We start from the raw sequence: 72,089 nt of genomic DNA on the forward strand, positions 1-72,089 counted from the left end.
AACATCCCATGGCACATTAGGGATTGTGAAATGACACACAATAACACAGGCACACAGACACACTCAGACTAACACACACAATCTACACACACATTATTTTTTAGTTGTATTGTTTATATAAGCCATTGTATTTGAAACCTAATGCTGATTCTAACCCTAAGCCCCCTAGAAATAGCCTTATTCCTTGTCTGGACCTGCAAAATGTCCCCAGTTTGTCAAATTTAGTTATGTTAGTTTGCTATTCTTGTGGGGACAAGTATAGTTAAACATGTCCACTCTATCACAAACACAATCTACACACACACTATTCTTTAAGTGTACTGTTTTGTATGTTGTTGTATTTAATATTTGCGTGAATGTTTTTGGCAATTAGTGTGTCTCTGCTTGGTTACTTATTATGTTTTATGTTCATTGTTGTTGTATTATACCTTCACTTTAAAGGAACTAATATTATTTAAATATTTCTGTGCCGCTTATGTTCTGATTGTTTTTATGATTTCAGCTCAACAAACAAATGCTCAGATATGATTCTGACGACTCAATCAGCAGCATAGAAATAACAGATATGTGCCAGGAGCAGAAAGGGAGAGCAGTTTAGAGGACTTTAATGCATTGAAGGACAAATGCCCCACTAAAGCCAGATCTGCAACAGACGACAGTTTTGCAGGTAAGAAATATGAGTTGACAGTTTAAATATATCCTGTATATGCAAACATCATAGGATACAAGAGCTGATACTGGAGGCCATGGCAGGAAAATCAGTTAAGGATCCTGCCCAGGTAAATCGTATTGATGCGTTTGTTCCTATCTGCACTTGCCACCTCTTTGGTCTCTGCTATTCTGAATTCTCTAAAACTCTAAAGGATCTGAAAAAAAATGTAATGAAATTCACTGAGAAGATTTGTCCATTTAACAATTTAATTTAATCAAATGTAAATGGCACTATTATTGTCTCTGCTCCTTTTGGAATACTCCCTAGCGCAAAAGCATCATAAAGTACACAATGAAACAAAACAATGGGTAGGGAATGTAATAATATCCATTCCCCATGGAGATAGAGCAGACACAAAGCAGTTGGAGGCTGGGGTGCAGGTGGGGGCAACAGAACAAAAAGGGCAGGAAGTAGCCTAGCGATTAAAGTGTTGGGCCAGTAACCAAAAGGTTGCTAGTTCGAATCTGGGCTGACAAGGTGAAAAAATATTAACCCTAAGTGCTCCTGTAAGTCGCTCCAGATAACAGCGTCTGCTAAATTACTAAAATGTAAAAATAATTATTATTTTTGTATCCAGTTTGTAAACAAAATGCAGCAGTATAACATATGTATAGAATTGAAACGCAGCATGGTATGGTGAGGCAGTAGCAGCAGAAAGAAAGTGCATGGTCAAGCAGCAGCTATTAAAAGCCTCAGGAATCATTGTTCATTGTGTCCCAAAGTTCTAAAAAGAGGAAGTGGAGTGAGGAGGAGAAAGGGGCAGTAGGGGAAAAATGAATACAATTCATCCACTCCGGAGATACTCCAGGGAAAGTGGACTGTCTTGCATGCATCAAGGCAGCGCCACAAGCTCTCAGAGAGCGGGACTGGCGGGCAGTGAAGTATTATGTCAAGAATAGAATTAGAGTTCAAAAACAGATTGATTTTTATTAATACTGTTGCATTTAACTGCCAAAAATGCTGTTATGGAAACTACTTCCTTAGTAGGCGATGTCAGAGGTTACCATGTGGTAGAAGTGGGAGCTCAAGATGATAGATGAGTTTCCTACTAGTAATTACCAGTTGGATGGCCATTCAAGTGGATTCTTCCCAGTGTTATGTAATAAATTCCCACTTCCCACTTGGTAACAAACGCACCATGATACTGCCTCCTTCCGTGCCTGATCCGTACTTGTGAATCTCAAAAAGGGGTCTTGTCTGTAGCACGGTACATCTCACACTCTGGGGTAATGTGAAAGCCTTGCTCCCCACTAAGCCATGCCTCCTAAATAATTTCACAGTGTGTCTTGACTTTTCTAGTGAATTGTAATGTTACCACCCATGACTGTATCTGTTAGAGACAGAGACACGTTGTTGAATTCGTTCATTTTCAGTCCTGTGGCCTTAACCAGGTGTATATTATCATCATAGAGTCTTTGACATTACGTATCTCTGAAGGTACTTTGTGTTTTAAAAAAATATTTTTTTGTACTCCAGGGAACTGTACTGTACTCTTATTTCTAATTGTGTATACCTGCTTCCTGTACGTCCCCCTGCCGGCCCGTATAGTCTGTCCCCCTGCTGGGCCGTCTGTCTCTGTACCTCCTCCTCCCTGTTTGATTTTGTAAATAAAAAAATCTACCCCAAAAATCTGTCCTGCTTCTTCCTCAACTTTTCCTGAATGTTTGTATTTTACACGTCAGAATTTTGAAATCACAAAAGTATTTAGAGTCTTTGTACCATTTTTTTTTCTCTCTCACTCCGATTCCCTACTTAACCCTCCAAGACAATGTGCTTTATGAAGTTGGTACCCAGCCAGCTGCTAATGCATCTCTCTCACCTCACTGAATGAATGGGCGATAATTGTGCACCTTCACAATTTTACTTAAATTAGGCCTAACTGTCACGATGGGACTAGGTGGGTGAAGGAATCAGGCACAGAGAGTTCCACTGGGGAAAAGTGCTCTTTAATATGGCACACAAAAATGACAAGCCCAACGACACAGGGGGTGGACAACAAAGTGACAAAGTCCAGAAAATATAACCACCTCTACCTAAAACGCACACACGTAACATAAAGACAATCCCGCACAAAACAAGGGCGGGTACACGTACTTAAAATAGGGAAGATCATCAAGCCATACAATAGAACACAGTTGAAACTAATAAGACAAAACAAACAGACAAATGAAAAAGGGCTCGGTGGGGGCTAGTAGGACTGTGACAACGACCGCAGAGCACCGCCAGAACAGGCAGGGGAGCCAACTTCAGCAAGTCGTGACACTAACTGAGTGATAAGGAGGGTGAAGAGGTTGATTTAATTTAGAAAGTGTAAGGATGAGTTTATTATGCCTATTGATCAGCAGCAAATAATTTGACCGCATAACTTGTGGGTTGAAACCATAACTTTTACATTTTACTTAGTAAAAATCAGCTGTTATCGGACTGTTTTTTTTTTACTATAACTCTTTCATAATTATCACATTTATTGTAAGGGAAATAAAAACATGCTAAATGTTGCACTTGGCCTTCTGAATAATGTATATTGAGCGGGAAACAAACAATGCCAGACAACGTGGTCAGCCGGCGCATCGAAACTACACCTAAAACTATACCATAACTAATTTCACACACAATAAGAGTTTACCAATGTAATCTTGTCTATAGGCAATCTGATGAGTGACTATATTAGGCCTATTTGTCAAATTGTATATGAAGAGATGGGCGCATCGTGTAATTTGCCGATGCAGGGAAAAGAGCATTGCTTTATCAAATCCTCCACACGCAGGTCAAACATTGATTTCTATATAATATCTGAAAAAGCATATTCTGCACTTTTTATGACACTTACCTTTGACAATGAACTCAATTCAAGAGGTACAGCAAATTTTTCAAATTGTACTTTTTCCAATAATATTTGTGCTGTCCCAGCATTCAGTACATGACCCCTCGCGCGGCAGCATTGCTCTGGCTACTAAGCAAAAACTAGTAACATAATAAAGGTAACATTAAAATGTGTTATTCTGTCATAAATGGATGAATGGACGTCAGCAGCCAGAAAAAAACAAATAATGGTGTATGTGATTTCAGTTAACCTTTCTAGGGTACATGGGACGGTAGCGTCCCACCTGGACAACATCTGGTGAAATTGCAGAGCGCGAAATTCACTAATACTCAATTCAAATATTTAACATTCTTGAAAATATACAGTGCCTTGCGAAAGTATTCGGCCCCCTTGAACTTTGCGACCTTTTGCCACATTTCAGGCTTCAAACATAAAGATATAAAACTGTATTTTTTTGTGAAGAATCAACAACAAGTGGGACACAATCATGAAGTGGAACGACATTTATTGGATATTTCAAACTTTTTGAACAAATCAAAAACTGAAAAATTGGGCGTGCAAAATTATTCAGCCCCTTTACTTTCAGTGCAGCAAACTCTCTCCAGAAGTTCAGTGAGGATCTCTGAATGATCCAATGTTGACCTAAATGACTAATGATGATAAATACAATCCACCTGTGTGTAATCAAGTCTCCGTATAAATGCACCTGCACTGTGATAGTCTCAGAGGTCCGTTAAAAGCGCAGAGAGCATCATGAAGAACAAGGAACACACCAGGCAGGTCCGAGATACTGTTGTGAAGAAGTTTAAAGCCAGATTTGGATACAAAAATATTTCCCAAGCTTTAAACATCCCAAGGAGCACTGTGCAAGCGATAATATTGAAATGGAAGGAGTATCAGACTACTGCAAATCTACCAAGACCTGGCCATCCCTCTAAACTTTCAGCTCATACAAGGAGAAGACTGATCAGAGATGCAGCCAAGAGGCCCATGATCACTCTGGATGAACTGCAGAGATCTACAGCTGAGGTGGGAGACTCTGTCCATAGGACAACAATCAGTCGTATATTGCACAAATCTGGCCTTTATGGAAGAGTGGCAAGAAGAAAGCCATTTCTTAAAGATATCCATAAAAAGTGTTGTTTAAAGTTTGCCACAAGCTACCTGGGAGACACACCAAACATGTGGAAGAAGGTGCTCTGGTCAGATGAAACCAAAATTGAACTTTTTGGCAACAATGCAAAATGTTATGTTTGGCGTAAAAGCAACACAGCTGAACACACCATCCCCACTGTCAAACATGGTGGTGGCAGCATCATGGTTTGGGCCTGCTTTTCTTCAGCAGGGACAGGGAAGATGGTTAAAATTGATGGGAAGATGGATGGAGCCAAATACAGGACCATTCTGGAAGAAAACCTGATGGAGTCTGCAAAAGACCTGAGACTGGGACGGAGATTTGTCTTCCAACAAGACAATGATCCAAAACATAAAGCAAAATCTACAATAGAATGGTTCAAAAATAAACATATCCAGGTGTTAGAATGGCCAAGTCAAAGTCCAGACCTGAATCCAATCGAGAATCTGTGGAAAGAACTGAAAACTGCTGTTCACAAATGCTCTCCATCCAACCTCACTGAGCTCGAGCTGTTTTGCAAGGAGGAATGGGAAAAAATGTCAGTCTCTCGATGTGCAAAACTGATAGACATACCCCAAGCGACTTACAGCTGTAATCGCAGCAAAAGGTGGCGCTACAAAGTATTAACTTAAGGGGGCTGAATAATTTTGCACGCCCAATTTTTCAGTTTTTGATTTGTTAGAAAAGTTTGAAATATCCAATAAATGTCGTTCCACTTCATGATTGTGTCCCACTTGTTGTTGATTCTTCACAAAAAAATGCAGTTTTATATCTTTATGTTTGAAGCCTGAAATGTGGAAAAAGGTCGCAAACTTCAAGGGGGCCGAATACTTTCGCAAGGCACTGTATGTGTTATACATCAAAATAATGCTTATCCTCTTGTTAATCCAGCCGATGTGTCAGATTTCAAAAAGGTTTAATGGTGAAAGCAAAGTATGAGATTATCTGAGGACAGCGCCCAAACACAAAAGCTTGAAAATCATATTTCAACCAGGCAGGTGCAACACAAAAGTCATGATTAGCGATATAAAAAATGCCTTACCTTTGATGATCTTCTTCTGTTGGCACTCCAAAAGGTCCCAGTTACATCACAAATTGTCCTTTTTTTGATAACGTTTTTCTTTATATTAATAAAAACTGTCTGGCGCTCTTCAATCAATAATCCACTCAGTTTCCCTCCATCAAAATGCATACCAAATGAATCCCAAACGTTACCAATAAACTTTTCCAAACAAGTCAAACAACGATTATAATCAAACCTTAGGTATCCTAATAAGCAAATAAACGATAACATTTAAGACGGAGAATAGTAGGTTCATTACCGGAGATAAATATGAAAGAACGCGCATCTAGTGGAAGCCCTAGAAACTGCAATCTGGGAGGACTTGGCCTTATTATTAAAATACTAGCCATCAAAAATAGTGGTAAGCTGAATTTTGTTGGGGGGGGGGGGGGGGATGGTTTATCCTCGGGGTTTCGCCTGCCATATCAGTTCTGTTATACTCACAGACATTATTTTAACAGTTTTAGAAACCTTAGAGTGTCTTCTATCCAAATCTACCCATTATATGCATATACTATCTTCTGGGCCTGAGTAACAGGTCGTTTGGGCACACTTTTCATCCGGACGTCAAAATACTGCCCCCTACCCCAGAGAGGTTTAAGTTTTTGTTTCCGCCAATGTCGAAACCAAGTACTTGCTCAATGGCTTTCCATATCTGGTGAAAGATGAAACCAGGCCAACGGGTGAGAGACGGGTGTTGAAACTCGTGGGTCCTTACATGGATAAAGGTAGAAATATGACCATGGAAGACAACTTCCCTGGCTGACATGTTGATTGCAAAGAAGAAAAGCCTTCTGGGAATAGTGAACAAACAAAGGCGGGAGCTGCCCCCCCTCTGCACAAAACTACATACCAGCAGAGCTATACTCCACATTGGTTATGGCGAGTGGTAAAGCAACACTTGCGGTGTACAGATGTAAAATGAATAAATGCATCCCACTGGATCTGGCATGTGAGTTTCATGAGAAGCACATGAATGCCAAGAAAGAACCTACAGCCGCCAAGCAGGCAGCAGGTCCTGCTCTCCCTCTTCCCCATGCACCACAGCTCCTACTTGGGAAAAATAAGACATAATCTCAAGTTGGCAGGTGCACAGGAAACAAGGCCCATGAAAACTGTTTGCAGTGCAACTGATTTGTTTGTGGGGCTTGCTCACACAAATCCCCAAAGCTGACTGTGGACCCGAAACGTAAAGAGAAGGCGTGATTGATTCATGTGTAAAGGCACGGGTATTAGGGCACAATACAGTGTCTGATTCAATCAACAAATGACTGTTTTTATATCATGTCATGAATATATTTTCACATATTTCTTTATGTAATTAATCCTTTACAATTGTTCATGCGCTGTTGCTTTTGTTCAGGAAAACAGCAAATAAATTCACCTGGCTGGTTATAGTGTTATCATCTTTTTAGTTTCTGTTAGAAGCTGAAACTGGACTTTATTAATTACTAGAACTCTATCACTAATCAAACTTATAATTAAAGTTGATCAAATGGATTCCACTGTAGTGTTTTATTGTAAGGGAAACAAAAATAGGCTATAGGCCTACGTGTTTCTAGGACTGTAGAATTATTCCAAACTTATCCTTGACTCTAAACAAATTCCTATTGTTTTTTTATTCATATATTCCTATTATTTCTTCATGCTATGAATAATTTACAATAGTTTATGCACTATTTATTAAGCATGTATTTACCAAACATGTTTGCACACCTTGCAGGTTGATATGCATCTGATGCATATGCTAAAGAGAATGCCTGGCAACATTCTCTAGTGGGTACTGATATGATGAAAGGCTAGCAATTCAAAATGATCTAGATCAGAATCCATCTTCCCCTTGTGCCCTAAACAATAGTCTACACTATTGTCCCCAGATGGTACCAGTCGGTCGGAACTTGGTCCCCAGATGGGACTTCCTGTTGATGCCAAATAAGGAGTTTCCTCTTGTGTCCCCACATTGATCACCTTCCCTGTCCCCACAATGTCATCTACCCTTAATTCAATGAATCAATTTGATTTGAAGGGTGTATTTATTATAGATTTCTTTGGAGTTTTTTTATGTGTTCGTCTTGTCTCTAGGTTGTCAGGTAAGTGGTGTCCCCAGAATGTGGTGTGAGAACATGTGTCCCCAGTAGGTGATATAAATACGTACGCGTATGTGTGCATGTGTATATACAAGTGTGTGTGTGTGTGTATATATAGATATATATATACATACGTGTGTGTGTGTGTGTGTGTGTATATACACAAGTCTGTGTGTATATACAAGTGTGTGTGTGTGTGTATTTACACGTGTGTGTGTACAAGTGTGTGTGTGTGTATACAAGTGTGTTTGTGTACACAAGTTTGTGTGTGTGTATATACAAATGTGTCTGTATACACAAGTGTGTGTGTGTATATACAAGTGTGTGTATATACAAGTGTGTGTATATACAAGTGTGTATATACACTGTGTGCGTGTGTGTGTGTGTGTGTGTGTGTGTGAATATACACAAGTGAGTGTGTGTGTGTATACAAGTGTGTGTGAGTGTGTGTATTAATATACAAGTGTGTGTATATATACTAATATATACGTGTGTGTATATATACAAGTGTGTGTGTGTGTGTATATATACGTGTGTGTGTGTATATACAGGTGTGTGTGTGTGTATACAAGTGTTTTTTTTGTGTGTGTGTTTTTGTATACAAGTGTTTGTGTGTATACATATATGTGTGTGTGTGTGTGTTTACAAGTGTTTTTGTTTGTGTGTGTGTGTGTATATACAAGTGTTTGTGTGTATACACGTGTGTGTGTATACAAGTGAGTGTGAGTGTGTACTGTATATATACTAATATATAAGTGTGTGTATATATACAAGTGTGTGTGTGTGTGTGTATATATATACATGTGTGTGTGTATATATACAAGTGTGTGTGTGTGTGTGTGTGTATATACAAGTGTGTGTATATACAAGTGTGTATATACACTGTGTGCGTGTGTGTGTGTGTGTGTGTGTGTGTGTGTGTGTGTGTGTGTGTGTGTGTGTGTGTGTGTGTGTGTGTGTGTGTGTGTGTGAATATACACAAGTGAGTGTGTGTGTGTATACAAGTGTGTGTGAGTGTGTGTATTAATATACAAGTGTGTGTATATATACTAATATATACGTGTGTGTATATATACAAGTGTGCGTGTGTGTGTATATATACGTGTGTGTGTGTAGATATACAAGTGTGTGTGTGTGTGTATACAAGTGTTTTTTTTGTGTGTGTGTGTGTGTATACAAGTGTTTGTGTATATACATATATGTGTGTGTGTGTTTACAAGTGTTTTTGTTTGTGTGTGTGTGTATATACAAGTGTTTGTGTGTATACACGTGTGTGTGTATACAAGTGAGTGTGAGTGTGTACTGTATATATACTAATATATAAGTGTGTGTATATATACAAGTGTGTGTGTGTGTGTGTGTGTGTATATATATACATGTGTGTGTGTATATATACAAGTGTGTGTGTGTGTAGATATACAAGTGTGTGTGTGTATACAAGTGTTTTTTGTGTGTGTGTGTATACATATATATGTGTGTGTGTGTGTATGTGTGGGGGGGGGGGGTATACAAGTTTGTGTGTGTATGCAAGTATGTGTGTGTATATACTGTATACAAGTGTGTGTGTGTGTGTGTTTATATGCACGTGTGTGTGTTTATATGCACGTGTGTGTGTGTATATACAAGTGTGTGTGTGTGTGTGTTTACAAGTGTTTTTGTTTGTGTGTGTGTGTATATACAAGTGTTTGTGTGTATACACATGTGTGTGTGTGTGTGTGTATACAAGTGAGTGTGTATGTGTGTGTGTGGGTATACATGTTTGTGTGTGTATGCAAGTGTGTGCGTGTGTATATATATATATATATATATATATACACACAAGTGTGTGTGTATATAAACAAGTGTGTACAAGTGTGTGTGTTTATATACGTGTGTGTGTTTGTATACAAGTGTGTGTGTACACATCTATGTATATACGTGTGTGTGTATATACAAGTGTTTGTGTGTGTATATACAAATGTGTGTGTGTATACCTGTGTGTGTGTGTGTGTGTGTGTGTATACAAGTGTGTGTCTGTATGTAAAAGTGTGTGTGTGTGTGTGTTTGTATATACAAGTGTGTGTGTGTATATACAAGTCTCTATATACACACACTTGTGTGTGTGTGTATACAAGTGTGTATGTGTGTGTATACATGCAAGTGTGTGTTTATACAAGTGTGTGTGTATACATGTGTGTTTGTGTATACAAGTTTGTGTGTGTGTGTATATACAAATGTGTGTGTATACTGTTGTGGAAGAATCATAATTTGTTGGTAATATATGTAAGATGTTTTATATTCATCAAATGTGTGTAAATTACTTTTCATCAAGAATGTTATTTTTGTATAATACTGTGGCAGGGTTTGCAATATCTGTTCTATGTCAAGACTAAGTTGCATGGGCCGCAGAGAGGGGAGAGGTCAAGGGGTCATCATGTGTAAACATATCTTTTGACCTATAGCCCCACTCTCCTCTCCGTGAGTTTGTCCAGGATTGGTTGTATTTAGAATTGGTTCTATCTAAATGACAATTTGATATATATCATAGAGTGGGGGTAATGTCTTGGTACCATTTTGTACCAAGGACGAGATAAGAGCTTTGTTTAGGAGACCAAACTGAACGATAATTTATAGCCAACTCTGTCTTCTTTGGGGATGCTCCTCTGAAGTAAAGTATTTTCTTTGTGTAAGTTCCTAAGACCTGTGTTTTGTCATGTCGTCTTGAGAGGGGGTGGATCTTTGCTATAAAGGAACCCATTTGCCATTATGTTGGGGACTCTCAACTTTTCATTAGAGATACTGAACTGTTGAAAGTCAAAATGCTATTGCAATGTGGAGGGGGCTCTCAGATAATTCATTGAGACACTGAATTGTCTGAGAGTCACAGGATTGTGATAGAGCTCATATAATTAAAAGATGGACTTTGATAACTAACTCTGACTTGTGTTGTGGTTTGCTCCCATGATTTGGTAAATAGAGGACATTTCCACGACAATTCACAAGTGTGTGTGTGTGTGTGTATACAAGTGTGTGTGTGTGTATATACAAGTGTGTGTGTGTGTATATACAAGTGTGTGTGTATATACAAGTGTGTGTATATACAAGTGTGTATACACACGTGTGTGTGTGTGTGTGTGTGTATACAAGTGTGTGTATTAATATACAAGTGTTTGTATTAATATACAAGTGTGTGTATTAATATACAAGTGTGTGTGTGTATATAGAGTGGGGCAAAAAGTATTTAGTCATCCACCAATTGTGCATGTTCTCCCACTTGAAAAGATGAGAGAGGCCTGTAATTTTCATCATAGGTACATTTCAACTATGACAGACAAAAAAAATCCTGAAAATCACATTGTAGGATTTTTTATGAATTTATTTGCAAATTATGGTGGAAAATAAGTATTTGGTCAATAACAAAGATTTATCTCAATACTTTGTTATATACCCATTGTTGGCAATGACAGGGGTCAAACATTTTCTGTAAGTCTTCACAAGGTTTTCACACACAGTTGCTGGTATTTTGGCCCATTCCTCCATGCAGATCTCCTCTAGAGCAGTGATGTTTTGGGGCTGTTCCTGGGCAACACAGACTTTCAACTCCCTCCAAATATTTTCTATGGGGTTGAGTTCTGGAGACTGGCTAGGCCACTCCAGGACATTGAAATGCTTCTTACGAAGCTACTCCTTCGTTGCCCGGGCGGTGTGTTTGGGATCATTGTCATGCTGAAAGACCCAGCCACGTTTCATCTTCAATGCCCTTGCTGATGGTAGGCTTTGTTACTTTGGTCCCAGCTCTCTGCAGGTCATTCACTAGGTCCCCCGTGTGGTTCTGGGATTTTTTGCCCACCGTTCTTGTGATCATTTTGACCCCACGGGGTGAGATCTTGCGTGGAGCCCCAGATCGAGGGAGATTATCCGTGGTCTTGTATGTCTTCCATTTCCTAATAACTGCTCCCACAGTTGATTTATTCAATCCAAGCTGCTTACCTATTGCAGATTCAGTCTTCCCAGCCTGGTGCAGGTCTACAATTTTGTTTCTGGTGTCCTTTGACAGCTCTTTGGTCTTGGCCATAGTGGAGTTTGGAGTGTGACTGTTTGAGGTTGTGGACAGGTGTCTTTTATACTGATAACAAGTTCAAACAGGTGCTATTAATACAGGTAACGAGTGGAGGACAGAGGAGCCTCTTAAAGAAGAAGTTACAGGTCTGTGAGAGCCAGAAATCTTGCTTGTTTGTAGCTGACCAAATACTTATTTTCCACCATAATTTGCAAATAAACTCATAAAAAATCCTACAATGTGATTTTCTATAATTTTTTTTCTAATTTTGTCTGTCATAGTTGAAGTGTACCTATGATGAAAAAATGACAAGCCTCTCTCAGCTTTTTAAGTGGGAGAACCTGCACAATTGGTGGCTGACTAAATACTTTTTTGCCCCACTGTATACGTGTGTGTGTGTGTATACATGTGTGTGTGTTTGTGCATACAAGTGTTGTTTTTTTTGTGTGTGTGTTTACAAGTGTTTGTGTGTATATACATTTGCGTGTGTGTGTGTGTGTATACAAGTTTGTGTGTGTATGCAAGTGTGTGTGTGTGTATTTATACAAGTGTGTGTGTGTGTGTTTATATGCACGTGTGTGTGTGTGTGTATATACAAGTGTGTGTGTGTGAGTATAAAGAAGTGTGAGTGTATATATACACATGTGTGTGTGTATAAACAACTGTGTGTACAAGTGTGTGTATACAAGTGTGTGTGTGTGTGTATACAAGTGTGTATGTATATACAAGTGTGTATGTATATACAAGTGTGTATATACACGTGTGTGTGTGTGTGAGTATACACAAGTGTGTGTAAGTGTGTGTATTAATATACAAGTGTGTGTATATATACTAATATACAAGTGTTTGTATGTATATATACATTTGTGTGTGTGTGTGTGTATACACGTGTTTTTGTTTGTGTGTGTGTATACAAGTGTGTGTGTGTGTGTGTGTGTGTGGGGGGGTATACAAGTTTGTGTGTGTATGCAAGTGTGTGCATATGTGTATATATATATATATATATATATACACACAAGTGTGTGTGTGTTTATATGCACGTGTGTGTGTATATACGTGTGTGTGTGTATATACAAGTGTGTGTGTGTGTGTTTGTAAAAACAAGTGTGTGTGTATATATACACGTGTGTGTGTGTGTATAAACAAGTGCGTGTACAAGTGTGTGTGTGCGGGTGTAAACAAATGTGTGTGTTTATTTACATGTGTGTTTGTATACAAGTGTGTGTGTGTGTGTGTGTGTACAAGCGTGTATATACAAGTGTGTGTATACATCTGTGTATATACATGTGTGTGTGTGTGTGTGTATACAAGTGTGTGTGTGTGTGTGTGTATACCAGTGTGTGTGTATATAAAAGTGTGTGTGTGTTTGTATATACAAGTGTGTGTGTGTATACAAGTGTGTATGTGTGTGTATACATGGAAGTGTGTGTACACAAGTGTGTGTGTGTGTGTATATACAAGTGTGTGTGTGTGTGTGTGTGTGTGTGTGTGTGTGTGTATATATATATATATACATATATATATATATATATATGTATATATATATATATACATATATATATATATATATATATACATATATATATATATATATACATACATACATACAAGTGTGAGTATACATACATGTGTGTGTGTATACATATGTGTTTGTGTATACATATGTGTTTGTGTATACATACGTGTGTGTGTGTGTGTTAATATACATACAAGTGTTTGTCTGTTTATACATACAAGTGTTTGTGTGTATATATACGTGTGTGTGTGTGTGTGTGTGTGTGTGTGTGTGCGTGTGTGTGTGTGTATATATATACAAGTGTTTGTGTGTGAGTGTTTGTGTGTGTATACACATATATGTGTGATTACAAGTGTGTGTGTGTGTGGGTATACAAGTATGTGTGCATATGTAAGTGTGTGTGTATATATACAAGTGTGTGTGTGTGTGTTTGTGTATGTATATATATGTGTGTGTGTTTGTGTATGCAAATACAAGTTTTTTTGTGTATATATACAATTGTGTGTGTATATATATACACGTCTGTGTGTACAGTATATATACATTTGTGTGTGTGTGTATATACAAGTGTTTGTGTGTGTATATGCATGCGTGTGTGCTTGTGTGTGTGTATACAAGTGTGTGTGTGTATACAAGTGTTTCTGTGTATATACACGTATGTGTGTGTATACAATTGTGTGTGTGTGGGTATACAAGTATGTATGTGTGTAAATATACACACACATACACACTTGTATATATACAAGTTTGTGTGTGTATGCAAGTGTGTGTGTGTGTATATATACATATACACATATGCACAAGTGTGTGTGTGCGTGTTTGTGTATATACAACTGTGTGTGTGTATGTATATTCATGTGTGTGTATATATATATACGAGAGAGAATAAAGTAGACGGCACACGTCAAAAGTTTTATTTATGACCCTATGTCAGGATGACGTGTCCATATTTGGGCATTCGGTCAGGACATCCTGGCGGGAAGTGATCACGTGCTCTAGGGAGTGCCCATATTTGGGCATCCTGACAGGACATCCTGGTGGGAACTTCGCATGCTTATGCCCATATATGGGCATCCTGTTCCTGTACTCACGCTGTAGAGGGTGTGCTAATTTATGCATATATTGCATCTATTCCTTTGAAGTTGTTATGATGATTGATGTCTAGAGACCTCTTTGAACTGGGGGGGATGTGTTTGAACATTTCATTGTTTTATTGACCTTAGGGCTGTTGTCTATGAAACAGGAATGTCCTGGGGTATTGGGTGTGGCAAACACATTATAAATAAAGCCCAGAACAAGACATGCGGCCCCAGAACACTAAACAAGATTTTAAAAATGAAACCCAGAATATTAAACAGAAAATGATGTCTCCTAGGCCAATTCTCAGGGTGTCATGTGTCTCTTGTCATGAACCCAATGACAAAAGCCTAAGAATGTTTTAACTTTTTATGGCTGCAGGGGCAGTATTGAGTAGCTTGGATGAAGAGGTGCCCATTGTAAACAGCCAGCTCCTTAGTCTCAGTTACTAATATATGCATATTATTATTAGTAGAAATCACTCTGAAGTTTCTAAAACTGTTTGAATTATGTCTGTGAGTATAACAGAACTCATATTGCAGGCAAAAACCTGAGAAATTCCACTTCCTGTTTGGATTTTTCTGGGGGTGGCAGATTTTCAACCAAGCTCTCATTGAAATTACAGCAAGATATGGATGAGTTTTCACTTCCTACGCCTTCCACTATATGTCAACAGGCAATGGATATTTGTGTGATGACTCTAATGTGAAGGGGGGTCGAATGAGACAGGAAATAGTCACCACTGCCACGAGTTGACCATGCTTTCACCATGCGCGTTCACAGGGGAAGGACATGGGTTCCACTGGTCATCTGAAGTCATTCTAATTCTCCGGTTGGAATGTTATTCAAGATATATGTAAACAACATTCTAAAGATTGATTCAGTACATCGTTTGACATGTTTCTACTGACTGTTACAGAACTTTTGGACATTTCGTCACGTTATAGTGGACGCGCTATAGAGGACATTTTCAAACAAATCAAGCATTTATTGTGGACCTGGGATTCCTAGGACTACATTCTGATGAAGTTCATCAAAGGTAAGGAAACATCATGTATTTTCTGGATTCTGTTGACTCCAACATGGAGGCTAATTTGGCTACTGTTCTGAGCTCCATCTCAGATTATTGCATGGGTTTCTTTTTCCGTAAACTTTTTTTGAAATCTGACACAGCGGTTGCATTAAGGACAGGTATATCTATAATTACATGTGTATAACTTGTATTATCATCTACATTTATGATGAGTATTTCTGTTGAAACGATGTGGCTATGCAAAATCACTTGATGTTTTTGGAACTAGTGAATCTAAAACGCCAATGTAAACTCTTTTTTTATATAAATATGAACTTTATCAAACAAAACATACATGTATTGTGTAACATGAAGTCCTATGAGTTTCATCTGATGAAGATAATTCAAGGTTAGTGATTCGTTTTATCTCTATTTCTGCTTTTTGTGAATGCTATATTTTGCTGGAAAATGGCTGTGCTCATTGTGGTTTGGTGGAGACCTAACATAATCGTTTGTAGTGCTTTTGCTGAAAAGCATATTTGAAATTGGACACGTTGGTGGGATTAACAACAATATTACCTTTAAATTGATATAAGACACATGTATGTTTTAGGAATTGTAATTATGAGATTTCTGTGGTTTGAATTTGGCACCCTCTATTTTCACTGGTAGTTGTCATATTGATCCCGTTAGCGGGATTGCAGCCATAACAAGTTTTTAAAGGAGTTTTGGGTACAAGTGAGGGACATATGTCTTACATATTCCAACCTAAGGAATCTACGGTTAAGATATTCACAGACAGCGGCCCCAAACCCCTTTATCAGGCAAAACCCGGGAGTTTATCTCCTGCGCTGCGGATGAGAGAATGGCTTAAAATAAGGCTCGCGAATAGGCCCTGAGCGGTTATGTACTGGAAGAACTGATCTGCGGCCGCAGTGATCTGAAGGCCCTAGGAATCACTTCAATGGCGTATAGCCTTGACTCCAAAGTGACAATTTTAGCATGTGAACAATTTGATAGTGCAAATTCGACAAAATCTGTCAGTTCATATGTATTTTCCAAAGCATGCAAGGATGTAAAAAAAATATTATGCTGGTGTTTAGCTTTAAATGGATTGATTATCCCACATTCATAACCCGTATGAATAAGCTGGACAGTCTTTTCCAAAATCGTGAACAATTACGGCGCTGGCCGCATCTATCCTTAATACATTCCCAGGACCCACATGCCCAACGGCGAATCTTTCCCTGGAGTGAAAACTTACGGAGCTTTGATGGAGCGTGCAAGAGAGCCTGTCTTGGGGTTGGTGAATTGGAAACGGATGCAGGTCAGGGCTAACCAGGCCCTATATCTCTCAGAAAGGAATAGTAAAAGGGTTTCATTATAACATGTTTTAAACTGTATGTACTAATATCTCACCCTGGTATCTCACCCTTTAACGAAAGGGGTTCTCTCGTTTTCTCTCTCGCCCCGGTCTGTCGCGGAGAAATGCAATGTCTTAAAAAAAAAACGGTGTTATTTTATAGTCTTTCCTACAACGGTATGGTATAAACATTAAAGGTTATTAAAGTTTAGTACTGTGTGTGGTAATGATGTACAACTGTAGGCCAACAATGTTTATACCTAAAACATTTGTGCATGTTTAAATATTGCGCAGTAAAATTGGTTAATGTCTCAAAAAAGGTTTGTACTAAATATTTTGGAATTAAATAAAGGAATTTAAAACAGTATCTCACCTTTTAACTATAGGAATATGTCCTTTCCATCTATCACCAAGCATGTCCCGGAGAAAAAGGCTTTCGGAAAAGCCGTGTGCGTGCGTGTGTGTGCGTGTGCCGGGCCAGGAGGAGTGTGTGTTTCAAAACAAAATGGGTGGGGCTCTGCAGGGGTCGTTTGAAACCAAGGTTTGCACTACAAGGCAAACTGTATGTCCAGATATCTGCCTACTCACCATCAAAAAGTGTGTCGGCGTCTCTTAAAATGGGCACTTTCGATTCATTAACACACGTCTTTCAAATCCGAATTTATCTCACCCCAGAGGAAGTGGGGGCTAAAAAGGCAAACACCCCAGAAAGAATAAAATATGTCTAGAATGACCCTTGGGTTTAAAATATTGTCATTTCTAATCAGCGCATATACTAATGGTCCCCCCACCCCGGTCTATAAATTTACATCGGACATCCCCCAAGCTGCTACCCCTGAGGATGTGGGAAATCAAAAGGCAATACCTGCAGACATAATGTCTCAACATCCTCTCATGTTGCTTTAATTCACTGCCTTTGTTCTTTAAAACATTCTGGGGGTATGTTAGGAATTTTATGAATAAATGACTAAACAATATCCCCATTTCAAATAGAACTGTAACTAAGTAAACTTATACTCTGTTTTATTATATCTGATTAACAATATGAATTCATAAGTGAGGGATTGTGGAGCCTGAAACAGGGGGTAATTAAATAAAATAAATACCATTCCAGCCAGGTTGGAGAAGATTGGAAGTGTTTTTTTTTAAGTAAGCAGAAAGGGTAATTAACCTATGGTTGAACCGACTCAACTTAGCACTGTAACGTTCAGATAAGATATTGTGTGTTTTCTTAGGTTTTCCATTAGCTGGAACTGTCTGCTGAAGGGTGATGGATGAAAAACCTTCTGAAGTTATCTCAAATTAACTTTTGAACTGTTGGGAGAAAGAATATTTTATAACCTGTGACGTCATATTTTGTACAGAATAAATAGTATTATCTATTTTTGATAAGACTGGTCTCTGTTTTTTTTATGCAAATAAGAATCTTACAAATTCTCATAAAATAGACTAAGTGAATTAAATTAATGAAAACATATTGGAATAATGAAATTACAGTAACAGGGTACTCCAGGCCCATTTTATGGCATATAGGATATCGCCCGAAAAAATGCCACCATGGCTCTGTAAACTCATTCCGTACTATCTCTCGTTAGGGACACGACCGCGGAACGAGTCTCAGGAAAACAGATACTTTCCACTCTGTTCGCACGGCTTTAGCGCAACTACAAACAGCCCAGAAGAGTTATCAGAGCGAACAGTTAAAAGATCATCCGTGAATCCCTCCTAATGGCGCTTTCTGAAGGTGAGTTAGTGAAAATAATATATTTTCAGATTTAGAGGCGGGGAATTGTTAGAATATTATTGGTATTATTGTAATATTAAACAGGAATTATACGTGTTTTAAACGGGGGGCAATGCACATATTCTTATAAGTTAAAAATATATATAGGATAAATAACTGTTAATATTATCTAACGTTTGTAGGTTCTCCATCATTTACGCAGCTGCTCAGAGGTTTAAATGATCTGGAACAGACAGCGTTAGATGGGGATTCTCAGACGCAAAACGCATGCAGCCAATCCCCATCACACTAAGTCCAATAATCACATAAACAACAATATTTATACATAAAAAAAAGTGTGCACCATATATTAAAAGCTATTTTTGTGTTTACAGCCAACATACAGCCAAGAAGGATAACGGGCTCCTTATGGACCCTGAACGACTTCGTCGGAGCAGATGACACATCCGATGACACAGATGCAATTCTCCCGTTCTGTACGAAAGTTTTTTCAAACACACTGAGAACAGAGGATTTAAACGTCCCGCCATTCTCCCCCGGGAACCTCCACCCGCTCCCCACATATTCCAGACCCAAACAAGCAACGCACAACACGGGCTCTAGTGCATTGCTCAGAATCCTCCCCTCCTGAAAACTACTACTGGGCAGGGAACTTGCGGCTTCACGAGCCGGCCCTCCATGGACACCGTATGAAGCCATTATATATATATATATTATTAGTTAAACATAGTTTATTATTTATACATTTTGTAGGCTTGAATATGTTAAAACAAGGTCAAATAATGTTTTTTTCAGGCTCTGCAGGGCTCTGGCCCTTCAGAATCGGGAACGCTTGATGAAAAAAGTTACGCCCCCCCCCCCCCCCCCCCGGTTTCCGCTATTCGTCAGAACAGCCCTCGCCAAACAAGTCGAGGTAATTTAATTATGTATTGTTAATATATAGTAATATACCTGAAATGTATTTGACATTTTATGTATTTCACATATTTTTACATTTAATAACCTATTTTGTATGTTTTATTTTCTATCAGACTCATCCCCGGCGTACAACGGCACAGAAGACCACACACATCTAGAGCACGCGGAGGATTCCGGCTCACCGAACATTCCCAATGAAACAACCAAACCGGAGGATTTCACCGTTTTAAATGACATGTCAGAGGCAGAAGACCGGCTATTATGGGATGCGGCCAACCTTCTTGATTCCGCCAATTCTTTGGTGGCAACATCTGGATCTGAAATAGAACAAGCTAGGTTTTTCACAGCCCTTTCCAGGGTTTTGCTACACACACAAATGGGTTTCATCATTCTGGCATAGAACAATTCCATGTATGTTAACCTGTCTACGATATTGGTTCCCAATTGGGGATCAACCCTCCCACGTTCAGCTGAAACGGTGGCGCATGGAACGCAAAAATATTCTTAAAAATATTTAACCTCCACACATTAACAAGTCCAATAGCTCAAATGAAAGATAAACATCTTGTTCATCTAGCCAGCAAGTCAGATTTCTAAAATGTTTTACGGCGAAAACATAGCACATATATATGTAAAACCACCACCAGACACAGCTCATTTCAATAGCCAAAACATGCAATCAACAAACGCAGGATTAAAAAATAAATCGCTCACTAACCTTTTGAAAATCTTCATCAGATGACAGTAATATGACATATTACACAGTACATATTTTTTTTTTCAATAATATGCCATTTATATCCATAAATGTCCATTTACAGTGAGTTCACCTTCAGAAATTACTCAAAAATGCCCGCAGGAAATCTATGTAGCGCGGCAAGATAACGTAAATAGACATCATAAACTTTGACTAAATATACATGTTCTACATATAGTTAGAAAGATACACTGCTTCTTTATGCAACCGCTGTGTTAGATTTATTTTTAACGTTACAGAAATCGCACACTATTCCATATGCTGAGACAGCGCTCAGTTCCAAGCTACATTTCCACGTAATGTTGGAGTCAACAGAAACACAGATTTAAGCATAAATATTCCCTTACCTTCGATGGTCTTCGTTCAGAATGTTCTGGAAGGCTTCATACTTACCCAATACATCGTTTGGTTTCAAGTCTTGCGTCTTTGTATTAGCTACTGCTAATAACATCAGCTGAAATGCACCCAAAACGTCCTCTGGTCCGGATAAGTTGCGCATCAAAACTTCAAAATTACACATTATATGTCGACTAAACAGGTCAAACTAAGTGCAGAAGCAAGCTTTATGATGTTTTAGACGTGCAAAACAAACTTCAATTCAATCGGCCATTGTCTGCCCTTCTCTTGAGTGCTGGAAACAAAGGAATGGCTGGGACCAATTCGCGCCCATACGCACAGCCTATTCTCTCGTGGCACGCACTAATTTCACTCCCATAGGGTCAATTCTCGCGGGATTTGAACGATTTGAAGCTCTAATGAAAGAGGACATCTAGCGGAAGAGATAGAAAGTGTCCCCAGAATCATAGCTGGTTGGGAAGGGTGGGGGCCATGACGTCAAAGTTGCTCCAACTTTCATGGCCACAAAAACTAGTTTGGAAGAATGCCTGCCCTGTGAGTTCTGCTATACTTACAGACATAATTCCAACGGTTTTAGAATCTTTAGAGTGTTTTCTATCCAATAATAATTTTTATTTGCATATATTAGCAATTTTTGACAGATTTTTTTTCCAGTTTACTAGGGGTACCCAATCTCTCCAAAGGGGGCGTATGTCTGCCATATCCTTAACAGGTTTTAACCAGCACTCCGATTAAAAAACACAAATACAGGCGCTAAAATCATATATGTAACACGGATCCTTCCAGAATTACCCAAGAATGCACATCATTAATTATCCAAATGGCAGAGCCAACAGATCTAATTGAGACAATTGAAAGCCTGTAATCAAAGATACCGCCAGAACTCCTAGAAATTATTAATCATATGAACGAGGCGGGGGTAACAGACATAATACCGATAGATGAAAGCATATTATCACAGATTCCAGCCGAACTCCTAGAAATGATTAATCGTATGAACGAGTCAGGGACACCCGATGAAAATCTGTTATCACAGATTCCCGAAGCCCTCATATCCCTAATTAATCAGATGAACGAGAGCCTGACATCTTCGGGTTCGCACACCCCCCAAAACCAGCCGTTAACGCCCATGTCAGAAGAGTCTGAAACGCAATACGATTTTGAGGAATTGGAAAATTGTCTAATAAATCAGGAGGGAGACGGTATTGATCGAAGTGTTCGGGTTGTGTACCGAAATAAATTAAACAATACAGAGATTCGACAGTTTTTCAATTTCACATGGGTGAATCAGAATCTTGACTATGCTGTGTTTTACGTAATGATATTGGATACTCTGAACGAACTGTTAGACAGGGCAAGAGATTATGACAAACCACGTGATGTCTTACAGTTGGAAATTTGTGGAGATAGCCTGCATAACTCTTATTTTACCCATTGGCGAAGCAGATCTTGAACAACTTATCGCCCTGCTAGAACGACTTGTTCAGTCAAATGTATCCGTCATAGCCGATAGGACCCTCGAGCTTGTAGTGCAAATAATACGTCAACCCCAGGGTGGTGGGGGTCAGAGAAGGAAGCTAGATAGCCTAATGCAATCAGAAATCATAAGCAATAAAAAGGGCCTACCTCATAAACGTTCACAATCCAGGTAATAAGCTATGCTTTGCAATAGGGCTATCCCATTTACTCAACCCTGGATGTACTGATCTAGCGGCGTTACAAAAGGCTAGAGAGCTCCAAACAGCCGTGGGTCTTGGTATACAGGATGCTGTGGCTTTCTCTGACATAGTCAAATTTGAAAACTTTCTGAATATCAAGATTGTGGTTTTGAATCACAGTAGAGCTAATGCAAATCTCTTGAAGTTCCAAAACAACCCCCAACCTCATCCTCAGGTTCTGTACTTTTATGTGCAAAACGAACATTACTATGCCATTACTAACATCACAGCGTTTTTAGGCGCACCATAAGTCTGTACATCGTGCCATACCGGCTACACCCGAAAGGGGAGGCACTCGTGCCGTTATAACTGTTCAGTATGTCTGGATGAAAATTGTCCTATGCAACCCTTAAACCTGATACCCTGTGAGGATTGTCACCGCACATGTCGTCCGGCCTACTGTTACGGAAAACACAAAATTGAAACATGGCACCCCAAGGCCTGTAAATCTGTAAGCAGTTGTGACATTAACTTCTTGAGTGTAGGGGGCAGGATTTTAGTTTTTGGCTAAAAAACGTACCCATTTGAAACAGCCTATTTCTCAGGTCCAGAAACTAGAATATGCATATATTGTCAGATTAGGATAGAAAACACTCTAAAGTTTCCAAAAACTGTCAAAATATTGTCTGTGAGTATAACAGAACTGATATTGCAGGCGAAAACCTGAGGAAAATCAAACCAGGAAGTGGCTTCTATTTTGAAAGTTCCATGTTCCATAGCCTGCCTTCGCTCCATTTAAAGGGATATCAACAAGATTCATTTTCCTATGGCTTCCTCAAGATGTCAACAGTATTTAGACATAGTTTCAGGCTTTTATTTTGAAAAATGAGCGAGAAAGATAACATTGCGTCAGTGGATAGCTGGGTGTTCGCATGAGTTTTGCTTGCTCAACAGAGTGGGGCAGCCATTGTCTCTCCCTCTCCTATTGAAAAAGCGACAGTCCCGGTTAATATATTATCGATTATATATTTTAAAAACAACCTGAGGATTGATTATAAAAAACGTTTGATATGTTTCTGGGGACATTACGGACACTATTTGGAATTTTCGTCTGCGATTTCGTGACCGCTCGTGCCTGTGGATTTCTGAACATAATGCGCCAAACAACAATGGAGGTATTTTGGATATAAAATTCATCTTTATGGAACAAAAGGAACATTTATTGTGTAACTGGGAGTCTCGTGAGTGAAAACATCTGAAGATCATCAAAGGTAAGCGATTTAATTGATTGCTTTTCTGACTTTCGTGACCAATCTACTTGGCTGCTAGGTGTATTTTTTGTCTACTGAGAGAGATGTTCTTACATAAACGCTTGTTATGCTTTCGCCGAAAAGCTGTATTGAAATCTGACATGCCAGGTGGATTAACAACAAGCTAAACTGTGTTTTGCTATATTGCACTTGTGATTTCATGAAAATTAAATATGTTTAGTAATTTAATTTGAAATTGGCGGCCTGCAATTCAGCGGGTGTTGATGAAAATGATCCCGCTAACGGGATAGGTGCGTCAAGAAGTTAACAAGAAATGCCCAAAATGCCATTGCAATTACAACCTTAAAATAGATAGTCCTAAACTGCATGTGTGTGGAATCATACATTGTCCAATCTGTAAAGGGCCTTTGAAAAGCAGAGACGCTGAAGTGGTTCAAGAAGTGCCACACGAGTGTTATATTCAGCCCTTGGATGAAGATGAACATTCAGAGAAATACGTGTTCTATGATTTTGAGACAAATCAGCAATCGGGGGTTAATTTGCCTATTTTGGATCTACCATGACATTCAAGGGTGAAAAGTGGTCGGCAGAGGGACCCAATTGTGCACTGCTCTTTCTAACATACTTTAGAAAATCCCAGTACAGAAAGTTCACGTTTATCGCGCACAATGCTAGAACCTATGACTTTTATCTTCTTCTGAACCCCTTGATACAGCAAGGCGTGGCACCCAGTGTCACAGTTAAAGGTAGTAAAAGTTTTGTAGACCCCACTTTCAACAAGAGATACATTGACAGTTTAAGCTTCTCACCCATGAGATTGGCTCAAATTCCAGAGGCCTTAGGTTTTGAAAACTCTGTGAAAGTCTGGTTCCCCAACTTCTTCACATCTGAGGAGAATCTACATTATATTGGATCTTATCCCAGCCCCGAAATGTACGGGTGTGATCAAAACCTATCGTACACACTTTCTACCTACAGCATCTATAGCTATCCCCTCGCCTGACAACTACAGACGCCATTTCAAGTCCTACTCTAGTGGGTCCATTCAATGGTTGGAGTACCTTGCCCAGGATAAACACATTTTTATTCAACATGCTTTGAATCGGGGGGGAGAAGGCGTTTGGCTCTTACCATGTAGATGGATACACACAGATTGACGGGGTTGAGACCGTGTATGAGTACAAAGGTTGTTTCTTCCACGGTTGTAAATCTTGCTTTGTGCCCCAGGCCATGTGTGTCCTAACCCAAAATAATTTTGGGGAAATGTACCAAGAGTTTCAAGACAAATTTGACTCTTTAACAGGCTACATACGGGTTAAAAGTGGAGGTTTTGTGGGAGCACGAATGGGCTGCCATCAAAAAGTCTGATCCTCATGTTCAAGCCTTCCTTTCCAGCTATGACACACCAGAACCCCTGGAACCACGACAGGCCTTGTATGGAGGCCGTACCAATGCTTTGACATTGCGGTATGTAGCGCAACCCGACGAGACAATAGGATATGTAGATTTTACATCCCTTTATCCTCATGTAATGAGTTCCTCATGCTATCCTATGGGGCATCTGGAAATTATTCATCGAGACTTTGACTTACCTCAAAGCTATTTTGGTCTGATCAAAGCAACTGTCTACCCTCCTAGGGGTTTGTTTATACCAGTGTTGCCTTACAAGGGCCCTCAAGGAAAACTTTTATTTCCCCTTTGTCGCACCTGCAGTGAAAACAACAACCAGCAAAACCCATGTGATCACTCAGATCAAGAAAGTCCTGACAGGGTATGGGTCACAGTTGAATTTTCTAAGGCTCTAGAGATGAGGTATTGTGTGGCCAAAATCTTTGAAGTGTGGAACTTTCCAGGAAATCAAACACTCTTTTTAACCTATTAGGGATAGGGGGCAGCATTTTCACTTTGGATGAATTGCGTACCCATAGTGAACTGCCTCCTACTCTGTCCCAGATGCTAATATATGCATATTATTATTACTATTGGATAGAAAACACTGAAGTTTCTAAAACTGTTTGAATTATGTCTGTGAGTATAACAGAACTCATAGGGCAGGCAAACTTCCAAACAGGAAGTGGAAATTCTGGGGATGGTTGATTTTCAACTCATCGCCTATTCACATGCAAGTAAGATATGGATCTGTTCGCACATCCTACGCCTTCCACTATATGTCAACAGTCAGTAGAACGTGGAATGAAGCCTCTAGTGTGATGTGGGGCCGGATGGGAGGGGAATGAGTCACTGGTCTGGCAAAATGCCAGTTCCTGGTTACGCGCAGTACTCATTTTATCATCATGTGTTCCGTTACTCTGTCGACAAAAACAAATGCTCCGGTTGGAAGGTTATTGGATATATGACAATAACATACTGAAGTTTGATTCTCTACTTAGTTTGACCAGTTTATTCGACCTGGAATATAACTTTTAGAAGTTTTCGTCTGAGTTCACCTGGCCCGGCGCCAGCTTTTGGACATGTGAGCTAAACGTGCTAGCAAAAGTAGCTAATTGGACACTAGTAATGGACATTATCGAACAAAACAACGATTTATTGCGGAACTAGGATTCCGGGCACATCATCAAAGCAACGCTGCTGCCCCAAATGCATGTTCATTTGCAATATGTTTCAATGGGCATTTACCATCACGAATTTGTCATGCTCAAAAATACTGCAGAAATGCAAAATTGACTGGCCTGATGAACTTGGGATGGCCGGGCAGTGATAGTGGTTCCTCTCCATCGCTCGTGTTGATTTCATCATGTCCATTTGGTGATGTTTTTTCACTGTTGAATCAAATTGCAAATGCACTGTCCATTTGCAATATGTTTCAATGGGCATTTACCATCACGAATTTGTCATGCTCAAAAATACTGCAGAAATACTAAATTGACTGGCCTGATGAACTCGGGATGGCTGGGCAGTGATTCTGGTTCCTCTCCATCGCTCATTGGGGTTGATTTCAGAATGTCACTTTGGTGATGGTACCTCACTGTTTAAACACATTGCAAATGTACAAAAGTCAACTAGCAAGTCAGTGTCCATAAGTCAGTTAGATGTCATTCTGACACCAAACTGATACCATCTGACACCAAACCCAATTTTTCCAACTCGCTTAGAAGCCAACTATCACCTATTTCAGAGCAGGCACATAATTCACAGCGCCTTCAGTTTAAAACATAGTAAAATGTAAAACATGTACTTACGTTCTAGCTGCGGGTTCAGTTCTGACATTATGTTTAGACCTATGTGAGGCAACCCCGAATCCCGAGTTTCGGCTCGATAGGTCATTCGGTGCCCGATAAGACCTTAATTGGTGCTGAAATTCCACCTTTTTCCATTTCTTGCTACGGGGTCCTTTAATGAGCTATCGGACAGAAACGTTGGGGTTTGTCTCTATGGGCCGAGTCGGTTTCAATGCTCCTAGTCTTGCGACTAGACACAATTAATTGAAGTCATTGCAAATGTACGAGGCTGTTTCTCGGTCCGAGAACCTTCTAGAGCCATGTAACACACCACGCACTATCAACCCGAGGTCTAGAACAGGTTTCTAAAGTTTCAGAACTCTAGGTCTGTCCGTTCTTTTTTAGTTCAAACAAAGGTAACTATTGAAGGCACTGTCTGTCTCTACGCACTACTGTGTCCCTCTCTCCTAGCTGTGTGTGTGTGATTTTTTTTATTTGAAAATTTATGGGAGACATTACTGATTTACATTTCATGGGGATTGCCTAATCACACATAGACCTCATAGTTGCCTGATGGATTGTCATTGAAGACAGGTTCATAAGGCATTATTAACCCACATAGGCTCTAGGTTGAATTTAGGGGAGCAGGCAATGCATTCCTATGGGGAGAGATGTCATTGTAATCTGTGAGATCAAAAAACCCTGTTTTACTGTTAAGGGTTAATGCCACATGGTCAAGGTTAGGCTTGCACAGATCGGGAGGACCTCAGGAACGTTCCTCAGGTCAAATTGTGCTTCCCACCCTAAAGGTTCTCCCACTGTCACCCAAAAGCAAATGAAAATTAGGCCCAGGCTTCATTATGGGCCTACTTTTTCTCATGGTCGCTGCGCTTAGACCGACCGAGCTACATTCAAGCGGGCATCTCGTTGAACTCTGCACAGCCTAGAGGTGATGGTGATACCATTGCAGGCTCTGAGTGTCTTTAAGCACCGCACTTTGTCACTCCATCCTTGCTGTGTGTGTGTGTGTGTGTGTGTGTGTGTGTGTGTGTGTGTGTGTGTGTGTGTGTGTGTGTGTGTGTGTGTGTGTGTGCGTGTGTGTGTGTGAGAGCTTTTCTTTGACATCTGTTGGGAGAAATTACTGATTTACAGGTCATGAGGGTTGCCTAATAACACATGAAGTTTTGAAAAGATCAGACCTTTTTAACCCTTCAAAACATCATCTATGACACCATTTTAAGGTACTTCCGGTTTACACAGGAAGCTGAAAGTGAACACATATCCTCCTTAGGGTAGGAACTTATAGAATTTTGAGTTGTAAGTCTTTACGTTAAGAACTGTCTTATTTACGGAGGGTTTAGTGAGTGTGTGTTATTTCAGAAAATCACAGAAAATCACAGAAATCTCGCAGAGCTCCGAAGCACACTTTAAAAAGATTTGCATGAACACGCTGCAACTGGATCTGTAACTTTAAAAAACAAACACCTATTTCTGAACATCACCAATTTGACATTGTACGATTTCTCTTAAATGACTAGAGATAAATGGCTGGTTCTTTTTTTTTACACCGTAGGTTCATTTACTTTTACGTGAAGCGGAAAAATTAATGCTCTATTTTAATTTTTGACCTTAAATCCCAGAACAATGGCCATAAGTCAAAAACCGTTGACGCCTAGAGGCCATCTTGTTCGGGGCCAACTGCCCATTATGCCAAACCTATGCTCACCAAGTTTCGTCTTCGAAATCTTTTCCGTTTAGGAGATAAGACAACTTCGTGATTGGTGATGTTTTGTACATTTCAATATGATTCCATTCGCCCTCTTGTGGGGTTTACCGGTAGAGTGGAAAAATTACCAAAATGTGAAAATTGTATAAAATGGAAACCGAATGTCCGAGAGAGTTCATTTGATGACTTCCTGGAAGATCCGCCCCTGCTGCACGGCCCGACGCCGTCCGCGAATTTTAGAAAAGTTGGCGGACGTTTGCAATGTGGACTTTCTCACTAACCATATGGCAAATGTAAAAATCTTCCCTTAAGGTATGGTATGCTTTTTTCGAAAAGTTTTAAAAAAATCGGACACATCGGTTGCATTAAGAACCAGTGTATCTTTAATTAAATGTAAAACATGTATCTTTCGTCAAAGTTTATGATGACTATTTCTGTTATATGACGTGGCTCATTGTAATTACTCCGGATAATTTGGAGGCATTTCTGAACATGCGCCAATGTAAACCGAGTTTTATGGATTTACATATGCATATTATCGAACAAAACATAAATGTATTGTGTAACATGTCCTATGACTGTCATCTGATGAAGACTATCAAAGGTTAGTGATTACTTTTATCTCTAATTCTGCTTTTATGACTCTATCTTTGGCTGAGAAAAATGGCTGTGTGTTTTTTTGGATTTGGTTTTGATTTAACAAATATATGTTGTGTTTTCGCTGTAAAACCTTTTAAAATCGGACACGATGGGTAGATTAACAAGATGTTTATCTTTCATTTGCTGTATTGGACTTGTTAATGTGTGAAAGTTAAATATTTCTAAAAAATATTTTTGAATTTCTAGCGCTGCATTTTCAGTGGAATGTTGGGGGGGGGGGTTCCGTTAGCGGAACAGAGTACATCAAGACCTTCTTGAGATGCAAGCAAATGGCTTCAGGCTATCCTGCATCGGTCACAGATCAAGAGAGCAAAGAAAGGTACATGCAAGACTACCACAAATCATTTTAGAGCTATTCTCGTTGTTAATCCCACCAAAGTGTCCGATTTCAAATAGGCTTTTCAGCGAAAGCACTACAAACGATTATGTTAGGTCTCCACCAAACCACAATAAGCACAGCCATTTTCCAGCAAAATATAGCATTCACAAAAAGCATGAATAAAGATAAGATTAATCACCAACCTTGAATTATCTTCATCAAATGACACTCATAGGACTTCATGTTACACAATGCATGCATGTTTTGTTTGATAAAGTTCATATTTATATAAAAAAATCTGAGTTTACATTGACACGTTAGATTCACTAGTTCCAAAAACATCAAGTGATTTTGCATAGCCACATCGTTTCAACAGAAATACTCATCATAAATGTAGATGATAATACAAGTTATACACATGGAATTATAGATATACCTCTCCTTAATGCAACCGCTGTGTCAGATTTCAAAAAGGTTTACGGAAAAAGAAACCCATGCAATAATTTGAGACGGCGCTCAGAACAGTAGCCAAATTAGCCTCCATGTTGGAGTCAACAGAATCCAGAAAATACATGATAAATGTTTCCTTACCTTTGATGAACTTCATCAGAATGCAGTCCTAGAAATCCCAGGTCCACAATAAATGCTTGATTTGTTCGGAAATGTCTGTTATTTATGTCCAATTAGCTACTTTGGTTAGCACGTTTGGTAAACAATTCCAAAGTCACAAATCGCGTTGACTATAACGTGACGAAATGTCCAAATGTTCCGTAACAGTCAGTAGAAACATGTCAAACGAACATACTGAATCAAGCTTTAGAATGTTGTTTAAATATATCTTGAATAACGTTCCAACCGGAGAATTAGAATTACTTCAGATGAGCGGTGGAACGCAAGTCCTTCCCCTGTGAACGTGCCTGGTGAAAGCATGGTCCACTCATGGCTGTGGTGACTATTTCCTGTGTCAATCGACCCCCCTTCACATTAGAGTCATCAGACAAAGTTCTATTGACTGCTGACATCTAGTGGAAGATGTAGGAAGTGAAAACTCATCCATATCTCGCTGTAATTTCAATGAGACCTTAGTTGAAAATCTGCCACCTCCAGAAAAAAACAGGAAGTGGAATTTCTCAGGTTTTTGCCTGCTATATGAGTTCTGTTATACTCACAGACATAATTCAAACAGTTTTAGAAACTTCAGTGTTTTCTATCCAATACTAATAATAATATGCAAATATTAGCAACTATGACTGAGGAGCAGGCCATTTGATATGCGCACCTTTCATCCAAGCTAGTCAATACTGCCCCTGCAGCCATAAAAAGTTAAAGACCCCGAAGAATTTTGGGAATTTGTTTTTTTGAGTCAAGACATTGCCCTGGTGCAATGGAGGCGCAACAAGAAGTGGGTTCTACCCCCGGTTAATGTAAATGTGTTTCTTGCAGCATTTACCACGGCCTATGGCCGACTTGAATGATACTCCCTCATGGATCAGCTTCAGAGGCGGGTTCTTTACCACGACACAGACTCTGTGGTCAACGTCAGGGGCGGCAGGGTAGCCTAGTGGTTAGAGCGTTGGACTAGTAACCGGAAGGTTGCGAGTTCAAACCCCCGAGCTTGGTACAAATCTGTCGTTCTGCCCCTGAACAGGTGTTAACCCACTGTTCCTAGGCTGTCATTGAAAATAAGAATTTGTTCTTAATTGACTTGCCTAGTTAAATAACGGTAAAAAAAAAAGTTTGTTAACAAGTCATTTGTGGAGTGGTTGAAAAACGAGTTTTAATGACTCCAACCTGTGTAGGTTGACGCCTCACAAATCCTCAATTGGCAGCTTTATTAAATAGTAACCGTAAACTTCTGACTTCAACTGTAATATATACTGTATATAAACTAAAGTTTTCGGTCATAAACTAAACTAAACTAACTTCGGTCATTTAGAGATTTGTGTTTTGAAAAAAAAAAAAAAATGTCATTAAAATAACATCAAATTGATTAGAAATACAGTGTAGACATTGTTAATGTTGCAAATGACCATTGTAGCTGGAAACGGCAGATTTGTTAATGGAATATCTACATAGGCATACAGAGGCCCATTATCAGCAACCATCACTCCTGTATTCCAATGGCACGTTGTGTTAGCTAATCCAAGTTTATAATTTTAAAAGGCTAATTGATCATTATAAAACCCTTTTGCAATTATGTTAGCACAGCTGAAAACTGTTGTTCTGATTAAAGAAGCAATAAAACTGGCCTTCTTTATACTAGTTGAGTATATGGAGCATCAGCATTTGTGGGTTTGATTAAAGTCTCAAAATGGTCAGAAACAAAGAACTTTCCTCTGTAACTCGTCAGTCTATTATTGTTCTGAGAAATGAAGGCTATTCCATGCGAGAAATTTCCAAGAAACTGAAGATCTGGTACAAAGCCGTTTACTTCTCCCTTCACAGAACTGGGCAAACTGGGAGGCCCCAGTGCACAACTGAGCAAGAGGACAAGTACATTTGAGTGTCTAGTTTGAGAAACAGACGCCTCACAAATCCTCAATTGGCAGCTTTATTAAATAGTAACCGCAAAACACCAGTCTCAACGTCAACAGTGAAGAGGCGACTCCAGGATGCTGGCCTAGGCAGAGTTGCAAAGAAAAAGCCATAACTCAGACTGGCAAATAAAAATAAAAGATTAAGATGTGCAAACAGACACTGGACAGAGGAAGATTGGGAAAAAAGTTAAATAGACAGACAAATCTAAGTTTGAGGTTTTCGGATCACAAAGAAGAACATTGGCGAGACGCAGAAAAACATTATGCTGGAGGAGTGCTTGACGCCATCTGTCAAGCATGGTGGAGGCAATGTGATGGTCTGGGGGTGCTTTGGTGGTGGTAAAGGGGGAGATGTTTACAAGGTAAAAGCCTTCCTCCTTCAAGATCCATATCCCTCCATTTTGCAACGCCATACCCTGTGGATGACGCTTAAATGGAGCCAATTTCTTCCTACAACAGGTTAATGACCCAAAGCACAGCTACATACTATGTAATAACTAACTAGGGAAGAAGCAGTCAGCTGGTGCTCTGTATGTAATGGAGTGGCTAGCACAGTCACTGGATCTCAACCCTTTTGAGCTGTTGTGGGAGCAGCTTGACCCTATGGTATGTAAGAGGTGCCCATCAAGCCACTCCAACTTGTGGGAAGTGCTTCAGGAAGCATGGGGTGAAATCTCTTCAGATTATTTTAACAAATTGACAACTAGAATGCCAAAGATCCGAAAGGCTGCAAATGGAAGATTCGTTGACGAAAGCAAAGTTTGAAGGACAAATGTATTATTTAAATAAAAATCATTATTTATTATCTTGTCAACATCTTGACTAGATTTCCTATTCCTTTTGAAACTAATTTCATGTATGATTTCATGCAAAACAAAGACACTTCTAAGTGACCCCAAACTTTTGAACGTAGTGTATGTGTGTGTGTGTGCGCCCACACACACACGCACACGCACACACACACACACACACACACACACACACACACACACACACACACACACACACACACACACACACACACACACACACACACACACACACACACACACATATGTATATGCCTCAGGCCTTTGTGAATAGCTCTAAAGAAAGTTTCTATAGCTCTGCTCAGTGGGCAGCCCAGCAGGGCGTCGTCCCGGGTTATGTTCTCTACACCATTGTGCATGCTCAGTCCCCTCCTGTACTCCCTTTTCACTTATGACTGTATGGCCATGCACAACTCCAACACCATCATTAAGTTTGCAGATGACACAACGGTGTAGGGCCTGATCACGACAACGACGAGCAAGCCTATAGGGGAAGTTCAGAGAGCTGGCCGTGTGGTGCCAGGACAAAAACCTCTCCGTCAACGTTATCAAGACAAAGGAGATGATTGTGGACTACAGGAAAAGGAGGACCGAGCACACCCCATTCTCATCGATGGGGCTGTAGTGGAACAGGTTGAGAGTTTCATGTTCCTTGGTGTCCACATCACCAACAAACTAACATGGTCCAAGCACACCAAGACAGTCGTGAAGAGGGAAAAACCTATTCCCCCTGAGGAGACTGAAAAGATTTGGCATGTGTCCTTAGAGCCTCAAAAGATTGTACCTGACTGGTTGCATCACTGCCTGGTATGGCAACTGCTTGGCCTCCGACAGCAAGGCACTACATCACTGGGGCCAAACGTCTTGACATCCAGGACCTCTATACCAGGCGGTGTCAGAGGAAGGCCCTAACAATTGTCAAAGACTCCAGCCACCCTATCCATAGACTGTTCTCTCTGCTACCGCACGGCAAGCTGTACCGGAACTCCAAGTCTCGGTCCAAGAGGCGTCTAAACAGCTTCTATCCCCAAGCCATAAGACTCCTAAACATCTAATCAAATGGCTTACGCTGCTGCTACTCTGTGTTTATTATCTATGCAAAGTGACTTTAATAACTCTACCTACATGTACATATTACCTCGACTAACCGGTGCCCCCGCACATTGACTCTGTACCGGTACCCTCAGTATAAAGACTCATTATTGTTATTTTACTGCTGCTCTTCAATTATTTGTTACTTTTATTTATTTATTTTTTCTTAACTGCATTGTTGGTTAACGGCTTGTAAGTAAGCATTTTACTGTAAGGTCTACCTGTTGTAGTCAGTGATGTGACAAAACATTTGATTAGATTTGAAGAAAAAGTTGTACTCAAAAATAATATTCTTTGCATATGTGTGCTAATATTTTTTACATTTGCCAGGCACAGCTCTTTCAATGTCAGAGGAGTCAAACATATTTTCATTTATGAGCTGCATGGAAGTTTAATTTATTTTCCATGAAATGTTTCCAACATCTAGGTGCCAGTGTGCTTTGACACATTTATATTCCCATTTAGCTCCTCCTAGCCTCACAACATTTCATCTCTTTAGAAAAGGCAAATAATGCTAATTTGCACTCCCCACTAAAATTCACAAAATGTTTCCGCTGCCAAAATGACACTTGCTTTCAAATGACAAAGTGCTCCCCCGCTAAGGTGCATCATTGTCAGAGTAATGTTTTCTCCTGTCATGCTTTAGGTCAGCATGCTGCCTCTATAAGGCACTTTTAATCGGAGGATGGAATCATTGTAAAGGCTGAGCAACAATGAGTCCGTCCTCCTATTTCTCACTCAGCTATGGCTCCTCTCTATATAACCCTGTGTGATGGACCAGCAGAGACCCTTCCCGTAGAGTCCCTCGACCCTTGACCTATGTGTCTGCTCTGCTCTACCATATTCAAGCCTACAACATATTCTGGACTCTGAACCTCTGGCCTTGGCGAAATGGCCAGCAGCATGGGTGGGAGAGAGAGTGTTTGGAATAGACTCCAACGGGAGGCGAAGATCTCAGAGTCATTTAAAGGTAGGGAGGGAGAGATAGAGAGTTTGATCAGATTCTCCAGGCCAACCATTTTGTATTCTCCCCCTGCCTCTTGTCCTATCCACACAAACACATGCACGCTCCATCCCCACCCACCCACACACTGGTTCGGTCCAGGATCCTTCCTGCCTAGGAGTGGTTTTGTCACATCCTGAGGCACGATGCGTGAATCTCCTGGCTTCTCCCATTGGCTCCTTGAGACAGCCGGTGGGCATCAATCTCTGGGCTGTTGGCGTTGGCTGGGGCCCAGCCCGTTTACCAGACCAATTACAGGAGAGGGGAGAGAATGTGTCACGCATTCTCACATGTAGAGAGGGGAGTGGTCTGTCTAAGGAGAAGAGAGAAGAGGGGAGGATAGAAGAGGAGGAGAGGAGTGGTTGGTCTAAGGGGATGAAAGTGGAGAGGAAGGGAGGGGGAGGACAATGGGAGGAATAGAGGAGAAGACGACAGGAGAGCCCAGGGCCTCTGTTCTCAGCAGTGTAAAAGGCTATGATTGCCTACACAAGGGGTGTCAAACTAATTTAAATCAAATCAAATGTTATGTCACATGCGCCGAATACAACAGGTGTAAACCTTACCGTGAAATGCTTACTTACAAGCCCTTAACCAATAATGCAGTTCAAATATTTACTAAATAAACTAAAGTAAAAAAATCTAATCAAATCAAAAAGTAACAAGAAAATTACATAACAATAGCGAGGTTACCGGTACAGAGTCAATGTGTGGGGGTACAGGTTAGTTGAGGTAATTTGTGAAGTGACTATGCTTACATAATAAATAGCGAGTAGCATAGCAGCAGTGTAAAAACAAAAGGGGGTGGGGGGGGGGGGGGGTTCAATGTAAATAGTCCGGGTGGCCATTTAATTAATTGTTCAGCAGTCTTATAGCATAGGGGAAGAAGTTGTTAAGGAGCCTTTTGGTCCTAGACTTGGCGCTCCGGTACCGCTTGCTGTGCGTTAGCAGAGAAAACAGACTATGACTTGGGTGACTGGAGTCTTTGACAATTTTTGGGCCTTCCTCTGTCACCGCCTAGTGTATAGGTCCTGGATGTCAGGAAGCAAAATACAATTGCAATTGGCTCAGAACAGGGCAGCATGGCTGGTCCTCGGATGTACACCGGGAGCTAATATTAATAATACGCATGTCAATCTCTCCTGGCTGAAAGTGGAGGAGAGATTGACTTCATCACTACTTTTATTTATGAGAGGTATTGACATGTTGAATGCACCTAGCTGTCTGTCTTAACTACTGGCACACAGCTTGGACACCCATTAATACCCCACAAGACATGCCACAAGAGGCCTCTTCACAGTCCCCAAGTCTAGAACAGACTATGGGAGGCACACAGTACTACACAGAGCAGTGACTACATGGAACTCTATTCCACATCACATCAAATCACCCCCAGACCAACTGATGCAAGCAGTAAAATACAGATTAAACTGATAAAAATACACCTTATGGAACAGTGGGGACTGTGAAGCAACACAAACATTGGCACAGACACACACACACACACACACACGGATTTAGTAGATATGTGGTAGTGGTGGAGTAGGGGTCTAAGGGCACACAGTGTGTTGTGAAATCTGTGAATGTTTTTAAAATTGTATAAACTGCCTTAATTTTGCTGGACCCCAGGAAGTCCCCAGGAAGTCCTGCTTTGGCAGCAGCTAATTGGGATCCATAGTAAATACAATACCCTCTGTAGCGATGCCGAGCAGTTGCAACCGGTCAGGATGCTCTCGAAGGTATAGCTGTAGAACTTGATCTACAGGATCTGGGGACCCATGCCAAATTTTTCAAGTCTCTTGAGGGGGAAAGTGTGTTGTTGTACCCTATTCACAACTGTCTTGGTGTGTTTGGACCATGATAGATTGTTGGTGATGTGGACAACAAGGATCTTGAAACTCTTGAATCAGCTTTTTTTTGTCTTGCTCGCATTGAGGGAGAAGTTGTTGTCCTGGCACCATACTGCCATGTTTCTGACCTTCTCCTTATAGGCTGTCTCATCGTTGTTGGTGATCAGGCCTACCCCTGTTGTGTTGTCAGCAAACGTATTGATGGTGTTGGAGTCGTGCTTGTCCACTCTGTCTTGGGTGAACAGGGAGTACAGAAGGGGTCTTAGCACGCACCCTTCAGGGGCCAAAGTGTTGAAATGCTTCAGTCTGGTTTTAGACCCCATCATAGCACTGAGACTGCACTTGTGAAGGTGGTAAATAACCTTTTAACCTTTCTAGCGCAGGCGTTCCACTAGCGGAACCCCTCGACAACATTCCGCTGAAAAGGCAGTGCGCGAAATTAAAAAATATTTTTTTGAAATATGTAACTTTCACACATTAACAAGTCCAATACAGCAAATGAAAGATAAACATATTGTTAATCTACCCATCATGTCCAATTTCAAAAATGCTTTACAGCAAAAGCACAACATATGATTATGTTAGGTCATAGCTAAGTCAATAAAACACACCGCCATTTTTCCAGCCAAAGATAGGAGTCACAAAAAGCAGAAATGTAGATAAAACGAATCACTAACCTTTGATGATCTTCATCAGATGCCACTCATAGGACATCATGTTGCACAATACATGTATGTTTTGTTCGATAATGTGCATATTTATATCCAAAAATTTCAGTTTAAATTGGCGCGTTACATGCAGTTGTCACACCCTGACCATAGTTTGCTTTGTATGTTTCTATGTTTTGTTTGGTCAGGGTGTGATCTGAGTGGGCATTCTATGTTGTGTGTCTAGTTTGTCTGTTTCTGTGTTTGGCCTGATATGGTTCTCAATCAGAGGCAGGTGTTAGTCATTGTCTCTGATTGGGAACCATATTTAGGTAGCCTGTTTGGTGTTGGGTTTTGTGGGTGATTGTCTCCTGTGTCAGTGTTTGTACCACACGGGACTGGTTTCGGGTTTTCACATTTATTGTTTTGTAGTTTGTTCAAGTATAGTTTTTTCTTATTAAAAAACCATGAACTTCAACCACGCTGCGTATTGGTCCGCCTCTCCTTCGACGGAAGAACCCCGTTACAGCAGTAATGTTTTGATTCCAAAACATACAGTGATTTTGCAGAAATATTCATAATAAACATTGATAAAAGATACAAATGTTATTCACATAATTAAAGATAGACTTCTCCTCAACCTCTCTAGGGTAGGGGGCAGTATTCGCAATTTTGGATGAAAAGCATGCCCAAATTAAACGTCCTGCTACTCGGCAGATTCATTGTTGCAGGGGACTTTAACATAAGTAATTTGAGGGCTGTGCTCCCGAATTACTATCAACGCATTGACTGTCCAACTCGCTGAAATTCACTCTTGGCATAAGTGGCAGAGACCTCTAACAATCACTGATTTAAAAAAAAGACAGTCACATCGCAGACACAAAAGCCGCCTAACGGACAGGCTAAACACTTTTTTCTCACACTTCAAGCATAACAGCTCTGAGCTGCCGAGGAAAGCCCCTGAAGACAATGATGGCTACTTGCTTACGGTGTCCATGGAGGATGTATTCAAGTAATTTAAACGTGTTAACCCTTTTATGGCTGCCGGCCTAGACAGTATCCCTAACCGTGCCCTCGGAGCATGTGCAGACAAGCTAGCTGATGTGTTTCCAGACGTTTTTAATCCCTCGCTTTCACAAGCCATTATCCCCACCTGCTTCAAGATGTCCCCCAAGAAATTGAAAGTACACCACATAACCAAATGTATGTGACACCTGTTTGTTGACATCTCATTCCAAAATCATGGACAATAATATGGATCCCCCCACCCCCCATACTGCTGCTATAACAGCCTCCACTTTTATGGGAAGGCTTTCCACTAGATGTTCAAACTTTGCTGCAAGGACTTGCTTCAATTTAGCCACAAGAGCAATAGTGAGGTCGGGCAGTGATGTTGGACGATTAGGTCTGGCTCGCAGTCGCCGTTCCAGTTCATCTCAAAGGTATTCAATGGGGTTGATTTCATGGCTCTGTGCAGGCCAGTCAAGTTCTTCATCACCGATCTCAACAAACCATTTCTCCATGGACCTTGCTTTGTGCACTGGGGCATTGTCATGCTGAAACATGAAAGGGCCTTCTCCAAACTATTGCACAGAGTCATCTTAGAATGTCGTTGTATGCTGTAACTAAGAATTTCCTTCACTGGAACTAAGAGGTCAAGCCAAATTCGTCCGACGGACTGCCACATGGTCAAGCATGATTCATCACCCCAGAGAATGCGTTTCCACTGCTCCAGAGTCCAATGGTGGCGAGCTTTACATGGAACCCAAACCGGCTGCGCGCGTGTGCCATTGTGCATACATTTATTTTGCCCCGCCACACCAAACGCGATCAAAACACGCAGGTTAAAATATCAAAACAAACTCTGAACCAATGACATTAATTTGGGGACAGGTCGAAAAGCATTAAACATGTATGGCAATTTAGCTAGTTGGCTTGCACTTGCTAGCTAAAATTAATTTGTCCTATTTAGCTAGCTTGCTGTTGCTAGATCATTTGTCCTGGGAAATAAACATTGAGTTGTTATTTTACCTGAAATGAACAAGGACCTCTACTCCGACAATTAATCCACACATAAAACGGCCAACTGAATCGTTTCTAGTCATCTCTCCTCCTTACAGGCTTTTTCATCTTTGAACTTATATGGTGATCGCATCTAAACTTTCATTGTATTACCACAACAACAGGCAACAAAGTTCGTCTTTCAATCACCCACGTGGGTATAACCAATGAGGAGATGGCACGTGGGTACCTGCTTCTATAAACCATGGGAGATGGGAGAGGCAGGACTTTCAGTGCGATCCGCGGAATGACTTCTATTTTAGCCCTTGGCTTCCCAGACGCTCGTTGGCGTGCGCATGCATTGTGTGTGTGCATTATTTGAATAACATGGATTTCTACATTTATTTTGCGACGCTCGCGAAAGCGACGTGTCCGGTCTGGTCAGCATGTTACACCACTCCGGTCTGACGCTTGGCATTGCATATGATGATCTTAGGCTTGTGTGCAGCTACTCGGCCATCGCAACCCATTTCATGAAGCTCCCGACGAACAGTTATTTTGCTAAAGTTGCTTGCAAAGGCAGTTTGGAACTCGGTAGTGAGTGTTGCAACCGAGGACAGACAGCACTCGGTGGACCCGTTCTGTGAGCTTGTGTGGCCTAAACGTTTCCACTTCACAATAACAGCACTTACAGTTAACTGGGGAAGCTCAAGCAGGTCAAAAATTTGACCAACAATTGTTGGAAAGGTGGCATCCTATGATGTTGAAAGTCACTGAGCTCTTCAGTAAGGGCATTCTACTGCCAATGTTTGTCTATGAAGATTTCATGGCGGTGTGCTCGATTGTATATGGCTGAAATAGCCAATCCACTAATTTGAAAATGTGTTCACACCATTTTGTATATATAATTTAACTGAACTGAAGGATTACGGACACGTAGCACTCACAACCGTCTTCATTAAGTGCTACGAGAGGCTAGACAAAGACCACATCACCTCCTCCCTCCATGATACACTCTCACACTCTCATAAACTCTCTCTAATTTGCATACTGCCTGACAGATCCACAGACGACACAATCGCCATTGCAATACACACTGCCCTCATCCATCAAAAGGAATGCATATGTGACCCGATTCAGGAAACTAGGCGAATGTCGCAAGTCATGACTTCACAGGAGAGCTGTTTGAACATAAAACATATATTTTTTATCAATGTCTGTTTTTTTTGTCAGAAATGTCTTCTTGAACATGTGAACTTTCATGGCACCTGTAAATCTGCATAAAATTGTTAATTTATGAGCCTTGTTGGTTTAGCCACAGAAAAAGCGAGCAAACTTCCCGCTAGTCATGATTGGCTGAGATAATGAGTAGATTGGACATTTGGTGTTTGCCAAAAGGCATGTGAGAGACTCCCCAAACATAGGGTAGAAGGTACTCTGGTCAGATGATACTAAAATTGAGCTTTTTGGCCATCAAGGAAAACGCTATGTCTGGCGCAAATCCAACACCTCTTATCACCCCGAGAACACCCTCCCCACAATGGCAGCATCATGCTGTGGGGATGTTTTTCATCAGCAGGGACTGGGAAACCACTCAGAATTGAAGGAATGATGATTGGCTCTAAATACAGGCAAATTCTGGTCTTCCAGAGATTTGAGACTAGGACAGAGGTTCACCTTCCAGCAGGACAATGACCCTAATCATACTGCTAAAGCAACACTTGAGGGGTTTAACTTCTTGCTGATCAGTTGGACGCTAGTATCTCATTTCGACAACTTCCGAGATCACAAGTGCAATGCATCAAAATAAAGCTTAACTTGTTGTTAATCCAGCCGTCGTGTTTCAAAAAGGCTTTACGGCGAAAGCAAACCATGTGATTATCTAAGGACACGACATCTGAGTAGTGATATAATATATGCCTTACCTTTGAAGATCTGCTTCTGTTGGCACTCCAAAAGGTCCCAGTTACATTACAAATGGTCCTTTCATTCCATTCCACTCCTTCTTTATATCCATAAAAACTCAGTTTAGCTGGCGCGTTTCAGTCAATAATCCACTCGGATTACGTCCTTCAAAATGCAGACAAAATGAATCCCAAACATTACCAATAAACTTATCCAAACAAGTCAATCAACGTTTAAAATCAAACCTTAGGTACCCTAATACGCAAATAAACGATCAAAGACAATCATTATTGTCTTTATCGGAGAAAAATACCAAAGAAATTGCTCTCATTCACACGCTTGGAAACACTTCAGCCAAAATGGGAGCCACCTAGAAAAACTACAATTTCTGGCTCATTTTTCCTAAAAACCAGCCTGAAACTCTTTCTAAAGACTGTTGACATCTAGTGGAAGCCCTAGGAACTGCAATTGGGCACGATTTCGCCCGATTATAAAAGTGCCAGCCATTGAAATCAGTGGTAGGATGAATTTCCTTTTTTATTAATGGTTTGTCCTCGGGTTTCGCCTGCCATTTCAGTTATTTTATACTCACAGACATTATGTTAATTAACAGTCGTAGAACCTTTAGAGTGTTTTCTATCCAAATCTACCAATTATTTACACATCCTAGCTTCTTGGCCTGAGTAGCAGGCAGTTTACTCTGGGCACGCTTTTCATCCGGACGTCAAATTACCGCCCCCTATCCCAAAGAAATTAAGGAAACTTTCAGGGAAAAGATAAGTGGAAAATTTACTTAAGGTGTTTTATGCAACCGGGCCCTGTCCTGTAATTTACCATTCCGTACTGTACTCTACTGTGCTCTACTGTACTAAATTGTGTCGTAATGTACTGTGATTTTCAATCTTGTGAAAAATATTCTAAATACTTATGAATAGTTCATATTTGGATCTGGTCTGCACTGACCAAATGTGTACGTGTTAGGAGGCAGTTATTATTGGTTATTCATCAGGTGCTGTTATCCATAGCTAAAATAGATTAACAACAACATATCACAGTCATATCTCAACAAAAAAATGATATGTAACCATAACTGAGAATGTTGTTGTAGTTGAACTGATCTTTTGGTTTATGCTGTAGGGTGGACTATATTGAACATAGTCTATCTAGACATATTGTGTCTATACTGAGCAAAAATATAAACATAGTTCATATAATGAAATCAATAAATTGAAAGAAATTCATTAGGCCATAATCTATGGATTTTGCATGCCTGAGCAGGGGTGCAACCATGGGTGGGCCTGGGAGGTGTTTTACAGTAGGGAAATAAACATTACATTCTCTGACACCTGCTCTGGTGTAAATTGCTGCACACTCCCTCAAAACTTGAGAGATCTATGGCATTGTGTTGTGTGACTTAACTTCATTGAGCATCTAAAGTGCACCTGATGTCAACGTCTGGAAAATAGATCTAGACGTCAATTTGCTTACTGGGAGCAGTTCAATCCCCTAGGTGACCACCATCTCCTCACTAGCTCTACTTGTAGTGGTATGCAAAGGCAGGTGATGGTTGTTCTACCAAAGCACACAGTTTGATTAAAGATGGACCAACACTACTGCCAGCTCCAATACAGAAGTGGCACTGGAGTGTAGCTGGGTGATCTGTGTATTCATTGAAGTTAATGTGATTGCTGAGGAGCTGGTCTCTCACTCTCTCTTTCTCCATCTCTCCCTTCCTCTCTCTCTCCACATTAATCAGAGGAATACATCCACTGGCTGAAGAGTGGGAGAATAGAGGACTGGGAAAACGTTATGGGCAAATCAAATTTTATTTGTCACATACACGGATGTAGCGAAATGAGGAGGACCTGTCACTCTCTAAATGTGGTCCGAGAGAGGCAAGAGGATAGCTACACATACGAAAACACCATTTCCCCCTTATGGTAGGGAAATTAACATTAAATTCTCTGGCAACAGCATTGGTGGATATTGCTACACACTCCCTCAAAACGTGAGACATCTGTGCCATTGTGTTGTGTGACATAACTCTTACGGTCCGCAGCACAAGGTGCACCTGTGTAATTATCTTCTTGATCATGCTGTTTAATCAGCTGCCACACCTATCAGGTGGAAGAGACATCTAAAAGCTCACAAACCTTTTTTTATGCCCAGAAAATAAGTAATTTCAAGGTCCAGAAAATGTGTTTTCAACATCTGGAAATTGGTTGTTTTTTTGTCGTCCGGAAAATAATGTTTTTCACCTTTAATTGAGCATCTAAAGTGCACCTGATGTCAACGTCTGGGAGCAGTTCAATCCCCTAGGTGACCACCATCTCCTCACTAGCTCTACTTGTTGTGGTATACAAAGGCATGGTTGTTCTACCAAAGCACACAGTTTGATTAAAGATGGACCAACACTACTGCCAGCGCCAATACAGAAGTGGCACTGGAGTGTAGCTGGGTGATCTGTGTATTCATTAAAGTTAATGTGATTGCTGAGGAGCTGGTCTCTCACTCTCTCTTTCTCCCTCTCTCCCTTCCTCTCTCTCTCTCCACATTAATCAGAGGAATACATCCACTGGCTGAAGAGTGGGAGAATGGAGGACAGGGAAAACGTTTTGGGCAACTACAGAGTGATGAACGACCCTTTCAGATGAGGTGTTCCGAGAGAGGCAGAAGGTTAGCTACACATACAGAAATGCTGTTTCCCCCTTTCCTGGCTCCACTCCACTCTCGCCAGACAGTGCCCAACACGCACACGCACACACACATGGAAAAGCCATTCTCCTGCTCTGCACACCCCGCGTCACTTGCCATATAGCATCTACAGTCCAACTGTTGAAAAACAGCCTCTGTAAAAAATGGGCCCCATTATGGCTCTGACCCTGGGTGTTCTCACCATTGACCTTCTCCCCTGATAGCTGTAACTCCCACAGGTCTCTCTCTCCTCAGGGACCTGTAGTCCATTAATGACCTCGAAGTGGCCTGTCAACGGGGCACAAAGCGGGCTCTGGGATGCATCTCAAATGGCACCCAATTCCCTTTATAGTGCACTACTCTGGTCAAAATGTGTGCACTAAATAGTGAATAGGGTGCCAATAGGAATGCAGATGGGATTCACTTTACTCTCTCAGGACTGGTCTCTGGAGGGGGTTTCTTAATGAATTAATCTGAAAAGGCAACATAATTAAACTAACTGTATTCAGTAATGTGGAGGGTAGGGTACTGGACTAGATAGATCAATAGAGATTGCCTATGTACTCATGTGCCGCAGTGGTCTAAGACACTGCATCTCAGTGCTAGAGGCGTCATTGCAGTACCTGGTTTGAATCCAGGCTGCATCACATCTGGCCGTGACTGGGAGTCCCATAGGGCGGGGCACAATTTTCCCAGCGTCGTCCGGGTTTGGCTGGGGTAGGCCGTCATTGTAAAGAATAATTTGTTCTTAACTGACTTTCCTAGTTAAATAAAAGTTCAATTAAAGATATCAATGCTTAACAGTATTTCACTGATTGAGGTATTTTCATGAGGGAAAAAAGGTGTCGCTCTCACTCTGTACCTTGACTCTGGGTTGGTTTGAGCATGACCTTTCCCATTGATTTATACTCATTTTCCCACTTTGGCAGGGCTAGTACAGGATATCATTGAACAATTGGAGAGGTAGAAGACAGCTAAATGGTGACAAAAGTTACGATGAACTGTATGTCTTTGAAGGAGGGACAAGAACTCTTCATCATAACTCTATAGACATGTCTAAACTTTTTTTTACCCAAGTGATATATGTCCAGCCTCTCTCCTCATCCTCATAATCTTTTACTATGCATTAATTTTCTGCCATTTGGGACAGAGCTGCCTCCAGAACATGATTCCTCCCAAATAAAGTCAACCTTCTTCCGACATGTCTCCTCATAGTCAGATAAACAACATCAATCTAACGGATTTGGAAACACTGATGCAAGGGACATGACAGACATAATCTGTGAGTTGGCTTTGTCAACATCCCCGACTCTCTATTACTCCCCTTGTTATGGACAACATTCCAGGACGAATTCTTGAATCACTCAGTTTGTTGTGGTATTTGAGGTAAGTATGAATATTCCAATTTAGGTAGCTCATTAGATGCTAGCTCTGCTCTTCCTTTGGGGAGCACTGGCTGTGTTTGTTTCATACCACAGATTATTTGCATGATATATTATACAGTTTTATATGCGGTGATAGGAAAATATGTGGTTTGGGGCTGCTGACATTGAGGCCTTAAGGGCGGCTTTATTTACTGCCGACATCAAAGGGCACGCTGTTTTGCCCCAATTTCTATTTCACTGTCACCAAGTTTCTCCGAGCAACTCTACCATTTCCTACATCACTCCCCCCACCGAAACAAGGCTACTACTCTGCTCTGCTTTGACATTGTACATGGTTATGTGTGTACATTGGGCATTCTCATAAACAGCGACGCCGACATTTACCAGTGTGGAGAGAGACGCATTGTATTCAAAATGTAATAAATCACATAGATCAATGTTTGATTTGGACTGCTCTGTCAGATGATTATTCATAGGTGATTAAAGTCAATATTTGACAAATCACATCAAATCACAAAACACTTTAAACAACACAACTGCAAAAATGTAGCACCACAGACTACAGTAGAATCATTCCATACATGAGGCTGAACAAGCTGAACTTCGCACCTACCACTGTCAAGGACGTATGAGGAAGCGAGACATTCCATAATACATTATAAATACATTCCAACACATATTATGGAATGTAATTAACATTTATATAAAATGTACAGTATATCACAATATATGTTAAATCCATTGAAATTAATGTATTTCAAAATATATTCTGCAATATATTACATAATGTATTTTTGAAAATATTTGTCATATATTTGACAAATATTTGGTAAATATGCATTTGTATTTTTTAGTTAACCTTTATTTAACCAGGCAAGTCAGTTAAGAACAAATTCTTATTTACAGTGATGGCCTATCAAAAGGCAAAACTACTCTTGCGAGGACACGGGCTGGGATAGAAAATTATATATATATGTATATATATAGGACAGAACAAACATCACGACAAAAGAGACACCACAACACCATTTAAAGAAAGTCATAAGAAAACAACATAGCAAGGCAGCATCAAATGACAACACAGCATGGTAGCAACACAACATGGTAGCAGGACAAAACATGGTACAAACATTATTGGGCACAGACAACAGCACAAAGGGCAAGAAGGTAGAGACAACAATACATCACGCAAAACAGCCATGACTGTCAGTAAGAGTGTCCATGACTGAGTCTTTGAATGAAGAGATTGAGATAAAACTGTCCAGTTTGAGTGTTTGTTGCAGCTTGTTCCAGTCACTAGCTGCAGCGTACTGAATAGACAAGCAACCCAGGGATGTGTGTGCTTTGGGAAAATTTTGCAGAATGTGATTGGCAGAACGGATGTTGTATGTGGAGGATGAGGGCTGCAGTTGAAGTCGGAAGTTTACATACACTTAGATTGAAGTCATTAAAACGTGTTTTTTAACCTCTCCACAAATTTCTTGTAAAGAAACTATAGTTTTGGCAAGTCGGTTAGGACACCGACTTTGTGCATGACACAAGTAATTTTTCCAACAATTGTTTACAGACAGATTATTTAACTTATAATTCACTGTATCACAATTCCAGTGGGTCAGAAGTTTCCATACACTAAGTTGACTGTGCCTTTAAACATCTTGGAAAATTCCAGAAAATTATGTCATGGGTTTAGAAGCTTCTGAAAGGCTAATTGCCATCATTTGAGTCAATTGGATGTGTACCTGTGGATGCATTTCAAGGCCTACCTTCAAACTCTGTGCCTCTTTGCTTGACATCATTGGAAAATCAAAAGAAATCAGCCAAGACATCAGAAAGAAATTGTAGACCACCACAAGTATGGTTCATCATTGGGAGCAATTTCCAAATGCCTTAAGGTACCATGTTCATCTGTACAAACAATAGTACAAGTATAAAGTATAAAAATGGGACCACTCAGCCGTCATACCGCTCAGGAAGGAGACGCGTTCTGTCTCCTAGAGATGAGCGTACTTTGTAGCGAAAAGTGCAAATCAATAACAGAACAACAGCAAAGGGTCTTGTGAAGATGCTGGAGGAAACAGGTACAACAGTATCTATATCCACAGTAAAATGAGTCCTATATCGACATAACCTGAAAGGCTGCTCAGCAAGGAAGAAGCCACTTCTCCAGAACCACCATAAAAAAAGCCAGACAACGGTTTGCAACTGCACATGGGGACAAAGATCATACTTTTTGGAGAAATGTCCTCTGGTCTGATTAAACAAAAATAGAACTGTTTGGCCATTATGACCATCGTTATGTTTGGAGGAAAATGAGGGAGGCTTGCAAGCCGAAGAACACCATCACAACCATGAAGCACGGGGGTGGCAGCATCAAGTTGTGGGGGTGCTTTGCCGCACGAGGGACTGATGCACTTCACAAAATAGATGGCTTCATGAGGATGGAAAATTGTGGAAATATAGAAGCAACATCTCAAGACATCAGTCAGGAAGTTAAAGCTTGGTCGCAAATGGGTCTTCCAAAGGGACAATGACCCCAAGCATACTTACAAAGTTGTGGCAAAATGGCTTAAGGGCAACAAAGTAAGGGATTGTAGTGGCCATCACAAAGCCCTGACCTCAATCCCATAGAACATTTTTGGGCAGAACTGAAATAGCATGTGCGAGCAAGGAGGCCTAAAACCTGACTCAGTTACACCAGCTCTGTTAGGAGGAATGGGCCAGAATTCACCCAACCTATAGTGGGAAGCTTGTGGAAGGCTACCCGAAACGTTTGACCCAAGTTAAACAATTCAAAGGCAATACTACCAAATACTAATTGAGTGTATGTAAACTTCTGACCCACTGGGAATGTGATGAAAGAAATTAAAGCTGAAATAAATATTTCTCTATTATTATTCTGATTTTTCACATTCTTAAAATAAATTGGTGATCCTAACTGACCTAAGAATATTTTTGCTAGAATTATTGTTAGGAATTGTGAAAAACTTATATAAATGTATTTGGCTAAGGTGTTTGTAAACTTCCGAATTCCACTGTATCTCAAATAAGGGGGAGTGAGGCCTAAGAGGATTTTTAAAATAAGCATCAACCAGTGGGTCTTGCGACGGCTATACAGATGTCATGACTCTCCTGTAAAGATCTGAAGGATCAGGTTACTGTGGGTCCCCTCTACAGTGCCCTCTCTTACCCGCAGAGGGCGAGAGGGGTGAAGTCGGCCATTTTATGACGGTCGTAAACACCTGCAGAAACTATCTCTCTCTCCTACTCTGCAGAACTTAAAGCAAAAAATACCTTTGTTACAACCGAGAGAGACTTTGTAGTACGGTAATGCAAAAAGGTTGAATAATGAAACAATATTTCTCTAATCCAAAGAGTTGGAATGGACTGTGGGTACTTAAAGAAAATTATGTCAGATCAGTTGTTGTTTTGGGATCTCATTTAGGACGGTATAACATAATAACTGTATCTCTGAATGTGTATATTTCCCAGTTGTCAGGTTTACATCCAAATGTTGTGGAATTTACAGGATTAAATATGAAACTATTTGTGAGAAGATAAAATGTGATGTTAGCCTTCTAAATGAGAAAATATTTTTTCATTTAAAGTTTGTCCAGTCGGTAACCACTCCCACGTGAGCACAGACATTATGCCAAACGTAATGGTATGCCATTTTTCTATAGACTAGTTACTTGCAGCACCAGCTGAATAAATTACAAATGGTGAAGAAAACTACAAGACTAAAGACTAAGCAGGCGGACGGTGTTGAACCGGACGTCATGAACGGTCAGACTCTATGAGACCTGAAAAACATGGAGCGTGGCTGCACATTGAATTGGTTAGAAACTCTGATACTCTCTCTCAAAGAAGAAGACAACACAGGAACATTCAGTCTGCAGCTGTTTAAGTAATTTAGTGTAGTAACTCAACCGAGAACCACCGGTCCTCTGGAAGATCCGTTCTCACAGACACTCCGAAACCAAGAAGCTACTCCTACAAAAGACATGGTGATCTCTGGTGGACAACCAGAGACTTTCTGTTGAATTACTCCCCGTAGATGGATCGAGTGTTTTCAACAGTGAGACAGCAAAGACATACTCATCAGTCTATTCTTGTTCTGACAAATTAAGGCTATTCCATGTGAGAAATTGCCAAGAAACTGAAGATCTCGTACAACACTGTGTACTACTCCCATCACAGAACAGTGCAAACTGGCTCTAACCAGAATAGAAAAAGGAGTGGGAGGCCCCAGTGCACAACTGAGCAAGAGGACAAGTGCATTAGAGTGACTAGTTTGAGAAACAGATGCCTCACATCCTCAACTAGCAGCTTCATTAAATAGTACCCGCAAAACACCAGTCTCAACGTCAACAGTGAAGAGGTGACTCCGGGATGCTGGCCTTCTACGCAGAGTTCCTCTGTTCAGTGTGTGTGTTCTTTTGCCCATCTTAATTAATCTTTTATTTTTATTGGCAAGTCTGAGATATGGCTTTCTCTTTGGAACTCTCCCTAGAAGGCCAGCTGTCTTTCAAAGGAGGATATTGAAATCTCTGTGGACGAACTAAGTAAAAACTAATTGTGCCATTATTATGAGACAGATGTTAAGAATACAAACCATTATAAATGGCCCATTTGCGAGATTGACTTATTTTTTCAATAGGCATTGTCTCCTGACTAAAATGTGGGTTTATAATTGCAATTCAACTGTGCCATGGTTTGCTGAGCTAGATACAGGTAGCCTTTCACCCCTGATTGGCCAACATCTAATTTCAGGGAAAGGTCCACAATGAAACTGATATTAAATGTGGAGAATGATACATTTGCGATAGAGCTGTGACCATGATCACAATTATTAACTTCCAATTTAATTAACTAAACATGGCCATTGATAATGGCATAATAGCACAAGGCTACAACAACAAACTGAGTTATAGGCTATTCATTAAATCCGTTTGCCAGCTCCAGGAAGGCTGCACAAGTGACGCAAATTTATTTGCACTGACTCCAGTGATTTCGTCATTTCATTATATTTATTGTATCCCCCCCAAAATATTCTTTACTTATTTAAAAAAATGTCATATCAGATCTAGTCTGCCAGAAACAAACAACGCTTTCAAATACTAACGTTAATGAGCTAGTTAGCTAGTGAATATACTCATCAAGGCCTTTTAAAATAGGAAGTTAGACGACTAGCTAGGAATCATAGCTAAGACCTGTGTCACGTTCTGACCTTAGTTCTTTTGTTATGTCTTTGTTTTAGGTTGGTCAGGGCGTGAGTTGGGGTGGGTTGTCTATGTTCGTTGTTCGCGTTTGGCCTGGTAAGGTTCTCAGTCATAGGCAGGTGTCGTTAGTTGTTTCTGATTGAGAATCATACTTAGGTAGCCTTTTCCCACCTGTGTTTCGTGGGTGATTGTTTTCTGTTTGTTGTTTGTATCTGCACCAGACGTAATTAAAAATATGGACACTTACCACGCTGCGCATTGGTCCTCACCTTCTTCCACCGCCAATGGCCGTTTCAACCTGAATGTCTATCTGGTTGACAACGTTAACTAGCGAGGTCAAAGCAATGTATAGCTGGATATTATTATTTCTGGCTAGTCATAAATATCTAGCTAGCTGGCTAAATAACTGTATAGTTAGCTAATGTCATCACTTTTAGGATCTAGATGTGTTCGCTGACAGGAAATACTATCATTGGCTATAAGGAGGAATGTAACGCTAACTAGCAAGCCTGTGTGGCGTTACTAAAGCAGAGACCAAAGGTCGCCAGTCTGTAGCTAGCCAGGGCCCGTTTTCCCAATAGCAATGGAACTCAGGCTTACACGTAACGATGCATCTTTCCTTCAACGGCCAAAGAAGTAACAAGCGTTTCCCAAAACACCACGTTCGCTAAGTGCATCATTGAGGCCTGTCTCCATACTGATAGGATAATAAAAAGGAAGCACTGCTTTCGGATGAGCACTCTCCCTATTACCTCAAAGTGGCAGTCAGCAGTTGCTACTTCCATTTTTGGATTTATAAATGAATGATATGTTGATTCTTAAATAATATCACTTATAAATGCCTCATGAGCTTAATTAAACTGTCATATCCCATCAGAATCCAAAATATAAGATTATTTAACTCCAATGTTTGTAAACAATGAATGTAAACAAAGACTTAAAGAAGATTATACTTTTGACATGGATGATCAGTCCTTGCATACATATTGAGGTTATATTTCTCCAGCCCCATTCCTCAGCTTTTTACCGAATCAGGGGTGGGGGCGAACGTATTGTTATTGTTTCTACGACTTTAACATTATAATTATTGCATAATACTGACGACGGATCAGCTCCATGAGAGATATTATCACCTATGGCTACAAATATTGAGGCGGCTTATTCTAATGCTTACACTATAATAATGGCCAAAATCAAGACTTGGCACATCATTGCGCACGTTACACATCATAAAATACACCAAGTGTCCAGTTAACTAAGTACACTCATCTAGTACCAGGTCGGATCCCCTTTGCCTCCAGAACTGACTGAATTCTTTGGGGCATGGATTCTACAATGTGTGGAATTACAGTTTTCACTTAAATCTACTTGAAAATCTATGGCAAGACCTGAAAATGGTTGCCTAGCAATGATCAACAACCAATTGGACAGAGCTTGAAGAATTTTGAAAAACCTCTACATAACGTTTATTAAATGAATGGAATGGGATAATGTTTTACATGAAAAAACACGTTTACATTACCAAGTATATTAATGGGTAACCTTCTCTCAGAGTATGTTTTAGGCTGTTTGAGAGAAAGTTTGAATCCTAATCAACCCATTCAATGTGAATACATCTGTTGTTGAAGTACAGTAGATCAATAAATCTACAGTTAGCTAGCAGCAGTCAAGAAAAAGCCTTGTTAGTGCATAGGTCAATCTATTTGATGAATTTGCTGTCTTTTTCAGCTACAGACAAAAGCCAATATAGTATTTTGTATATATATATATATATATATATATATATATATATATACAGTACCAGTCAAATGTTAGGACACACCTACTCATTCAAGGGTTTTTCTTTATTTTTACAACTTTCTACATTGTAGAATAATATTGAAGACATCAAAACTGAAATGACATATGGAATCAAGTACCAACCAAAAAGGTGTTAAATATATTAAAATATATTTTATATTTGAGATTCTTTAAAGTAGCCACCCTTTGCCTTGATGACAGCTTTGTACACTCTTGGCATTCTCACAACCAGCCTCATGAGGTACTCTCCTGGAATGCATTACAATTAACAGGTGTGCCTTGTTAAAAGTTAATTTGTGGAATATCTTTCCTTTTTAATGCATTTGAGACAATCAGTTGTGTTGTGACAAGGTAGGGGTGGTATACAGAAGATAGCCCTATTTGGTAAAATACCAAGTTCAAATTATGGCAAGAAGAGCTAAAATAGGCAAAGGGAAACCACAGTCCTTCATTACTTTAAGCGATGAAGTCCAGTCAATCTGGAAAATTTCAAGGACTTTGAAAGTTTCTTGAAGTGCAGCTGGAAAAACCATCAAATGCTAGGATGAAACTGTGTCTCATAAGGACTCCCATAGGAAAGGAAGACCCAGAGTTACCTCTGCTGCAGAGGATAAGTTAATCAGAGTTACCAGTCTCAGAAAGTGCAGCCCAAATAAATGCTTCACAGAGTTCAAGTAAGAGACAGATCTCAACCTCAATTGTTCAGAGGAGGATGTGAAAATCAGGCATTCGTGGTCGAATTGCTGCAAAGAAACCACTACTAAAGGACACTGTAAGAATATTTTAAGATAATACGCAACGCAGAGGACTAGAGGTCAATAGGGAATTAACGATCAATGGAAATAGATGTTTTTCAGTTCAACATATGTTTAGAATCTGTATAGGAATTTCAGTCCTTAACTCATAGCTACATGTGTCAAGTTGTCATTGGTCCAAATCGTCTCTACATTGAGCCTGAAACAGGATAATTGTTTTTTGGCCATTAGTCCAATTTTACTGCAAATTGTTATTTGGCCATTAGTGCAATTTTACTGCAATTAATTCTAATTGGTCAACCACACGCTAGGGTTTGGGACTATAAATTACATCCTGTCGCTTTGTTCTGTGGAGAAAATCACTGAGGACAGGGGAGAATGAACATCAACTATTTACTTCCCTGCATGATTTGTTCTCTTTGACTAAATCTATTTTTCATCACCTGATTTGCTGTGGGGTCTGTGTTATTGAAGAATAACATCAACTGCTAACAACACCAATAAGAAAAAGAGACTTGCTTGGGCCAAGAAACATGAGCAATGGATATTAGAATGGTGGAAATCTGTCCTTTGGTCTGATGAGTCCAAATCTGATATTTTTGGTTCCAACCGCTGTGTTTTTGTGAGACGCAGAGTAGGTGAATGGATAATCTCTGCATGTGTGGTTCCCACCGTGAAACATGGAGGAGGTGGTGTGATGGTGTATGGGTGCTTTGCTGGCGACACTGTCAGTGATTTATTTTGAATTCTAGGCACATTTAACCAGCATGGCTACCACAACATTCTGCAGTGATATATCATCCCATCTGGTTTGCACTTAGTGGGACTATCATTTGTTTTTCAACAGGACAATGATCCAACCCACTTCCAGGCTGTGTAAGGGCTAGTTGACCAAGAAGGAGAGTGATGGAGTGCTGCATCAGACGACTTGGCCTCCACAATAACCCGACCTCAACCTAATTGAGATGGTTTGGGATGAGTTGGACAACAGAGTGAAGGAACAGCAGTCAATAAGTGCTCAGCATATATGGGAACTCTGTTGGAAAAGCATTCCAGGTGAAGCTGGTTGAGAGAATGCCAAGAGTGTGCAAAGCTGTCATCAAGGCAATGGGTGGCTGCTTTGAAGAATCTCAAATATATTTTGATTTGTTTAACACTTTTTTGGTTACCACATGATTCCATATGTGTTATTTAATAGTGTTGATGTCTTCACTATTATTCTACAATGTAGAAAAGAGTAAAGCATAAATAAAAACCCTTGAATGAGTAGGTGTGTCCAAACTTCTGACTGGTACTGTAGATATTCATACAAAAAACGATATTAGTTTTTGTCTGAAGCCTATGCAGTATATTAGCTTTATTTATCACTTCTCCACCCACATTCTACTTACTCCTGATCTGTTCACCCTATTAGTTACTTACTAACATATAAAATCTAACACTTTAACAATTAAAGTGGTGAGAAACACTAATGCAATATAGTCCAAGGTGACAGATACTCAATGTATGTTTCATCATGGCAATATGCAATGTATAGCCATTCTAATTCCTATCCTTTATCTTCAGAACATACAGTGGTTCCTATTTTATAAGTTGTGTCATACTTGTGTGCTGCTGCAGCATTCTGTGGCACGTCATTTAATTCTCAGCCATTTTTTCTGTTACTGCAAGTTATTGCTAGTTTGACGCAACGGGCATCAAGAGGGCATCTTTGAGAAGCATTTGATAGTATTCCGAATTGACATTACCAGAGAATTTAAAACCTATTTTGTAATAACATAGAATATGTGATTGATTTTAAGAAATGTGGCTTAATTATTTGATTAATATTATGGTGTTTCTATTCAGAGAAAAATGAAAAACAAAACCCTCAGGGTTTCTGTTAGGATGGAGTGGAAAATATGGCGCTGTTGGGAGTAGGCTACAAGATTGGAGGACTCTAAATTGTTTGCCTTCATTAGACAACTTTGTTCCAATATTTCTGTAATAAACTAATATTTATTTCCATAGTAATTCATTATGGATCCATAACTAAATCAACATCTACATTTTGGAAGAGTATTTTTGATAATTTATCATGCTAGCGTCCCACCTGGCCAACATCCAGTGAAATTGTAGTGCGCCAAATTCAAAAACAGAAATACTCATTATTAAAATTCATTAAACATACAAGTGTTATACATCGGTTTAAATATTAACTTCTTGTTAATCCAACCACGGTGTCAGATTTCAAAAAGGCTTTACGGCGAAAGAATACCATGCGATTATCTGAGAACAGCACCCAGCAGACAAATCATTACAAACAGTTACAAGCCAAGTAGAGGAGTTACACAAGTCCGAAATAGAGATTAAATTAATCACTTACCTTTGATGATCTTCACATGGTTGCACTCACAAGACTCCCATTTACTCAATAAATGTTTGTTTTGTTCGATAAAGTCCCTGTTTATATCTAAAAACCTCTGTTTTGTTTGCGCGTTTTGTTCAGTAATCCACAGGCTCAAACACAGTCACAACAAGCAGACAAAAAATCAAAATAGTATCCGTAAAGTTTGGAGAAACATTTCAAACAATGTTTATAATCAACCCTCAGGTTGTTTTTAGCCTAAATAATCGATAATATTTCAACCGGACAATAACGACGTCAATATAAAAGGTAAACAAGAAAGGCGCGCTCTCGGTCGTACACATGAAAAATCTCTTCAGAATACATGCCTGAAACAATTTCTAAAGATTGTTGACATCCAGTGGAAGCCATAGGAAGTACAATTTGAGTCCTAAGTCAATGGATACTGTAATGGCATTTAATAGAAACTACAAACATAAAAAAATCCCAGTTCCTGGATGGATTTTTCTCAGGGGTTCACCTGCCAAATCAGTTCTGTTATACTCACAGACATTATTTTAACAGTTTTGGAAACTTTTGTGTTTTCTATCCAAATCTACCAGTTATATGCATATCATATCTTCTGGGCCTGAGTAGAAGGCAGTTTACTTTGGGAACGCTTTTCATCCCGAAGTGAAAATAGTGCCCCCTACCCTTGTGAAGTTAACGGAATGTGTTTATCTGTTTATTAGGCTACTGTGCAGTCTACAACACATACTGTACTAAACATGGGAAAGTGCCTAATCTCTTACATAAGGGAGAGCAGGCCATGTCTGTACTACAGAATGCAGGGCACGTGGGAGACCAGTGTTATTTCATAGTTGTGATATCTTCACTATTATACTACAATGTAGAAAATAGGAAAAATATAGAAAAATCCTGGAATGAGTAGGTGTGTTTTTTATTAATCCACGCATCGAAAGGGGTTGGAGGCGAAGGAAAAACAAATAAGTGCTACCAAGCATAACAATATGTATTTCATAAATAGTCAAATTAAGTGTGTACATAAAACGTATTAAACACATCTGTAAAACCACAATGAGGACATCAACCTACCAAACATAAGTCATTGGGCACAGTGTAAGAAAAACTTCAGAGTAATCTGAAAATAGGGGCATAATTCATGTTCAAATTTACAACATAAAATACATAGGCAATAATGTCTGGAGGGTGAACATCCCAATTCTCTTTTACTCAGAGTATTATTTTTATCACCTCCCCTGCTTGATATCTTAACTTTCTCTATGCCACAAAATCTATAGGTAGAAATGTCATGTTTTAGGTCATTAAAATGTACTGCGACTGGAAAATCCCTGTCGTTTCTCCTAATTGAACCTTTATGTTCACTGATTCTCTTTTTGAGAGAACAAGAGTTTTTACCTACATAGCAGAGCCCACATGGATATCTAATAATGTAGATAACATGGGTGGTGGAGCACGTAATAATGTAATTTATTTGGAACCGTTTTCATGTATGTCGGTTGCAGAAATATTCACACACATATTGTTGCACTGTGGGAAACCTCTGCATTTATAGCTACCGTTTGGAAGAGGGCGTAAAAGAGCCTGGCTGATTTTATTTTGTGGCTGGCAGTTGGCATGGACCAATTAATCGCGTAAATTGCGATCTCTCCTACATACAATAAGTGGTGGATTCTTAAATTCAGCAGGCATAGCTGGGTAAGATTATAAAACATGCCAGTGTTTCTTGACCGCATCTTCCATGTAGTTGTGAACATTACAGAGTGTTCTTTAGCATTAGTGGGTCTTTTTGTAGCAGTTCATCACTGTTTTTCACCATGCCAAATTTAGAGCTTCATCTACAGATGGTGGATAGCCACTTCTTAGAAACCTATTGCGCATCTCAGCTGCTTTTTCTAGATTGTCCTGAAAATTATTTGTTGCAAGTTGGGGGGGGGGGGGGGTCTGGTCTGATACTCCTTCCATTTCAATATTATCGCTTGCACAGTGCTCCTTGGGATGTTTAAAGCTTGGGAAATCTTTTTGTATCCAAATCCGGCTTTAAACTTCTTCACAACAGTATCTCGGACCTGCCTGGTGTGTTCCTTGTTCTTCATGATGCTCTCTGCGCTTTTAACGGACCTCTGAGACTATCACAGTGCAGGTGCATTTATACGGAGACTTGATTACACACAGGTGGATTGTATTTATCATCATTAGTCATTTAGGTCAACATTGGATCATTCAGAGATCCTCACTGAACTTCTGGAGAGTGTTTGCTGCACTGAAAGTAAAGGGGCTGAATAATTTTGCACGCCCAATTTTTCAGTTTTTGATTTGTTAAAAAAGTTTGAAATATCCAATAAATGTCGTTCCACTTCATGATTGTGTCCCACTTGTTGTTGATTCTTCACAAAAAAATACAGTTTTATATCTTTATGTTTGAAGCCTGAAATGTGGCAAAAGGTTGCAAAGTTCAAGGGGGCCGAATACTTTCGCAAGGCACTGTAGTTCTACATTTTTTGAAAGGGGCATGCTTATTTAAAATGGCGAGGAAAGCACTTTTAAAGAACAACCAGGCATTCTATACAGTGAGGTCAATATCCTTCCAGGATACCCGGGTCAGGTCGATTAGAAAGGCCTGCTCGCAGAAGTGTTTTAGGGAGCGTTTGACAGTGATGAGGGGTGGTTGTTTGACCGCGGACCCATGAGTCAGTGATCGCTGAGATCCTGGTTGAAAACAGCAGAGGTGTATTTAGTGGGCAAGTTGGTCAGGGTGATATCTATGAGGATGCCCATGTTTACGGATTTGGGGTTGTACCTGGTAGGTTCCTTGATAATATATGTGAGATTGAGGGCATCTAGCTTAGATTGTAGGACGGCCGGGGTGTTAAGCATATCCCAATTTAGGTCAGCTAGCAGTACGAACTCTGACGATCAATTCACATATGGTGTCCAGGGCACAGCTAAGAGCTGAGGAGGGTCTATAACAAGTGGCAAAAGTGAGGGACTTATTTCTAGCTCAGCTATTAGGCAATTCATTAGTAAAGGTTGAATAGTCTATTGATCAGCTAATAGCCCATCCTACTATGCTTGTGAAAAACAAATGATAATACTTTTTTGCCTTTCCACGTTAAAGATTCCAAAAGACAAAGTGTTTTTTGCCACAATCGGCCCCAACCCCCAATTAAAACATTTGGGCACAGCCAATAGCGTGCTGACCTTCGGGCTAGAATGTTGAGGGTTCGAAAACTGCTCATTTCTTGCTATAATGAATGAGTTTGATACACCTGGTAATGGATATGTCTGAAAAAACCTTGCTAAATAGTGATTTTCGTAAATTAACTTTTTATGGCTGCAGGGGCAGTATTGAGTAGCTTGGATGAAAAGGTCCCATATCAAACGGCCTGCTCCTCAGTCATAGTTGCTAATATTTGCATATTATTATTAGTATTGGATAGAACACAATCTGAAGTTTCTAAAACTGTTTGAATGATGTCTGTGAGTATAACAGCAAAATCCTGAGTTGAAATCAAAACAGGAAGTCAGAAATCTGAGCTTGTATGTATTCACCAGAGTCCCCAATGAAACCCCTTGAGATATGAATGATGTTGCACTGCCTAGGGTTTCCACTAGATGTCAACCATCAATATAAATTATAATGAGGCTTCTATGTTTTTGTGGGAGTGAATGAGAGCAGAATATATCAGCTGTCCATCAAGCAGCCATTTTGTGATCCCACTTTTTCCTCATGGTAGTCACTTGCGTTCCATTGCTCACGAAGACCAGAAAGAATACTCCGGTTGGAACTTTATTGAAGCTATATGTTAAAAACATCCTATTGATTGATTCTGTACTTAGTTTGAAACGTTTCTTCGACCGGTAATATAACTTTTTGAATTTTTTGTCCGATATAACGCTGACCAGAATTAGCATTTGAATATGTATACCAAATGCTCTAACAAACGAAGGTATTTGGACCTAAATAACAGACATTTTCGAACAAAACAAACATTTATTGTGGACCTGGGATTCCTGGAGTGCTTTCTGATGTAGATCATCAAAGGTAAGTGAATATTTATCATGTAATTTCTTGTTTATGTTCACGCCATCTTTGCAGCTGTGGTGTTTTTAAATTGAGCGCCGTCTCAGATTATTGCATGCATTTCTTTTTCCGTATAGTTTTTTTGAAATCTGAGACAGCAGTTGCATTAACTTCATGACAAAAACATATGCACAATCGTTTGTCTCTACATTAACTAACATATTCCTCTCAATTGTAAATGTTTTGCTTGACTCGTTATAACTACTTACATTTGCTTCCCCCGTAATGTTTTGTCAGCCATCTTTGCTGAAGTCACCAGGGACGGGTGGCATGTGTTAAATTTTAAAAGTTAAATAAAATAAAAACCTTGGGACCCAAATGCATAACGAGTGTTCTAACTCCCCGTTGTGGTGGTGTGGAGCAAGGAAGCCGTGCCCCTGGGCACCTCTAAATCCTGCGGTGTAAATTCTCAGAAGTGCCGATCTTGTGCGCATCCCAAATTGCACCCTATTACCTATGGGTTAAATTTGGGACACAGACCTAGGCCACAACTGTGTCTTGAGAACCTGATTCCATACCAGCCACTTGTTTAGATCTGCCCCTACTTAGTCCATGCCCACATTCAGCTTGTACTCACACTTTTTTATTTTATATTCCTGGCGTCTAATATAATAGTCTCTTTTCATTTCATCCATTCACCTCCATGATCACCCCATTCATCTCTTTATCTGTAGATTGTTCTATGTGTATCTCTCTATCACTCTCTGCCTCTCTCTCTTTCTTTCTTTCTTTCTTTCTTTTTTTTCCTTTCAACAACCTTGTTATTTTGTTAAGCTTTCTCTCCCCCACCACCATCTGTCGATTTATCTGTGGCATGGCGGCATTGGCGGGCGGGAGACGGGTGGTGAGCGACTCCTGGGCTGGGGCTCTGGAGAGATGGGAAATCGCAGAGTGAAGACGAGCCAGTGATCAATCTTATGCCATGCTGCTCTCTACCGCTCTCTCTCCACTCTCTCTCATATTTGTCTGTCTCTCGCTCTCTGCGTCTCACTCAATTCAATTCAAAGGGCTTTATTGGCATGGGAAACATGTGTTTACATTGCCAAAGCAAGTCAAATAGACATCAAACAAAAGGGAAATAAACAAGGCAAATAAACAATCAGAATTCAAAAGTAAACATTACACTTACAAAAGTTTTAAAAGAATAGACATTTCATGTTATATTATTGACTATGTACCATTTTGTAACTATGTACAAATATTTGAAGTGTGAAAGGGAAAATAAATAGACAAATCAATCAAGGTTTTATTTAAAAGTATGGAGGTTTTATAGAGGTTTTATTTACAAGGTGTTTGTGCTCCACTGGTTGACCTTTTCTTGTGGCAACAGGTCACTTATCTTGCTCTGTGGTGGAACACTGTGGTATTTCACCTAAAAAATATGGGAGTTTGTCAAGATTGGATTTGTTTTCAGATTCTATGTGGGTTTGTGTAATCTGAGGGAATTATGTGTCTGTAATATGCTCATACATTTGGCAGGAGGGCACATACCCTGTCTTCCGTTGAGAGCCAGGTCTGCTATGGTGGCCTCTCGCGATAGCAAGGCCATGCTCACAGAGTCTGGACATAATCAAAGCTTTTTTAAATTTTGGGTCAGTCACAGCGGTCAGGTATTCTGCTACTTTGTATTCTCTGTTGAGTGCGAAATAACATTCCAGTTTTTGCAGTTTTATGTTGATTCGTCCAATGTGTAAAGTAATTATTTTTTTGTTTTCTCATGATTTGGTTGGGTCTAATTGTTCTGTGGGGTCTGTTTGTGAACATAGTCCCAGCTGGCTGAGGGGACTTTTCTCCTAGTTAATCTCTCTGTAGGTGAGGGCTTTGTTATGGAAGGTTTGAGAATTGCTTCCTTTTAGGTGGTAGTAGAATTTAACTGCTCTTTTGGATTTTTATAATTAGCGGGAATAGTCCTTATTCTGTTCTGCATGCATTATTTGGTGTTTTACGTTGTACACAGAGGATGTTTTTGCAGAATTCTCTCTCTCTCCCCAGTATCAACACCCTTACCCAGGCCTTGGAAAGCAAAAATATTAAACTGACTAGAAATACTTGATGTCTTTTGGATGTTACCGTAAATTACGGTGAAATTGCTCCTCCCTTTTACTTGATTGATTAATTAAGTTCATTAATTAGTATAGAACACCTCTCACCTGGTTGTCTAGGTCTTGATTGAAAGGAAAAAAACAAAAAACAGCAGACACTGGGCCCTCCATGGAATGAGTTTGACACCCCTTCTTTAAAGTACACTGTAAAACCTGTAACTTGTTTTTATGGTAACTTACTGGAAGCCAGTTACCTGTAAGTTAGTGTAAAGTATGTTACTATTATTTACAAAACTTTTGTTTAACATCACATTACTGTAAAGAATTCAGTTTGGAATTTACGGTAATATACCGTCCTGTAAGTTAAATTTTTTTACAGTGTAGCATAATGTGCTTGCACCAATTTCTTGTAATTACATTACAACTGTAAAATACAATCCCATCTCCCCTCAAATAATTGAATTAATCCATTCAGTCATGACAATTATTGTAATACGATTATAGTTATTTGCTGTTATTTTATGCTAATTTACAGGCAGCCAGTTGCCTGTAAGTTACCATAAACACAATGGTAAAATGGTAAAAAAAGATTACAGTAACAGTATTTTCTTTTTACCAGGAAATTACTGTAAAAACAACAGTACTTGTTTTACAGTTTAAAGACCCATATCTTAAACCTGTCTCACCTTAATTTTATTTTCTCCAGTTCTGCTGAAAAAGTAACAATATTCTCCTCTCCTCATGGTTATGTTCTCGTCACCAGCTATCTACATTTCATTATCTAATCAAACACCCTGATCCAACCGAAGATATAACACCATTTTGTACTAATGCAGAAGTCTTCTTGTATAATTAGTTTAAACACGTTAAACACGCCAGGGGCCTTACAGAGCCAACAGAGCTACAGTCAGGTGTGGCGTGTGGGTGATTGCTGAGATCAGAGAGCGGGTTTAGCCTACTCTGTCAGGCTAAATTAATGAGGCAATTAAAGTATTGGTAGGAATTAGAGGCTGACATCTCTCCTGTCCGTAGGCTGAGGTAACTGGTTGTGTAGAGACGGAGGTAGCTGGTTGCGTAAAACAATAGTACAGTGCATTATTGTAAACTTATTACAGTAATTCTAATCCAGGTTGTATCCTGAAGAGAAGGATTGAGGTGAAGGGGTCAGTGGCACATTATTTGGTGTGACACAAAGGACACATTAACTAGTGTATCATTTGAATTACTTGAATGGGAATGTCCATTTCGGTCCTTCTAAGTCTATTATTTAGCTTTAGCTTTGCACAAGTATACCCCCAAACACATAATGACGTTTTCTCAAGATCTGTTTCTTGTCAATTGTCACCTTCAAAAGTCAGTTGATATCATAAAAACTTGCCTTTGTGCTAATACACGATTGAAAAATATGGCAACAATGATAACAATGGAAAGTGTGATTTCTTCCATCAATTGGTGTTTCACTCTGAGATGCAGTTTTTTTATTATCTGTAGCTTTTCTAATTCCAAACACCACAGGAGCTCTGCAGTCATTTCTCCAGTAAACACGTTTAAGTCTTATTACATGCTAGTGATCAATTTCTGTCCGTACTGGTTAGGCAATTAAGCTGGCTTCTCACATACACACACACACACACACACACACTTTTTAACAAAGTCAATGATACATCTTCAAAAAGGAGGGTTCTGCAGAGAGGGTAAGAAGAGTGATTTATTGATTATTATTGAATGGAAATGCCTGCGAATAACACACACACACACACACACACACACACACACACACACACACACACACACACACACACACACACATCTTCATGTCATCATCATGTCAACTCTTGGTAAAAATAAAAAATGATAATTAGCTGCATGACCTTTTCACCATTCACTGTGATTAACACCTTTCAATTGGATCAGCATGTGTCAGTGCATGGCACTTATGGCACAACCTGGAACATTGTCACTTGTCATCTTGTTGCCCTTGAGTTGGCCTCTGATTTCAGTCACAGCGTCATATCACACGGGTATAGCTGAGTTGTCTTCCTCTGCTCCTCAGATGAACATATATATATATATATATATATATATATATATATATGAAAACCTTTATTTATCAAAGCAAGTCAATTAAGAACAAATTGTAATTTACAGTAATGGCCTGATGACAGTAGATATCAGCTGGTACCAGCTCCTTGCTTCTCTTATTCTGGGATCAGCAACATGTGATGTTTGACAGATAAAGAGTACAAAGAGGAAGAGGAGGAGGAGAGTGACATTTCATTCTCACCTTCTGATACAACCACTACTCTCACTTTCTCACTTTCTGCTTTGATTTCTTCTCTCTCAGCAAACGCCAAACGACCAGAAAATACTGAACATTTGTAATGATAATTTTTTTGACATATACAGTGGCTTGCGAAATGATTCATCACCCTTGGCATTTTTCCTATTTTGTTGCCTTACAACCTGAAATTAAAATAGATTTTTTGGGGGGGGTTTGTATCATTTCATTTACACAACAAGCCTACCACTTTGAAGATGCAAAATATGTAGATCCACCTTTCGCAGCATGGCACATCTAGCCCCTGAGATTTTTGCCCATTCTTCAAGGCAAAACTGCTCCAGCTCCTTCAAGTTGGATAGGTTCCGCTGGTGTACAGCAATCTTTAAGTCATATGACAGACTTTGACTAGGCCATTCCAAGACAATTAAATATTTCCCCTTAAAACCTCTTCAGTCTACCCCCTCCTTTTTCGAACATTGTTAAAAATCGCGCAACATTTCAGCGTCCTGCTACTCATGCCAGGAATATAGTATATGCATATGATTAGTATGTGTGGATAGAAAACACTCTGAAGTTTCTAAAACTGGTTAAATCACGGATGTGACTATAACAGAGCTTGTGTTTTATCGAAAAGCGCAAGAAAAACTGGTCACTGAAAACTGAAAAAAATATCCATGCGCCTCTTGCATGTATTGTTTAAGGGACACCAAATTAAATAAATTAAATTAAATTAAATAGATTGCAATTCCTACAGCTTCCACACGATGTAGCCAAAAACGTCATTTTCATTGACAAAAATCCTTTGTGTAATGACAAATAGATCCTTCATTCCGTCCAGCATACAGCAATCGATTTTGGAAAAGAGAAAAAGGACATTGTTTTCTTGAGTAGCTGCTATTGAATACAGATCGCCCAGTGATCAATTTGATCGCTTATTAACATTTACAAGTACCTAAAGTTGGGTTACAAAAGTAGGTTGTTGTCAAAGAATATAGGCAACTTATATAATTTTAAAAAATGACGTTGCGTGTTGGAAGAGAGCTTTTTTCCTGAACCAGACAGGCTATACAAATGGATATTTTGGGCATACTTGGACGGATTTAATCGGGAAAAAGACCCAATTGTGATGTTTATGGAACATATAGGAGTGCCAACAAAGAATATCAAAGGTAATGAATGTTTTATATTTTATTTCTGCGTTTTGTGTAGCGCCAGCTACGCTAATTATTTTGTTTACGTCCCCTTCAGGTATATTGGGGTGTTGCATGCTATCAGATAATAGCTTCTCATGCTTTCGCCGAAAAGCATTTTAAAAATCTGACTTGTTGGCTAGATTCACCACGAGTGTAGCTTTAATTCAATACCCTGCATGTGTGTTTTAATGAACGTTTGAGTTTTAACGAGTACATTTAGCATTTAGCGTAGCGCATTTGCATTTCCAGGTGTCTAGATGAGACGTCTGCATCTCAAGTAGTATCAAGAGGTTTTAAACCACTCGAGTGTTGCTTTAGCAGTATGCTTGGGGTCATTGTCCTGATGAAAGGTGAACCTCAGTCCCAGTATCAAATCTCTGGAAGACTGAAACAGCTTTCCTTCAAGAATTTTCCTGTATTTAGCACCATCCATCATTTTTATCATAGGTACACTTAGACTGTGAGAGACGGAATCTAAAACAAAAATCCTGAAAATCCCATTGTACGATTTTTAAGTAATTAATTAGCATTTTATTGGATGACATAAGTATTTGATACATCAGAAAAGCAGAACTTAATATTGGTACAGAAACCTTTGTTTGCAATTACAGAGATCATACGTTTCCTGTAGTTCTTGACCAGGTTTGCACACAGCAGGGATTTTGGCCCACTTCTCCATACAGACCTTCTCCAGATCCTTCAGGTTTCGGGGCTGTCGCTGGGCAATACGGACTTTCAGCTCCCTCCAAAGATTTTCTATTGGGTTCAGGTCTGGAGACTGGCTAGGACACTCCAGGACCTTGAGATGCTTCTTACGGAGCCACTCCTTAGTTGCCCTGGCTGTGTGTTTCGGGTCGTTGTCATGCTGGAAGACCCAGCCACGACCCATCTTCAATGCTCTTACTGAGGGAAGAAGGTTGTTGGCCAAGATCTCGCGATACCTGGCCCCATCCATCCTCCCCTCAATACGGTGCAGTCGTCCTGTCCCCTTTGCAGAAAAGCATCCCCAAAGAATGATGTGCCCACCTCCATGCTTCACGGTTGGGATGGTGTTCTTGGGGTTGTACTCATCCTTCTTCTTCCTCCAAACACGGCGAGTGGAGTTTAGACCAAAAAGCTCTATTTTTGTGTCATCAGACATGACCTTCTCCCATTCCTCCTCTGGATCATCCATATGGTCATTGGCAAACTTCAGATGGCCTGGACATGCGCTGGCTTGAGCAGGGGGACCTTGCGTGCGCTGCAGGATTTTAATCCATAACGGCGTAGTGTGTTACTAATGGTTTTCTTTGAGACTGTGGTCCCAGCTCTCTTCAGGTCGTTGACCAGGTCCTGCCGTGTAGTTCTGGGCTGATCCCTCACCTTCCTCATGATCATTGATTCCCCACGAGGTGAGATCTTGCATGGAGCCCCAGACCGAGGATGACTGACCAACTTGAACTTCTTCCATTTTCTAATAATTGCGCCAACAGTTGTTGCCTTCTCACCAAGCTGCTTGCCTATTGTCCTGTAGCCCATCCCAGCCTTGTGCAGGTCTACAATTTAACCCTGATGTCCTTACACAGCTCTCTGGTCTTGGCCATTGTGGAGAGGTTGGCATCTGTTTGATTGAGTGTGTGGACAGGTGTCTTTTATACAGGTAACGAGTTCAAACAGGTGCAGTTAATACAGGTCATGATTGGAGAACAGGAGGGCATCTTAAAGAAAAACTAACAGGTCTGTGAGAGCCTGAATTCTTACTGGTTGGTAGGTGATCAAATACTTATGTCATGCAATAAAATGCAAATTAATTAATTTTTGTTTTAGATTCCGTCTCTCACAGTTGAAGTGTACCTATGATTAAGAAATGACTGACCTCTACATGCTTTGTAAGTAGGAAAACCTGCAAAATCGGCAGTGTATCAAATACTTGTTCTCCCCACTGTACATGTAAACAACGCCTCAAAACATGGTCAAAACTAATGTTGATACCATGTATGGTCAGTCATTGCGTCCATAGCTCTGTCTATGAATTTGAGAGGGGTTACATTTCTCCAGGCCCATCCCTCAGCTTCATACCAAAACAGAGGCCGGTGCCCGTTTTGTTATTGTTTCAATTAAGGATTCTAGATTTAAAAGATTACTTGACACAACTTTCTACACACATCTCGTTTTTTCTCTTCCATCAGTGTCCAGCAATGGCCAATGAATATGTTGCATTTTTCGCTGTGGTTTTTCAGGCTCATTGAACTGAGAGAATATGACATTTAATTACTGGTGAGAAGTCAGGCAGCTCGGCTAATTACCATCCCCTGAGTTAAGTCATCATTTCTAATTAACTTTGTATGTGTCCCAAATGGCACCCTATTCCTTACGTAGTGCACTACTTTTGACCAGGGCCATAGGTCTATTGTCAGAAGTAATGCAACACAGGGAAAGGGGTGCCAATTAGGACACATCCTTTCACTTTAATGAAAGCTTAATACAGATCTCTGTGCTCAATGCTGCACTTCAGGAATATCGACAACGGGTTTGGAAATTCTTTCAAAATAGTTTCCTCTTCACAATCTTGTTGAGATTAGACATACAGGCTGTGACTCGAATGGCAATCTTTTCTCTATAGTGCACATGGTAAAAAGGTTCTGGTATTAAAGTTGTGCACTTCTCATTCGTGAATCATCCACAATGTAGTCTCCTACAACAGAAACTATTTTGTAGTGGTCAATCGCTTTTTATATAAGGTTATTTAAGTGAATGTTCACACCTTTATATCTAAGGGTCATCAAAGCCCTTTTCGAGTGTTTAACAGCACCTATGTTTTTAACTAAGTTTGTCTTTGACAAAGTTGAGGTGTGGTGTGTGTTGTTGCAAAAATTTCTGCCAGTGTTGAGGTTGCTGATGTTGGCAAAAGACTAGAGCCAGGATAAGAAGATCAATAAGGCATAGACCAGGCTCTAGGACCTGGGGTTCCTTCTTCCAGAATAGACAAGGCTAATTGGTCATTGGAAATCCCTCCAGTACCTCCCTGCTCCTGTCCCAGGCTGTTTAAAGGTCACCTCTTGTCATAGGATGGAGTGTGTGCTGCTGTGCTGTTGTTTCTGTAATAATAAAAGGGTAAGTACTGAGTTTGCCCCAGCAAACAAACGTACATTCAGAAGGGTCTCCTGGGCTCTGGCTCTTGTTAAGTGTCATAAAGAGAGTTGTTGCTGGAGTTTTTTTTCCTGTAGCTTTGACCTATAACTGCAATATTCACATTTTAGTGAGATATTATTTGCATTTTGTTTTTGTTGTTGGCACAAATGAGCTGTTACAGTTGGCATGTTTCCAATACGTATTATATAAGAGTAGGAGTAGTTGAATCTCAGGGCATAACGGCACTATCATCATCATCATCATCATCATGTTTACCGTACATGTCATCATAGCATCCGAATGAATAAGGACCTAAACTAAATAATCCCACTTAAACACATTTTTATCAGAATAATAATAATTTACCAGCACACTAACAGTGACCCACATCTACAAGGTGCTCTAACAGAGCCATATAAAGTATGTTGAAAAATGCAACCAAGCTGCCATAATGCAGCAAAACATGAACTATACAACACCACGCAACTATGATGGATACCTCCTATGCCTTTGTCACTGTGTCCTTCACTGGCCGAGATCGATGAGACCCCTTCATTCCTGTAACGTGTCTGTATCGTTTTTTTTCTTCTTGTGTGTGTCAGAAGAAGGTGGATAGCCGGCAGTGGGTTAAATCACTCTGTCCACCCCTAGCCCTTGAGGGCCATGTCTCTCTTGTCTTATCAATCTATCGACGTGGCATCTGCATTGCCCACGCTGTCCGGGGCCCGGGAGGCCGATTTCTCTGGGCCCACCACAGAGGAATACTAATGTAGATGCAGATAGCAGCTTGTTGGGTTCATTTGACCACCTCAGCAGACATTGATCCTTCTGCAGGGCGAGTGGAGAGGGAGACGGATGGAGTGTCACCTCTGAAAGAAATGGATTTGGACCTGTCTCTCTCTGTCTGAGTGAGAGATGTGTGCTGCCTCTTCTGGCATCGACATATGTGCACACACACACAGACAAACATATGGATATAAGCATGTGCGCACACACACACACACACAGACACACAGACACAGAGAGGGTGGAAGAGGGAAAGAGAGAATCTACCAACTCAATTAGGAGACTTGAGTGGAGTTTATTTTAAAGAGGCGCTTACAGTGTATAATACAGAAAAATTTAGGATTTTGTGAAACCATCTTTAGGAATTCTGACATTGACGGAATGGCAACATTTGACTATTTTCCCTCAATATTAGGTAATTGGTCATTGAAGAAAATGAGAAGGGATGTATTGAAAGGTTCATGTTCCTTTATAATACCACTCAGCTTCCTGTGTGTATTTTTACCATCGGGTCTCTTGATTGCATTTTTGGCGTTGCGCTGTGCTTTAGAGAATACACATCAGTCATGTCTATTAGACAGGGGAGATCACATCAACATGTTGGAGCACATTCTCTGGACAGCTTTAAATGATGCAGATAAAGAGTGATGTGTATGCCACGCATGCACTCACACAATCTGTTGGTGTGGACTCAAGCGATTTACACCTTCTAACAATATGTAAAGGCTCCCCTCTGTATTACTGTCATTAGCGTTATGGCTATACCCCTAATATTCCACTAGTCTGTCTGCATGAAGATCCATTCTCATTGTAATGTCAATTAACAAGTCTTCAACAGTCAGTTTGCCAGAGATATCTCATTTTTGAATGTGATTGAAGCTCTTTTCTTTAGTGTCAGAGCGAGCATTGAAAAGGAGATGGAGGGAGGAACAATGGCCATAGCCAGGCTCAGGAGAAGATTACTTGTGTGCCTCTCCTACTTCCCGTGATCACATGTGTAATGATCCCAAATAAGAAGATCTAAATTAACAATTTATTTTCAGGGGAGAAAGCAATGTGGAATACTGATTACACTTTTTCTGCCACCAAATGGGAATGTGTGCCTCTCTTTGGTTTTACAGTTCTTGGAAGAAAGGCATTTTTTGGGTGGTTATTTAGGCAGACAAAGGGTAATGTAAAAAGACTATTGGTTTAGTTGGAGGCTATTCAACTGGATCTTGAGCTGAATGATAATGGACACGGCCCAAATGTGCATTTCCCGTGCTGGTCTGTGTCCCAAATGCCAACCAATTCCCTATATTGTGCAATACCTTTGACCGAGGCCCATAGGGATAGGGTGCTATTTGGGACACAACCCATGTCTTATTGGAGAGTGTCAACATTTAGCACTGTCAGGCCCCCTTCAGACCCCCTTACCTTTGCCTGAATAAAAGGTCAAACAATCAGGCATCTGGGTGGACAGCTAATTTGTCATAGCTTGACAAACACGTCAGCATCCAATCTTAACGCTACAGAAAAGGTTAAGAGATTCAAATAACTTCTCACCTTGCTCTCTATCTCAACAAGTCAACGCGCAGCGAAGCAGAAAATTCAATATTTTTTATTTAATAGTTCAAGAGCATATTCGGTTGGTTTTCAAGGACCGCCCATGACTCTCAAGAGTCTTTAGCATGCTTGGATCCACTAAATGACACTCCACCACAGGGACAGAGATCATCACTGTCATGACATCACAATCAGGAACATATAACTTTCCACTTTCCACTTTAACCTCTTTCACCTAAACAGACTCTCTCTCTCTGCAGAGAAAGACACCTCTGTAGCCGGTTCTACTTGTGCTAGAGAGGCACCTATACAGAGGCGTGGAGCAGCGGTTATTGTCATTTGCCAGCGGTAACCTCTGCAGTGCGGAGCTCATTGTCTTGCTTTCATGCTCCTCTGGTGCTTTCCATCCAGGGTAATATAGTAGGACTGACAGCATGGTGTCAGAGAGAGGAGCGAGAGAGGGAGGCAAAGAGAGGAAAATAGTATGTCTATGGGTGATGCTTAGAGAACATAATGTGGCAGAGGCTCACTTCAGGACTATGGTCTCTATCCCTGCTGGCTGCCTGGCTGAATGACTGACTGGGTGACAAGATGTCAATTAAAGGCTCATGTCCAGCTCTAAATGAAAACTCCACTGGCCCTGATTAGTTTGTGTACTGTGTCAACCTCATATTTAGAGCTGAGGTGTGTGTGTGTGAGAGAGGAGGGTACACGCCAGGCTATTTGCCTTGGCACGCCAAGTTATTTAATAAATGGTAAAAGAAAGTGATATTGCATTAGTTTTCCATTAAACGGCTACTGCCTTGGACCTGACTATGTTTGTGAGAGTATACCTTTGTGTGAAGATAATGTGTCTTGAGTATTCATTTTAAATGTCATGACAAGAAGAAGGGGAGGGGTGTGTGGCGAAGATGCACTAAGAAAGTCACTCTCCAGAATACGCCCTCTGTCTCCCATCAATTAGTATTCATTCATTATTACATTTTCTGAATTGTTGCCTTTTGATTGTTTATGTTTGTCATGATCAATTCCCCATTACTAATAGTGGGGTCTGAAATTGACACTCTTGATAAAGATACAAATAAGTCATTCAGACACTGAACTACTGTGCCTTCAGAAAGTATTCACACCACTTTACTTGTTAACATTTTGTTGTTACAGCCTGAATTTAAAATGGATTAGATTTAGATTTTTTTGTCATTGGCCTACACTCAATACCCCATAATGTCAAAGTGGAATCATGTTTTTCAAGATATTTACTTATTTAATAAAACATCTAAAGCTGAATATTCAATCTCTATGTTATTGCATGTCTTAATGAGTTCAGGAGAACAAATTTGCTTAACAAGCCACATGATAAGTTGTATGGACTCACTCTGTGTGATGGCTACCTCATCTCTGTATCCCACACATACAATTTTCTGTAAGGTCCCTCAGTCGGGGCCTCCCGAGTGGTGCAGCGGTCTAAGGCACTGCATCGCAGTGCTTGAGGCTACACTACAGATCCAGGTTCGATCTCAGGCTTTGTCACAGCTGGCCGCAATTAGGAGAGCCACGAGGTGACACAC

The 72,089-nt window shown here is 40.1% G+C and overlaps 1 long non-coding RNA gene across 1 annotated transcript; it reads left to right on the top strand.

The window, feature by feature from the left end:
* The first annotated feature begins 15,024 nt into the window (after positions 1-15,024).
* Positions 15,025-54,378, top strand: LOC149978078 (uncharacterized). Its single transcript, XR_016486727.1, has 3 exons — positions 15,025-15,492; positions 43,821-43,934; positions 53,959-54,378. It is a non-coding gene; the product is annotated as an uncharacterized LOC149978078 (long non-coding RNA).
* Positions 54,379-72,089: the final 17,711 nt, after the last annotated feature.

Source organism: Oncorhynchus mykiss, chromosome 15 (genome assembly GCF_057628025.1).
Source record: "Oncorhynchus mykiss isolate SJ-2025 chromosome 15, ASM5762802v1, whole genome shotgun sequence".
Classification (NCBI taxonomy): domain Eukaryota; kingdom Metazoa; phylum Chordata; class Actinopteri; order Salmoniformes; family Salmonidae; genus Oncorhynchus; species Oncorhynchus mykiss.